The sequence below is a fragment of the Xyrauchen texanus genome, chromosome 20 (assembly GCF_025860055.1).
Source record: "Xyrauchen texanus isolate HMW12.3.18 chromosome 20, RBS_HiC_50CHRs, whole genome shotgun sequence".
NCBI classification, from domain to species: Eukaryota; Metazoa; Chordata; class Actinopteri; order Cypriniformes; family Catostomidae; genus Xyrauchen; species Xyrauchen texanus.
The window spans coordinates 29883793-29945239 of record NC_068295.1 but is presented as its reverse complement, the minus strand read 5'-3'; the positions used below and the strand labels follow the sequence as shown (position 1 = coordinate 29945239).

The 61447-nt window shown below is 38.4% G+C and overlaps 3 protein-coding genes across 4 annotated transcripts; 2 read left to right on the top strand and 1 right to left on the bottom strand.

Annotated features, from left to right (window-relative positions):
- Nucleotides 1-801: 801 nt before the first annotated feature.
- LOC127660574 (G-protein coupled receptor 151 protein-like) lies at nucleotides 802-2025 on the bottom strand. Its single transcript, XM_052150899.1, has one exon. The coding sequence runs from the start codon at nucleotides 1975-1977 to the stop codon at nucleotides 802-804; it is 1176 nt and encodes a 391-aa protein (XP_052006859.1). The 5' UTR covers nucleotides 1978-2025.
- A 15107-nt stretch (nucleotides 2026-17132) lies between these two features.
- On the top strand, nucleotides 17133-36553 carry LOC127660950 (uncharacterized). 2 transcript variants are annotated; one of them, XM_052151451.1, is made up of 6 exons: nucleotides 17133-17727; nucleotides 26174-26685; nucleotides 27596-28304; nucleotides 31342-33927; nucleotides 34715-34844; nucleotides 36281-36553. In XM_052151451.1, the coding sequence occupies exons 1-6, from the start codon at nucleotides 17351-17353 to the stop codon at nucleotides 36536-36538; spliced, it is 4572 nt and encodes a 1523-aa protein (XP_052007411.1). In that variant the 5' UTR covers nucleotides 17133-17350; the 3' UTR covers nucleotides 36539-36553. The 2 variants fall into 2 exon arrangements, with proteins under 2 accessions (XP_052007411.1, XP_052007410.1); XM_052151450.1 differs by having other exon boundaries at nucleotides 31117-33927.
- Nucleotides 36554-41189: 4636 nt separating this feature from the next.
- On the top strand, nucleotides 41190-61099 carry sfxn5a (sideroflexin 5a). Its single transcript, XM_052151452.1, has 14 exons — nucleotides 41190-41288; nucleotides 46700-46768; nucleotides 46851-46928; nucleotides 47182-47208; nucleotides 47436-47490; nucleotides 48054-48079; nucleotides 51114-51167; nucleotides 51288-51344; nucleotides 51558-51623; nucleotides 53143-53233; nucleotides 57257-57372; nucleotides 57470-57555; nucleotides 59708-59825; nucleotides 60641-61099. The coding sequence occupies exons 1-14, from the start codon at nucleotides 41232-41234 to the stop codon at nucleotides 60716-60718; spliced, it is 978 nt and encodes a 325-aa protein (XP_052007412.1). The 5' UTR covers nucleotides 41190-41231; the 3' UTR covers nucleotides 60719-61099.
- The last annotated feature ends 348 nt before the right edge of the window (nucleotides 61100-61447 follow it).

Genomic DNA, 61447 nt, shown 5'->3' with positions numbered 1-61447 from the left:
AATTCGCTTTTGGTGCCCCTCTGTGGATATATCACCTGGAAACTGAGCCTCAAACGTGCCTTTAATTTCAAAATCACTTACCACTTTAGCCACTGGGGGTAGTGGTTCGAATTTTAGCCTGATCAAAGAAAAATTACGTGACCGTGCTATATTTTTGCAAACTACACGTTTTGCTGCAGTTTCCCAGTGAAATGTCCAGCAAGAGGCACCAAAAGCGAGTGAAATGGTGTCGTAACTAGACAAAGTTTTTTAAGGTGAATGGTATCAGGGATAGAGCCAAAGGGTGGCCATGGCCACCATGGACCGAAGCCTGGCCACCCCACTCGCAATTGTCATTTTGGTAGTTTTTTGTCTTGGGCACAATCTAGTTAGTCTTTCTACACCAACAACCACAACCCCCGACTGACGATAAGAACCACCCTTTCGACCCACTGTCGCCGAATTCAAAAACGTTTACATTTTTAAACAAAACATGAAAATGTTTTATAGTGCCCGCATTCAAGGTTGCATTTGGACTCAACCAAGGGAATAAACAATACACATGATCATAATTCCTAAATCATCTTTTTATTGTTTACAGATACAGAGTTAAAAAGTTCTAAACTTGTATAAATTAACAATAGCTACAATAGAAAACACAGAAGGAAACGAGCAACTTAATGTACATAAATTTCACCTTTTTTTATTATTATTATTTTTTACATGCATTTAGGAAATACCAGGGTGTCCGATGCACAAACGGATACTATTGATTTATCTCACAATGAGGAAAGTGAATAATTAGATTTATATGATCAGAGTTTAGAGTTCAACATTGCTTTGTTTCAGTCGTTCCCATGGCAATGGGTCGCATTCCTCTGTGACCATAGTGTTTCGCCTTTCGCTCCAAAAATACTCGAGATCCGGGAGAGTTTGACAATCCGCGTCTGAATGCCTCTCTGTAATGGTCAGTGTGGGCACACAGCCCCTCTCATCCAACACCTTCATGACAATTGCGCGCATCTCATTTCCGTTCCCCTCAATCTTCTGTCTGTGTTTACCTCCTCGACAAGCTAACAGAGAACACAAATCGCTAAGACTCTCTCTGAGCGGCACGTGCATGGTGAGGAGGATGGCGGGAAAGAACGCGCTGCTCAGGTAAACGCACACCTGAGAGAAGATCAATAAACCAGCTGAAGGTTTGCAGCTCTCGTCAGAACTGTGACGTATCCACACCCAAGAGGCCCACTCCGGCAACATCATCAGCGCGTTCATTGCGATGACGCTTAAATACAGCAAATAACTCTTATAGAGATGCGGCAGACTAGTCTCCCCGTGCGTAGTCGGGTTGATGTGGAAGATGGTCCTGATGTGGCACATAACGGACAGGGTGATGGGAACAACATAGATGCCCAGTGGTAGAATCTTACTGAACACACGCATCACATCCTGGGAGGAAGAGGGCAATTCAGAGACACACAGGCTGATGTTGCCCTCATCCTTTAACCTGGAGAATACGATATCAGGAATTGGAAACACTAGCGCCACTGTCCATATTATCACTAAAGTTATCAGGACGCGCTTTTGGCGGAAATTCGAGTGGCCACCTGGATGAGATGAGAAGTTATGGCGTGCCTGGCTTGTTGCTAAAAGCACGAAAGCTTTGACCGCCAGACAACTATGTTGGATCCACTCTGTAGTTCTGCAAGCCATTATTCCGAGTGTCCAAGTGCGCCTGTAGTATGTGACTGCGCGCACGGGAGCGCACAGTGAGAGTATCAACAAATCAGATGCGCTTAAGTTGGCGAGCATGACATACGCTTCGGATGCTCTCCGATTGGCAAATACGTGGATAAGCACCACAAGCACCAAAACATTCCCTCCGATTCCAAGCCCACTGATCGTACTGAGAAGGGCTGGTACGATCACCGAAGTATCGTCACCTTTTAACTGTTGAATGCCACCATCGAAACTCACAAATGGGCTGTTCATTGCCATGCCCAATTTAACGAGTGCCACGGCGTAATCCAAGAGAGGCAACTTGTTAATGATGTGGATGAAAACAGAGTCGCCGACGCAGCGTGCAGTACAGAGCTCCCGCAGTTGCGTATACGCTTGGCTGCAGATGCGTTATTTTAAGAGATGCCATTTAGTGTCGTAGTAGGCCTACTCCAACGTCATCGTAGCTGAGGGGAAACGCAAACTCAGATTTGTCTATTGTGTTTAGAAACTAACTAATGGCGTTTTCCACTTTCTTTAAAATGCCGCTTGAAAGACGTCAACATAAACAACAGCAGTTTGAAAAAGCATAAATCTCATAACCTATTTTTGAACTTTATAGGACTGTGTTTGCACTATACATCCCAAAACTGTAATTTGCAAGTGATCCATATTGCAAAAATATATGCAACACTTAATTCAAGTGACCCACTGGGAGAATTATATCCATAGGAGACTGGTAATAGTGGTAGGTCTATCTAAGGAAAGAAAAAAATGACATCCAAGAAGAGTCTGCCTCTTTCTTCTGGTCTCTTCTTAAGGAATAGTTCACTAAAAAATTTAAATTGTAAAGTGTAACTTTCTTCCTTCTGCTAAACACAAATTAAGATTTTTAGAAGAATATCTCTGCTCTGTAGGTCCATACAATGCAAGTGAATGGTGACCACAACTTTGAAGCTCCCAAAAGGAGACAAAGGCATAAAATGTAATCCATACAACTCCAGTGGTTTAATTAATGTCTTCTGAAGCGATCCAGTTAATTTTGGGTGAGAACATACCAAAATATAACTCCTTTTACACTGTATATCTTGGCATTGCAGTCTCTAGGCACCATCATGAGATCATGGTCGATTACACTTCCTAGTGCTTGATGCATGTGAAGAACGCTAGATGGTGCTATAGGAAGCGTAACTGAGCTTGAAATCATGATCGCGGTGGAGACTGCTATTAAGATGTACAGTTAAAAAGGAGTAATAGTTTGGTCTGTTCTCACCCAAAACCAACTGGATCGCTTCTGAAGACATTAATTTAACCACTGGAGTCTGATGGATTATGTTTATGCTACGTTTTGGAGCTTCAAAGTTCTGGTCACCAATTTAGTTGCATTGTATGGATAGAGTTGAGATTTTCTTCTAAAAATCTTAATTTGTGGTCGACAAAAGAATGAAAGTCATACACATCTGGGATGGCATAATGAGAATTTTCATTTTTAGGTGCACTAACCCTTTTATTCAGATCTGTCTGTGTGTTTTAGGGACACATTGGGTTATAAAATGCCTAAAAAAATTATTTTATTCTAAAAATGCAGTTTTCTTTTAGAAGTATGTAAATATTTTAGCTAGTGCATAGACATTATAAGTAATTTTGTATAAAAACAATGACAGTCTGTGTCTGCATTTAGATTTTTCTTGTATATTCAGCCAGTAAAGCATCTTGTGGGTCAGACGCCCTGCAGTCAGTCTTTTCAGACCTACTTATACAGTTCTGCGTTGACGGAGATATGTGCTTTCTTCTAATGACATAGGGCCCTTGGGTTTGATTTTGTGATTTCTAACAACAAAGAGAGAGCAATATAACATGCTCACTTAATGTGCACAGGACAGTCAGGAAGGTTATTTTTATTCCTCTTGGAGAATCTCCTGGATGGTGAAAGTAATGTTTTTACTTCAGGGATCAGAGTAGATCTCTCTCTCGCTCTCTCTCTCTCTCTCTCTGTCTCTCTCTCTCGACTCACAGAGCATGTATTTAAATGCCTGTAGGGCATTACAAAGCCATAAATAAAAATCTTTCAAATAAACAATGAAAAAATCAGGTCAGCATTATTGATGGAGGTAAATTTCAGCTGGGGATCAGTGTAATTGGAAATTATAAGGCAGATTTGGAAAATGGCAAAATATACTTCTCTTTTTGAGACAAACACAAACAAACAAAATCCCCTATACCATGATTTTATGGTATTGCTATTGGTATCTCAACCAATAAAATAAAATAGCAACCCTTACTTACAGTACAATTGTATAAATTGTATACAAATAATAAAATAAAAAACATTTATATAACATATGGGTGTCAGTTAAAAAAAACTTACCTTTTCCTATGAGTAGACTTATGATTTCAAGATCTTTTTTCCCCTAAAGACTGATCTTAAAACATCATAAATGTTTTTTTGGAAAACACTTTTAACTCAGTTTCATTACTTTCTGAACACTTTTGAACCTTGTATAATAGCGTTTTTATTTGTATTTTTATTATCACAAACAAGCAAGAGGTATGTTGTTATCATACAAATAATTAGGCCTGGTCATGTTTTTCTTTTATAGATCAATAACGGCTATTTATCGAGTTGCACAAATAAATAATAATATATAGAGAAAATAAATATACGGTTAAAGAAACTTATATAATTGGCAAATGTTTAAAGTTTTCACACCTTTCGCATGGTATTGGTTTAAATTAAACATAAGATTAGACATACATGTAGCTATCCAGAAGAGGGCAGCAGAGTCCAGAAAGCCATACTTTTGTTTTTAAAGACAAATTTACTATAATTATTCACATAATAACTTCTCAAAGAGATTCGTTCTTTTTATATTAATGGATCTAAAACAAGTTGTTTCACACACAAGTGAATTTGAAGTTGTACAAAAAATATCTATATATTTTACACACACACACACACACACACACACACACACACACACACACACACACACACACACACACACACACACACAAAGCTTTTACACACACACACAAAGCTTTTACACACACACAAAGAACTTTTACACACACACACACACACACACACACAAAGCTTTTACACACACACAAAAAACATTTACACACACACACACACACACACACACACACACATACACGCACGCACACACACACACACACACACAAAACTTTTACACACACACACACACACGCGCGCGGCGCGCGCACACACACATTTTGCGCCATAAAATATGTGACGCCATACGCGCGGAAATGGCATATTTTTTATCTCAATCCATAAACATATTTTGCTTTTATGCATACAATTCCCGCGCTAATCTTATTAATCTTAAAATTATCTATGGTGGCGAATAATAAAAAGCGCTTATCCCGCGCGCTGGCCGCAGGGCGGGATTTCTCGCACGAATCAAGACCGGAATAAGCCACCTCAGCACATAACTGGTAACCTGGACGTTAGGTAGACCACTAAATAATCAAAAATGGATCGAAATTAAAAAAAGCAAAAAAAGTTAAATGAAATGAAGAGTTACATTGGGAAGAGATGGAGAATAAATAGAAGCCACTGTAGATAACGCGTGCACTATTTGCCCATCTATTTAACATTCATTGAATTGAATAATCCGACTTTATTATCGTAAATAGCCTGCATATTTACTATGAATATGCTAATTCATGTTTGCTGGAAGCGTTCCATAGCTAAATATGTTTTCATCAATATAGGCCTATGCATATCTCCTCAAGATTCACAGCATAAAGACTGCAGCTCGGAGAGAGCACTAGCAAAAATGTATAAGAAGGCGAGCATTCTTTGTCTTCAACCATCTTCTGATTGCCTCTGTTCTAGCCATTTCTAGCTACTCGCCCGAGGCCAGCCAAGTTACATTTCAATCAGTAGATTCATTGGAAAGTCATTACACAAAACCAGACGCTGAAAGGCATGACGTCATTAGCCTAACTCAGCGCTCATTAATTGGCTGTCACAACGGCGCAATCACCCGTGTTATCGTTTTCTTTTACGGAAAAATAATGGACAATTTATCATTAATCTAAAGCTAGAAATATTAACAAGTTAAATGTCATTTCCTGCGCTCCGCTGTGTTAATCCTCTCCTGTTGCTCTCTGCAAGCGTCTCCTGAAACTAAATATTCTTTGATTGCTGGTTTACACGTCCCCAGCCTATGTAAAAATTGAGCATTTATGTGGTAACTAAGCTGTACGATTTATGCTACTAATATATATCTTAGTTTTCTTTCTTTATTAGGCCTACACAGGCGTACACTAAAAAAAGTTATTTCTACATTGAATAAGTTACTTTAAGTGTGAACTTGAAAATATTAAGTAAATTCTACATTTGAACTCAATTCAAACATGTTAAAATTAAAGTAAATATTATTTATGATTGTTTTTTAGCTTTACAATGTGTAATCATGTACCAATCCTAAAGTAGAAAACCTTGTCATATGTATTTGCTAATTTTAGTAAATTTCACAGGTGAATGAAGTCAGTTGAATTCTCAAAGCTGCTGTTCATGCGCCGTGCTTGAATAATTATTGAGCTTGCATGGTTTCACTGTTTTATACCACTATTATTGTTGATTTTGTTGTACGTTTGGTAACTCCCTGTTTTGTGAAGACCAAAGTTAATTTTCTACTCAAAATGACCTGTTCATGTTCAAAAAATGTATCTGTTGATTTGTTATCATCATAGAGTTTTGTGCACAAAGTGTTCAGGTCTGCACACACAGCTCTGGATACTGTTTGAATCGCCATTAAAGCAATGTGATGTTGTCGACTATATAGCATGCATTAAGCTGAGGAAGGCTTCTGTGTGTCATGGGGTCCATGATTGAGTATGTAAAAAAAAAAATAACTTTGAAATGTTACCACACTTTTAAAAGCATGGTTTAACACAAATAAATCATAAAATAATAAATATTTAATGGCTGTGATCGTCCTATAAAAGCATAATTGTAACACTTTACAATAAGGTTGTCGACATGTATTGAGTAAAATGTACAAATAAAGGTTGAGTAAAATGTACTTATTTTGTACAGCCACCAATAATTGTATGTAGTATTTTCTTTCAAATATAATCTGTTAAATTTACTAGCAATTTATGCATATAAATTGTTTCCTAGGTTTTTTAAAGTAAACCCCACTCCAATTTCTTTTCAACAGAGGTTATTGTTTCTGAAAAAAATATATGCACTGATCAGCCACAACATTAAAACCACCTGCGTAATATTGTGTAGGTCCCCCTTGTGCCATCAAACCAGCACCAACCTGCATCTCAGAACAGCATTCTGACATGATATTCTTCTCACCACAATTGTACAGAGTGGTTATCTGAGTTACCATAGACCAGGGGTGACCAACCCTGCTCCTGGAGAGCTACCCTCCTGCAGAGTTTAGCTCCAACACACCTGCCTGTCATTTTCAAGTAATCCTAAAGACTTTGATAAGCTGGTTCAGGTGTGTTTGATTAGGGTTGGATCTAAACTCTGCAGGAAGGTAGCTCTCCAGGAGCAGGGTTGGTCACCCCTGCCGTAGACTTTGTCAGTTCGAATCAGTCTGGTCATTCTCCATTGACCTCTCTCATCAACAAGGTTTTTCCATCCACAGAACTGCAGCTCACTGAATGTTTTTTGTTTTTGGCACCATTCAGAGTAAATTCTAGAGACTGTTGTGTGTGAAAATCCCAGGAGATCAGCAGTTACAGAAATTCTTAAATACTTAAATGCGATTGATTATCTAATCAGCCAATTAAAATGGTGAGACTGGTTCGAACGAACAAAATCTACGTTAACTCAGATAACAACTCTGTACAATTGTGGTGTGGAATATCATGTCAGAATGCTGTTCTGAGATCCAGCTTGGCGCTGTTTTGGTGGCATGAGGGGGACCTACACAATATTAAGCAGGTGGTTTTAATGTTGTGGCTGATCGGTATATAAATATTTATATACTGTATAGATGAATTTGCCTTATACTGTATATATGATCTTTAATGTTGCAATTTGAGATGAAAGGTTAACCCTGTAAACTGTAGGTGTGCTTTATATTTTATCTTTTGATTATATCTTACTGAATTATTCATTAGCGTAAAAATGCCACCATCTTTGACATAAAGGTATAGGCATACATTATCTCAGTTCAGGTGAAAACACCAGTTAAAAGTTGATGTAACAAAACATGATGTCTCAATACCTGTTGAGCGTATCAAAATACCATCTGATGTCGAATACACATACAGTAACACCAAAAGCAGCAGCCAAACAAACAGCACACAGGCAGCCCATTATTGGTTAATGACTAGTAAATATAAGGGATGCTAGATTAATTTGAGATTATAATCATAAAAAGGCAACTTGATTACAATAACAGTCATTCTCTCTGTGGTCATCAGATTACGTGCAGTTACAATTGAAGGGCACCTCATTTGACTCAAAGAGCGAACAGATCTTTGCCATGACCTGTTTGAACACAAATCAATCAGCAGTCAAGGGCATAGACCAAAACAACGACACACGCACAGTTCACTCAGATTAAGACAGCAGGGATTAAGACAGTGGTCACGGCCAAGCATGTTCATAAATGAACTAAATCCGTTTGATAAATGCATAGAGATCTTTCTCCTTTGTATTTGACACAATGTGTGGGCTAGAGATGATGGCCTCAGACTAAACAAATAAACAAATTGCACACATAAACCTGCTGACACTGTTCGATTAGCTCTTGAGTATAGTGTACGCACGTTTCTAATCCAGGGTCACACCAAAGTGAAGCCTGTGTGCAGGACAAAATTAACATAAGACAAAGACTAAATGTGCCTATTGATGCTTGACAAAAATATGAAATTATAAGTGGACCGAGAGGAAGAGTGGGAATCGCTAATTTAGCACACTCCCACTCAAATGTCCTTTGTCCATTTATTTATTAATATATTTGTTTATTTTAGGGGTTCAGGTGTCTTCTTGTGTAATCAATATAATTATTAAGAACACATCATCACTCTTTGCCAATTTCAGGCCTGTGGCATGCACAGAATGCGGAGTAGGCCTCGTGATTTAAATGCACCAACACTTTTTTGTCCATGTGTACAATGTCCTGTGCTTACTTTGTGTAGGCCTACAGTGTCCCATTGTATTTGTACAACAATACTTTTGTGAAACAGGCCATAGCAGGTACTTTCAACGTTTTACTTAGTGCTTCAGGAAACCCTATCAATGCTCATTTTAGTTTGAACTGAATCTTTGGTGGTGACTTCAAGATAGTTCTCCTATATTCCTGAGTTAAATAATACAAAACAAATCGATATCTTGTTGCGGTCCATCACCCTTGACCTTGCAGTGACCATGGCAATAGACCGTGAAACAAAAGAGTAGAAAGGTTGGATCGTGTGTACTTTGTGTTTCCAATGATCTCCCGTTGAACACAGTTCACTCGCACATAAATTCACACAGATGGCCAGGAGGATCACAATTTATGTTTGAGGGGATATGCTGCTCATAATCATGACCACAGACCCTGTGATCTTTAACCTGTAACCTTTAACCTGCTCAATTATGTCTGCTCATTGTGGTATCCAATCACAATGGACTTCAAGATCAAACCCAAGTGTCTGTTTGCTTTATCTAAGCTGTTAGATAAACACTGGTGATCACTGACAGATTGGACCATTATGATTCAAACACAGGATACTCCTTCAAATTAGACCAAAAACCGAAAGCAAATTGAGTCTGTAATCTTTCATTCTCTGTCTTTCTAAAGATAATTTGTGATTGAAATGAATTGTGAAGTTCTAAAGAGACATCTGTCATAGAATGATGCACAGATACTTACGGAATCAGAAAAGTGTGCATCAGCACGTATTTGTTTGGATGTTTTTTAACCTCAATATTTAAGGCCAGTATTTGTATTGGTTTAGTTTCTTTTCATTGGTGTTGCTGCAGCAAAGAACATCTAAAATCTTGTGCACTCTCTTTCTTATTGCCACATACTTTAATCTATTATAGTCAACTCTTTTTCTCAATTGGACATCATGTTAAGAATGTCAGCACTAAAGTGCGTCACTGAGGGCCTTTTCTAGACTGGGTTCATTGTCAAATATGTAGTTTAAAGTTAGCACTTGTGCATGTATTGTAATGTTTTTTTTTTTTTTTTTTAAATGACTGCTAAGCTTTTTTTTCCTTAGTTTTATTGCTAAGACAGGGCTTTGAAAATTATATATTTTTTTAACTGCGATTAATCACAATAATATTTTTAGTTAATCGTGATTAATCGCAGATTTTGAAAATGCTGAAATTTGACACCATATATACTTCTTTTCCTCTCATGCATTTATTTCCATCTTTGGAAAGAAAACTATATGTAACAATAGTTCATTAACATTTTCCAAACAAAGATTTCCACAGTATATATATAGAAATGCATTCATACAGCACCAATTCAATTAATATGAAACGTTTTAATATCAATGCATAATGTTGTGTATTACTGGTACATGCAATAAATTCATTATCAGTATTTGTATCTGTATATGTTCAAATTACAAAATTATCTGTATCTGTCTTCGGATAGAACCAGATGTGGGCGGGGCTTACACCAGAAGTACGTCAAAACTAAATGAAACGCACATTTTTAAGTGTTACTCTTAATAATGATTCTATTAATAAAATATGAATTGTATATGCCTTTTCATAATAATAGCCTAATAATGATAATAATAAAATTATAATATACAATTATTATTTTAAAACATATACAGTATATATATATATATATATTCTTACTTAGCTATACATTGACTGTGGAATATGCTGTGGTTTCTCCTGGTATTTCAGATATTAATATCTGCATGAAACAGAATTTTCGTTTGTCTGTTCATGTATAACCCATAATCATAATCACACATTTTGCAGTGAATAATAAATAAGTCTATCATTAATTTTTACTATAGGAATTTACGACCATTACATAGTGAAATATTAATAATAATAAATTAATAGTTATATTGCGCCTTACCAGAGTTCAAGAACACTTAACATTTTCACATTTAAAGAAGAAGATGAAGAAAATTAAGTTTCAGTTTCTTCGTTTTACATATGGAGGAATACTCCGAATAGATGAATACTCTATGGAGCATTTAAACCTTTATGGAGCATTTTTACTTTTTTTTTTTTTTTAAATAAAGTCTTAACCAGTTAATAACTTTAATCACTGATGTGTTCAACTTTAAGAGACGGACAGACGACTTTAACATCGCGCTCATGTTCAGTCTATAAATAAATACATGAGAATCACATGTGAATCGTGTGATACATTAACATAGACATTTCAAGAAGTGGAAAGTGTATATGATGTCATCTCTTAGTTAATGTTACACTTGAAAAGCTCCAAACATGCACAATGTACAGATTCCACAAACTGAGTTGAGACTGCGGTCATCCGATCTGAAATCACAATGTGTGCATTTTCATTCATAAGGCTTACACTTTAGAAACATTGGCTGAACAGATTCATAAATTCGTTGTTATTTTGGATATGTTTATTTAAAATGTCGCTTTATCCTTGGGCTTTTTGGATAATCAGTCAAACTAATATTTTTTTATATTATTCGGATGAATCTGTTATTCGTTTTGTAGTCTTTATCCGTGCCTTTCCGAATAAGGTATTTGGCTTCGGGCACATCCCTGTAGTCTCCACATGGGCATTAAGTCTCTTAAACTCTCATCCACCACAATATTAATCAACCGGCAGACTTTGGCTATCTGCTTTCACTACAGCAATTGTGAAACTGCATTCATGATTTGTGTCAGAGTGGCAACACCAGCGTAAAAGGGCACTTTGAACTCCACATGAAAAGCGCTTGCAGACAAAATCGTCTCATTCTGCATTTTGGTGATAATTAAGACTTGGTGTGCTTCTGTGGTAATTAAAATGTGCCTTGCATAGGTCCCAGCTGGGCTTGTTTTGTACATAAAATAGCACTAAGATGTCTTTTCTTCATAATTCTATCACGCTGATGTGTGTCTGTGTGTTGTTGTGTGTGCGTCAGTGTAATGACTCCAGACAGACACATCACAAAGTTTCCACCCTTCCAACAAGTGTTTATGCTGGTTTAACGATAAATTTGTTACATGCAATTAGGAAAATTAACACACTAAACTTTTTTAATTTATTGCATGCGATTAACGCATTAATTCTGACACCTCTAGTTATAGAACATTAAAAACTAGCAAAAAGGATGTAAAAAAATGTGTGCGTATTTATTCATTTTAAGCCTCTTTGTTAATACAGTTTGGGTGATAGGAAGTCTGATGAAATTTGTATTGATAATTATATAATGATATAATATATATATATATGTTTCTTAAATGCCTATCTATAAATTATTTTTTGATTTGGGTAATGCCATGTTGCAATGTGATGTCTTATTGAGTTCAAATTGGGTTCCATCTTTATAGTATGATTGACACGAGAGGTTGTGAAGTGATGCTTGTTCCCACAAAATTCAGTTTAGCAGATAATTAAATTCTAAATCGAGTTAAACCACTCAAAGAAAAGCTTGATGCTTCTAGTTTGTAAGTCGACACCATGAGTAAGCCCTTGAACACAGAAAAGCACAGTGTGCGGCCAGCTGCGTCAAACAAGTGTGTGCTCATTGAGCCTCCGGACATTCACTTTACAGACCAAGACGCCAGTCTATTACAGGGCACAGTCGCGAGACGTGTCTGAAATCTCATGAGCTGTTTTGACAGGATAAGATCCGTCTGACTAAGCGGAAACACTGCACATGGTTAATCGTCTAGCTAGGGGTTTTCATTCAATTTGTTCCCATGAGACCACATCCAATGGCAATCAATGGCAAAACCAGCAAGACAATGGGACACATGGCCTCTTGACACTCCTAGGCTTTACTGCCTTAATCTTTACTTTAGCAATGTTAACAGAATGATTATTTACATACATACATACATACAACCTTAATTATTGGCAGTAATGTTGCAGATCTGAGTATCCTTATAAAAGGATTTTAAAGCCATATGCACTTCTGTTCTTATGGATCATTGAAAATACTGTACTATGATATTCCCAATGTGCATGTGTGTGTGTGTGTGTGTGAGAGAGAGAGAGAGAGAGAGAGAGTATGGGTGTTTATTTGGACATTTGAGTGACAGGAAGTGTGTCAGTCACAGCTGCTTAAGGCAGTGTGATTGAAAGTAGATTGGGTCAGGTTGTGCATGTATGAGTATGTTTAGACGCATGAGGAATTTCATTATGTAGTGCCACTTTGTGGTACTGATCCCTGATTAAGGATCTAATTACCCATTTTAAACTGTAAGTGGTCTATTTGCACTTTGGTGCTGGAACTGAACCATATCCAAATAGTGTGTGTGTGTGTGTGTGTGTGCGGTTTGTTTCTGGTTACCCTGTGATTCTCTTGGCCTAAATAGTGCACTCATGAATGTCAGCCGCACCTCTCTGTCTCCACTGATATTTCACAAGTGTTTAGTGTGTGTGTGGAAATGAGTACAATATGTATTGTGACTTGTGGAAAGAGACAATGCGATATACAGACAGTGTTGACTCCAGACCATGATTTGTAGTGCAGATATGAGAAGCTCATAAGACATGATTGCCATCTTACGTCTAAAAACAGCTTTAGTTAATTAGGTCTACAGTAAGACATAGTCATTAGGGAGGAAGCTTATTCTCTTTTTTTACTGTCACTGAATATCATCACTTATAAATGCAGAGGTTATGAGTTTTATGAGGTTACCCTGAAATAGGGAATGCAGTTTGACAGCTTTACTTTTTCTTTGGGAACTCTAAAACTCTCCTAATGTTTTTATTATTCAATTTAACTTGCCATCAAGACTGGAAAAACACGAGCTGAACCTAAGTGAAGGAACTGTGTTTTGTTTGTTTTTGCTTTCTTTTTTTTTGTCTCCACTGTCCTTCAGTGTTTGTAACACCTGTTCTGCACATTATTAAATGTTGTAGGGTGAATATGGGTAAAGTGGGACAGTTATGCTTGATACAGCAACAATTAACTTTTTGGGTTCCTAAGTTGATGATGCTACATTGGGATGTGTGCAGTGGCGGCTGCTGGTCTTTCAAAGAGGGGAAGCTCATTTTCGGCCTACATTATAAACTTATTTACCCTATTTTTTGCACTAAATCAATCTTAGGTGTTGATCTGCCCTGCTGTTTAATTCTAATTTTTTCCTCGTAAGGAAGACTTTCAAATGGCTTCGCCAAAATCAGGTCGACAATATTAGCACCGTCTGCCATCGTGCGCAGTTTCACCCGTACGACGCTAGCCTAGCCTACTGTATGAATGAATGAATGAACGAACGAACGAACGAACGCTCTAAAACAAAATATATTAAACTTGGTAAAACTGAAACAAGGAATGTGGTGTATAATTGTGTGAAATGTATTATGCAAATTGACAAGCAATTTCGCCAAACAAATATAAAGAAATAGGTTGCAGCAGTTTGTCTTTCGACTACACTTGAGAAATCCGCGATGGGACTGAGCGCGAAATAGCTTCAGTGACTTCTTATAGTACAGATTCGCTGTCAATCAAAAGGAGATGCAGTCTTTCGACAGATCCTCCAATCATCACGCGGAAGCCCGGAGTCCGGGCCAGCTCACTCCTCATTCACCCCCAGAGACGCTGAGCGTCCGTGGGCGGGACATAATCGCAGCATTTATCCAATGACCGTCTATTTTCGGAGCACTGAAAAAAACTGTTCAGAGCAGCCCCATTGAAGTCAATGGACGCTCGGCTTCAACAGGGAAATGCACTGACGCTACGGGAATGTATGAGAAGTAAATCGAGTCAGCCGACCTGCTATATGTAATGTAGCTGATTCTGAACGAACTCGTCTTCGAGATGAACGTGTTCTAATGCATTTTTTGTCAATAAATTGTTTACACAATAGTACATATTTGACCATTATTTTTTTGACATTATAGGGGAAGCTGAGCTTCCCTTGCAGTCTTAAAGAAATCCCCACTGGATGTGTGGTAGAGGTCTTTTCACAAAAACCAGTGCGGAAAGCAATGGTAAGGAAAATGACAGGTTATTAAAAAAGGAAAAGTTGACTTAAGGCTGAAACATACACTATGCAAGTATGTGAATGCAGATGCGATCTCTTGGCCACCGCATTGCCATGGGAGGTCTAGTTGAATGTGCTTAATGTGCATTCTTGCATTACCATGATGGGAACAAACCTCAGTACTCAATGAGGCTATAGAGTTACCTTCAAACACTTGTGCCATTAAACTGGATGTGTCATTATTCAGGTAAGTTGTTAAAATATTTTGACTGTAACTTACCTGCTCAGCAATGTTCTCTCCAAACTGTTGCTTCACCATGACAGTATAGCTGACTTGAACGAGAAAACTCACAATAGAAGAGGACAGTTCACACTAATTTCACTTTAACGCCTCTTGTGGCAACACTGAGAATGCAACGCGTACTTGTGAATTTCGCTCTGAGACATTGAGCTTTTGTTGCAAGATGTGTCTGCATTCACGGATTTGTGCCTTAATGTTCATAAAATGTTACATATAGTGTAAAAGTGTATCAGAAAATGTAGAAAGTAATTCGAAATAATTTGTAGATATTTTCATTAACCTTGTGTAACCCTGTATACTCATGCGTGGATATTGATTTTGGCTTGGTTATACACAATGTATAATTTAATTTAAACCGACTGATCTCAGTTCAGGAGACTCTGAGCTGTCAGTACAGGGGTAAACTTTCGACAGACGTGTTATGTGATAAAACAACATGGCGCCGATCACAGCAGAATTTGTCTTTTAGAGAAACGCCAACAAATCTACATCTGATAAGAAACCGAATTAAGTTTTTCCATTGAAACCTGTTTGAGTCAAAAAATTTAAGTTTCTACTTTCATCCGATGCCATTTTAAAAGTTTGAACGATCTATCGCGAATCCTATATTTACTGTGCATTTTCACATTGAGAAAATGGTTTTGATTTAAGAGGCTTTATATGGCGATGAACTGTTCTGAGATCAGTGCAGACAGACAGCACAGTGGAGGAATCATTCAGTCATAGCATCCTATAGCTTTCCTATGAAGCCAAGTACTTTCAATCCAAACTTTCTATCAAATGTTCAGTTTCAGACTGCAGATGATGTTTGGACCACTCAACATGTTTGGCAGACATGGGACAATGATAATCAGTACATAGTTTCAGAATTTATAATGTATTTTTCATATTTATAATATTTTTATTTTAACATGGTTGGCAGTGATTGGATGATGCTGGGCATTACTTTTATCAGAATTAATGATGCTAATTTTGTATCTGTAAAATATTCAGCGCTGTTTATCTTTTGTTTGTTTGCAAATATAATTTATTTTATTTATTTTAAGGTGCAATTTACAATCATGTATTTTATTAAACCACACTATTATGACTCGAAGACATTTTAATATATTACAGCTTTTTTTGTTAAAGTGTGGTACCGCTTCTTTAAAATTATGAGGGTTGTGAAAAGCACTATACAAATGAAAATTTCTTGACTTGTTGATCATAGTCTTTATGTAGAATAAGTATGAAATACAATGTTTTATTAGTTTTAATTAAGAAAGAAAGAAAGAAAGAAAGGAGAAGGACAAATTGTCAGAGAGTTGTGGTTGATTTGGCAGACCACTCCCCACACGAGGGAAATGCTATTTTAGTGCATTGCTTTAATCTCACTTTGCAGCCTGCAAGTGCCCAGGGGATTGAAATAACGCAAGAAATAAGATGATTTTGATGTCATTAGCTTATCCTCATCTGTCTGCCGCTGCTATACAATGTGGGCCTAGTTCAGTCTCTGTTAGTCGGCAAGGCTTTTTATTATTGACAGTTGACAGATTATTGGCAGGCAGATCCATATTGGTTTTTACACAAATCTTTTAAACAGCCACGCCCGAATGCTTCGCTTACACATTTAAATGCGCATTAAACGAAGTAATTTATACTGCACATGCAAAAGTTGCCTCTCTAAACTTTTTTGGACGGTGTAACACTAAATATGACAGTCCACTGCCCTGTCCCAACAGTCTTTCCGTTAGAGGTCCACACATCACCGTATCTGCAATATTATGTCATCATCCCCACGAAAGATACTGCCGGTAGCTCGCCTCTGTCGGTAGCCTATATTTGTAGCATTCTTATGAATTACGTCCTCTTTTATTTGAGGAAGTCGTTTTTATATTGTTAGTGAGAAGAAACAATGAGTGTTTTAGAACCATTCAAACGCTGTATGCTGTTGTCCGGGTACCGGGGGCTGCTTCTAGTCACTTCCTCGTCCTGCGGAGAGGATGAAGCAGTGACGTCGGTGGCTACAGCGCCGTAGAGAGAAACCTATCCGCCTGACCTGGACAAACGAAGGTAACGCACCGCGCGAGCACAAAACAGACACTTAATTGTGGGCGGCTCGATGTCGGCTTGAAACTCACGCGCGCTCTGTATCATAAAATGTCTCGCTGTGAACCACGAGGACAGGCTAGCGGTTACTAGCGGTGCTCTACCAGGAGAACACACGAATTTTTACCGGCTACACCACTGTCTATGTGTCCGAGTGCAGTGAACCCGTGGCCATGTCCTTGGTTAAATGTGACGAGGAGCAGCGATGGGTGCCAACGCACGTGCAGGTAACTGTGCTACGGGCGCGAGGGCTGCGCGCGAAGGGCAAACACGGTACCAGCGACGTTTACACCATCATCCAGCTGGGCAAAGAGAAATATTCAACGTGCGTGATGGAGAAGACCACGGAGCCGGAATGGGGCGAAGAATGCGCATTTGAGCTGCAGCCAGGGATACTGGAGGAGAGAGGGCGAGATGCGTACCCACCCGGTACTGGCGACCTGACCCTCACCGTTATGCACCGAGCTCTAATAGGACTAGATGTGTTCCTGGGAGAGGCTGTTATACCTCTGGATAAAGCATTCCAGTATCGCATAAGCATGAAAAACGAGTATGTTTGTCTTTTGTTCAGCTATTGCTTATGTATTATCATTCAGGTTCAGCATCATTCTTACTCTTGAGGGGGTAGATTTGTTTCCTGTGGCAGCTCAGAGGCATGCTGCAGAAGACAGTCAGTGAATTATGTTTATAACGAATTAAAACGAATGATGTGCCATTAGCAATGTCGGATATGTCTGGCTCAGAGTGGTGCAATATGTTCCTCTGCAGACACGCCCTCCTAATGGGGGCCTAGATGCTGTTCGAGGCAAGGAATTTTCGTTGGGCTCCGTGTAGACAGTCTCTGTCTGATTCAGGGTGACGTTGGCAGAAATGTAGCCTAAGCACCTGTGACCATTCACTTTAATTGTATGGAAACAATGCAATGAGAGTGAATGGTGATTTAAGGCTTAACATATTTCATGTTTCAAAGAAGAAAGTCATACAGGGTTGAAATAACATTACATTTTTTATCTTAACTATCCATTTAAAACAAGAAGAGATGTTGTTATTTGTCGTTCACTGTAGCATTAGAAACGAATGACAAATGGCACAAGTTAAAGGAGTAGTTCACCCAAAATGGAAAATTCTCTCATCATTTACTCACCCTCATGCCATCCCAGATATGTATGACTTACTTTCTGCTGCAGAATACAAAGTTTTTAGAAGAATATTTAAGCTTTGTTGGTACATACAATGCAAGTGAATGGTGTCCAATATTTTAAATCTCCAAAAAGCCCATAAAGACAGCATAACAGTAATCCTTAAGACTCCAATGCTTTAATATTTATCTTGAAAAGAGATGTGAATATTGATCTGTTTTTCATCCACACCTATCATACCGTTTAAGGGGACATGGATTTAAACACTGGAGTCTTATGGATTACTTTTATACTCACTTTATGTGATTTTTGGAGCTTCAAATTTCTGGTCACCATTCACTTGTATTGTATGGACCTACAGAGCTGAAATATTCTTCTAAAAATCTTAATTTGTGTTCAGCTGAAGAAAGGAAGTCATACACATCTGGGATGGCATGAGGGTGAGTAAATGATGAGAGAATGTTCATGTTTCCTCCTTTTCTTTAAAAAAAAAAGCTAACATTGAAATTACAGTGAGGTACTCGGAAAGGAAATGAATGGGTCCAATTTTTGGAGGGTTTAATTGCAGAAATGTACAATTCGGTGGACTGGTTGGTGGCTACAGAACCGTAGAAGGAAACTTGTCCGCTTGACCTGGACAAACGAAGGTAACGCCCCGCGCAAGCACAAAACAGACACTTAATTTTGGGCGGCTCGATGTCGGCTTGAAACTTACTTGCAATTTTAAAAATGTGTATATTATTTGAGCTGTAAAGTTGTTTAAATGGTTATTTTAGGGTTTGTGGCATTAGGTCAACATGGCAACGAAGTTGTAAAATTGGATATAACACAGAAAAGTTTAGTACGTGATTTGATCACACTAAAATAATGTTAACATGCATATTGTGTACGTCTTGTGAAACAGTAAGCGTTTTAACGTTTATGGATTGGCCCCAATCCCTTCTATTGTAAGTGCTTCACTTTAACCCAGAAGTTTGCATTTTATTTTTATTTTTTTAAGAAAAGGGACGAGTCGAAATTCATCTGTGTGGTAATCAATATTATGCCACATATGCTGACAATTGAGCTTAACTTGAATTGAACCTTGAATATTCCTTTTAATGCATCTGAGCAGGTGAATATGCATGAGCGGTCACGGGTAAGTCTATCTATCTTTGCAACATCTGTGAGAAGTGAGAAGTTTATTCTCAGAATACACCCCACTTCCTGTGAATTTGCCTGTAAATATGACCACTTATTAATTGTGTGTGTTATAGAGGCTCTTCAAACCTTTTCAATGAGTCAATAAAATGTAAAGTGACAGTGCTATGTCAGTGTATCAGACACACTGACACAATTTCTAATATTTTGTAGGTCCTCAGTTTGTTGCTTGTAATCAAGACCCTGTGACTCAATTTTAAGACTGAACCTGACTTGAAAGTCCAGTTATACATTGAAAAGCTGACCCAGCCCAGAACCTGGCAGTTTGGCAAGTCCTTGGGTTGGGCAGCAAACTTCTACTACCAATTTACTAATTGAAGTTGTTGGTGCTCTAAGGGTTTCATATTTTGCTGAATATGTTGCTCTGTTCCTGCTTCTTAGTACCAGGTGATTTTCAGATTGCGTGTTGATGTATCCCCTGGTTTGTGTAGGTGGGATGAGTAGGTTAGGTGATGGATGATTCATCTAATACTGAGAGTTGGTGTGTAGGATGGTAAATTACCAAAGTATGACATATAAGCGGTGTTACCCTCCATTTATTTTTTGCAGTTGCAAAGGTTCAGACTGTGAAAGTGCCAGTTCCACTGGATGCTGAGTAATATGGCTCCAGCAAAAAAGGTCTACATCTAACCACACTGGGCAAAATGTTGCAGCTTATTTCAGCTACAGAGGTGAATTGAATGTAGGACAGGCTCTGTGCAGTGGGTGTTATTAGCATACAAGTTGCTACAAGGAAAACCAAGACACAGAAAAAAGGACTGTGGTTGAAGATTTGCTGGGTAATTGCAATTTGAAGCACAAGTTCTTAAAAGACACATACTGTTGATTTTGTGATTTTCCACCACCTATTGTTTGCAATAGCGTATCATTTTATTTAGGGATGGGAATTGTATGGAGTTTAACGATTCCAATTCCTCTTAAAGATTCCATGTACGATACTTACTCATGAGAAATAAATACTTGGAATTTAGAAATGCTATTTTTTTTTTTTTTTTTTTGCATTTACTGCCCTTGATAGTCTGTTGCCAACGATGAGATAATTTCAGATTTCATCAGAGCAGATGTATCAAATCAGAGATCAATTTAATACATTTCTTGCAAAAAAGACTTTTCAAATACAAATGAACTATATATTAAAATGAAAATGCTAAACAAACAAAAAAGTGCTAAAATATTTCATTGATTTTTAACAAAAAGAATTCCACTGGTTACAACAAAACTACACATAGTCATTTGAACAAACAGTCAGTTACTGCACTGATTTAAGTCTCAGGAGTCTTAAGTACAACATTACATAACACAGAAACACTTATTGGTTTAATTTGAGCTGGACATGACATAAGTCAGATTCACTAGAAAGAGCTGGATCATAAGAGTCATTCTTTAAGAATTGAACTACACTGACTGTGCTGTGGTTTTAGTACTGTAGATTCAATCGAGAGGCAGTGCTGTACCTGAATAGCACAACAGAAAACACTGTCAGATTAATTTGGAACAGTCCATCCGTATTAGCAAAAATATGCACGTTCAAAAACCATTAACAGAATGGAAAGTCATACGGTTAGCTATTTAAAAAAAAAAAATGGATCCGGTTCCCAGCAAGAACCGGTTCTCAAACCTATTTGAATGTAATACAGTCTGCTACAAACACATTGGTTCCCTGGGCCGGTTCAAATTCTTGAACCATTACGCACGTTTCCACCACAGAAAAGGCAGTTCCGGGTGCAAAAACTGGTACCGTACCAACACCAACCCAATACGTCAGGGTGCGGGGGGTAAAATGTTTTCCAAACAACAACAGTTTTGCTAGCTACCATCTGCAGCAAGGAGTACTTCTTCACTCTAACAACAACAAAAACCACTTACACGTCAGACATCAAAAGCGTTCTACGGAGGAAACCTGCACTATACTTGCGAAAGGGTCTTCTATGGAGATCCAAGATAAATTATAGAGCTTGCAAAGGGAAAAAAAAGAGTGTATGAGGAGATACAGCAAGAAACGATGAACTCAAGATTCAATCGGACAATTGACCAAACCATAAACAAATTTACCAGACTAGAAGAAGGAACTAAGCAAAAGCAGTAGTGGACAAGACACAGACCAGCCAACTAACTAACCGAGGCATTAAATTTAGCGACAGTCATGGTCAAGACAAACTCCGAATCGTTGGTGTCCTCTGCAGCTGATTTCGGTAAGTTATTATATTTGCCAACTTTGCTTTCTTTTCTAATACTCTTCTTTTATTTTGTGCACTGTTTTTGTGAATTAAGAGGATTTTTTGGCCAGAGACTCACTGGCAATCTATTAAGTAAACTTAATTAAGACAAAAACTTAAATACCATGTATGGGAAAAATCCAAAAAGAAAAAGTGTGGAATTACCTTTTATACATAAATGTAAAATGTTTCTTAAAATCTGAGATCCTTATCTAAGTTACAATAATGAACAAACACAATCTGTTTTAACTAATAACTTATTTAAATTATTGTATTGTTCTTGTACATAATGCATCTTTCAAACATTCACAGTGTAGGTATGTGAACTGCTAGGCTAATGACACCAACAAAAGCTAATTAGAGTCAGGATTTCGCAAACCTGGCATCCATGTAGTGAAATGTGATTGGAGGTGTGGGTCAGAGCTACTTTGACTTATGAAAAAGCTCTCAAACATTTTGAGTTTGCTATTGAAAAGGAAGCATCTGCTGATGTGGACCATGCCTCACAAAAAAGAGATCTCAGAAGACCTACAATCAAGAATTGTTGCTTTGCGTAAAGCTAGAAAGTGTTAAAAGTTATCTTGAAGAGCTTAGATATTCATCTGTCCACAATTATACAATTAGTCTATAAATGAAGACGATTTTGTACTGTGGCTACTCTCCCAAGAAGTGGAGCCATCCAGCCAAGATGATTCACAGAGCACACCGCAGAATGCTCAATGAGGTAAAAAAGAAACCTAATGTGACGGTTAAAGACTTGAAGGAATCATTGGAACTGGTTAACACGTGTTAATGAGTCTACTAAATAGGAAAACATTAAACAGGCATGGTGTCCTTGGCAGGACACCACGAAGGAAGCCACTGCTTTTCAACAAAAACATTGCTGCACCTGAAGTTTGCCAAAGACCACCTTCACACTCTGCATCGCTAAATGTTTTGTAGACAGATTAAACTAAGGTTGAATTGTTTGAGAAGAACACACAGCACTACATATGGCCTAAAAAGGGAACCACATACCAACATGAAAACATCACCTCAACGGTGAAGTCGGTGGAGGGAATATCATGATTTGGGTCTGCTTTGCTGGTTCAGGGGCTGGACCACTTGACATTGTTGAGGGAAAAATTAATTCCCAATTTTATCAAAATATCATACGGATAATGTCCGGGTTGATGTGTGTCAGCTGAAGCTCAGTAGGCCCAGTCAGAGCCTGCACCTTAACCCAATAGAAATGGTGTGGAATGACCTTGAGAGTCGTTCACATAAGACATCCTAAGAATATGGCTGAGCTGAAGCAGTTCTGTAAGGAAGAACGATCCAGCATTCCTTCTGAGCATTGTGCAGGTTAAATACACAGCTACCAGATTCAGATTCAGGTTACTGCTGCCAAAGAAGGATCAACCAGTTATTAAATCCAAGGGTTCTCTTACTTTTTCCACAGCACTGTGAATGTTTAATGGGATGTGTTCAATAAAGACATGAAAGATTATAATTGTTAGCTTTTTATGACCAATTAATGTAGAAAACCATCTGATTCCAAAAGGTTCTCATACTTTTTCTTGCCACTGTATAACCATCTGCTACACCATTGCCAATAATGATTTCACTGTTACCGTGTATACAGTGTTTGTGGCTAGTTAAGCCACTTTAAAAAGTTCATACAAAATAATGCAGTTGCGTTACCTGTCGTCTTGAGCATACATGTCTGGCAATCTTGTTGAGCAATGTAATAAGGTTGGATTTTATTGTTTAAATATGTCCTCGAAAACAGAAGTTAAAGCTGTACACAAACACTGTGCTTTTTTTATGGGCTGGTGAGAAAGTCATGTAAAACTACTGCATAACTTGTTACATCATAGATCGGTTCTGAAATCAGTGGAAAAGCGAGATGGATTGCAATAAGCTCCAGATTCCTGTGGCTGAGAACCATCCAAGCACAGGCTCCGGCATGAGAACAGCGCTATTTAGGTGGAAAAGGCTGTTGGCTCAGGTCCCTTTTTCATTGTAAGCCATTGGGATTTATTTAAACTAGTCAGCTGGTTTAACTAGTCTGATCACTTTGCCTACCCTCTTCATCAAGTCACTATTGGAGTTATCATTCATGTCTGCTGCTCAAATACTATAAAATTATTCATACACTAAAGTTTAATAATTTAGGGTTAGGGTTGCCACTAGTAAAGTATGTTTGTCATGAGATTCTTACACTTGGAAAATATTCTGTTGGCACATTTTTATTGTGGATATCATAATGTACATCCGTTGCTGATGAATTAGTGTTTGATTAAATTCCTCAGGAACTGTTGTAAGAGGTAGATGGATTTTAAAGACTTTCAATGGTGAGACAACAAATTGGACTCTCTAAATGCGTGAAGCATAAGGTAATTTATTACACAAATACTTGATTACAAATATACAGTATGACATAATTGAAAAGGGCATTCATTTTTGGATGAAGTGAAGTGCTAAATTAGGTCTGTGTTTGAAGGGAGAGGACCTGAGGGATGGGAATATGTGAACTGGAAGGAAACCATTTGATTTCCTGCTAGAGATGATGATGATGATGATGATGATGATGATGATGGTGCAGTGTCCATTCATAATTTGCCTTTACGATAACAATGCTGATATATTTTTCTGTTTGTGTTAATATTTCTGTTTCCTGGGGGCCTGGGTAGCTCAGCAAGTAAAGATGCTGACTACCACACCTGGACTTGCAAGTTCGAATCAAGGGTGTGCTGAGCGAATCCAGTCAGGCTTCCAAAGCAACCAATTGGCCCAGTTCCTAGGGTGGGTAGAGTCATGTTGGGTTAACCTCCTTGTGGTCGCTATAATGTGGTTCTCGATCTCAGTGGTGCACGTGGTGAGTTGTGTGTGGATGCGTGAAGCCCGCATATGCGCTAGGTCTCCGCATCTTATCACGCTCAACAAACCACGTGATAAGATGCGTGGATTGACATTCTCAGACGCGGAGGCAATTAGTCTCAGATCCGTCCTCCCCCACCCGGATTGAGGTGAGTCACTATGCCACCACAAGGACTTGGGCATTCCAAATTGGGGAGAAAAGGGGAAAAAAAAACCCTGTTCTCTTGGTTTCAACATATCACTCCGTTTCCTCCCATTTGTCCTTGGGATTTTGTGCATGTGTTAACCTGTTGTTTGAATATAATGTAAATAATAAAGTAATGTGCCCAATGTATGCAGACTGTTTGCAGGTAAATTGTGCAATATAAAATTTTACCTGGATGGAACTAAAGTTAACTAACTGCAATATAAAACTACATCTCAGTGTTATTTCAAATTGTTGCAATAGCAACATGACAGTACATAGGGATTATGCTAAATGCTGTGTTTATTTATTTATTTATTATTTATGTGCTTTACTAATGGGAATTGGTTCAATGTGTGGATGCATGAGTTATCTTGCCTGTCCATCTGTTAATTGTTTTATTTTTTAATGTGCTATCATAGGGTTGTTTAAACAGCCAAGTTTCTAACAATCTGAAATTTCATTATAAGTGTGTGTGTCTCTCATGTGGCGTGTCTAGCAAAGCAATAATCCTGATGGAAGAAAGCTGACCGTCTTGTTCTAGCTCTGCCTTTGTCAGCATTGTGTGTGTGTGTGTGTGTGTCTGTGTATTTTATATGGAAAAAAAGAGTATCTGGAAACCCTCCATTTAATTAAACAGGGAGACAATTTGCAACATAGTCAAAGTACGAATATACCGAGTGTATGTATTTGTGTTTGTTAGAGAAAGAAAATGACAGTCATGTATGTGTGAAAGTGGATGTGAAGGAGAGGACGCTTGAACTTAGAACCAAAGCAGCATCAGATCAATAAATCTATGATTTGGCCTTCAGGAGACAGTGAAAAATATAGAGATGCACCCACAATTCAAAAGATAGATTGATAGATATTACGTAGTGAGGGTCTTAACAAAATAGAGTTAATGTTTTATTTTGGTTTAGATATCGTGTTATTCTGAGGCTTTCCTTATTTTGATTATTTTCAAGCTCAGACATGTGTCGGGATGTTTTCTGTGGGTAAACTCTTTGAGTCTCATGTTCCTTTTGCTCAACTGGTGGAGCATGACGCTTGCAACACCAAGGTCATGGGTTTGATTGCCAGGGAACAGTACACACATACTCGTAAAAGTTCACCTTGAATGTGAGTTACTTTGGATAAAAGCAAATGCCAGTTGAATTTAAATGTTGTTAAACATTGGTGTAAGGGTTGAATTAACACTATTTTAACACTAAGCATTAGAAATGGTTTAGCTATTTGTACCTAAAAGGTTTCACAATACTGAGGGGTTACTGTATTTCTGAATACAAGAAAATATCAGTGATGTATTGATCATACTATCCATCATACCTGCCACGACTCATTTGTGCATCCTTACAGACATTAATCCTGTTGTTCTTTGCTCATTACTGTGCATAGGTGGCACCGGCTGCATTCTAAAACTGGCAAAAAGGAGAAGGAACGAGGGGAGCTCCAGGTGACCGTGCAGTTCACTCGACACAACCTGACGGCCAGCATGTATGACCTTTCCACAAAGGATAGACCTCGCTCAGCTTTTGACAAGCTCAGACAACGCATGCGTGCTAAGAAGCGGTCTGCCGAAGAAGATTCCTCTTCCGCCATCGTTGCTGGGGGATACGAATCAGTAGTCCGAGCACGGGGTCGCTTGCCGAGTGATGGGGGTGGCGAGGAAGACTATGAGGATGATGAAGGTGGGGAGGTCCGGAGGAGTAAAATGAGAAGTTTTTTCCTGCGTGGGAAGTTACGAAAGTCTTCAGACTCTCGCTCTAGCACGTCGCTGTGCTCCGAGAGCAGCGAGTCGTCATCACGGGGTGGCAGCCTCAGCCCAACAGCAGGCATCAGCGTTGTTGTCTCAGATCTATCCAACTCTCCAAGCAACAGCAGCAACCTGACAGCAGACAACAGTCCAGGTATATATATGCTCTTGCACCAGTGTTAGAAATTATCTTTTTCATTAAGGGGCAATATTTGGCCCCCTGGAATCCATTTTCAGGGGCATGTTCTTAATTTTACGAGGCATTTTTTTTATAATCATATAATAGCATGAGGTGTGCCATCCATTTATGTAAAATACTTTTAAATCAGTACCCTAAATCTTAAAAGGCTTAGTATAGTATATTATGCAATAGGGGAGACCGGGGCTTGTTGTCACATGGGCTATGTCAGTAACGATAAGATTTGGAGTCCAATCCAGCATAAGTGACAAGTTCCACTTTGACAACTTGCACCACATGGTGTGACAATATGCCCTGCTATTGGGGCGTGTTGTCACAAAAGGTCAATGTGTGTTCAATGAGCTGCAAGTTCAGTAAAAATGTTCAATAATTCTTTTTTAGCCAAGAATTCAATGTTTGTGGCTATGCAGAAACTGACTTTCAAAATAAACATACAATAGAAATCATTACTGGATTAAAAAGTGTGAGAGCTAGCCCGATATAGTGTGTGTGTGTTTATATATATATATATATATATATATTAATACATATTGCTGCACTCTGTATCATATGCTGTTAAAAAAATAGCATGCAGTTTAACCTTGTGGTAGGCAGTTTGAAGTACAATAGAATTTTGAACACAGCATGACTACAGAGGCTATACAGTGAGGGAAACACATAGAACTCTGAGCTTGAAAAGGCCATAACTTAGGTGGCAGTTTTTGCCCTCACATTTTAAATACTGTATCTGGGGCATTTTTTCCCCAAGCCCTGATTATTTTCTGACCCTGTCTTGAGCACAAACATTTAATTAAAATAGTGATTTTGTCTTATTTCATTTCATCACGGTTAAAAAAAAAAAAGAATAAAACACTTTCCTTTTCAGAACACACAGTAGCTCCCTCACCACAGGTTTCTCCGGTCAGACATGAGATGTGTGACTTCAGCCTACCAGTGCCTCATTCGTCAGAGAACGACACCCTTATTTTGCTTCCGTCAGTGTGTATCAATGGCAATCCAGTGGAAACATCCCCTCTTACTCACCACCCACCATCACTCATACTACAGCAACCACAACCAGAGTCAACCAAACCAGTAGCCCAGTCAGGTCAATCATGTACCCAATCAACAGATCCGAAATCCCAAACCAGTGCAGAGACCCGGCTATCCAAATCAGATTCCAAACCAAAGCCTGAGCCACTGCTTCCAGCTCTTGGAGTGCTCCAAAAGGGTTCATCTATCTCCCTTTCCCTGCAGAACCTTAATCCCGGTAGGGAGGAAAAGCAGAGAGGTGGCCCTGTGGACGGGCGCCGCTGGTCTTTCGATAAACCAGGAGAGGAGGAGAAAGCTGCCATTGTAGCAGCATTAGAGTATGCTGGGAGAGTTATGGATGAGTCAGTGATGGAAACAGTGATACCTGTTGGAGAGACAGAGATTCAGAGTAAAAAGAGGCGGGGCTTGTTCTCTCATAGGAGAGGCGAGTCATCTGAGAAAGGACCAATCACAAGCAAAGAGGAAATAGAACACGCTCAACCACTTGTTGAAGTAAAACACAAAGGATGGTTCAGCTCCAAGGACTCACACAGTAAACCCAGGTAAATAAAAACGTAGTTTGACTATTTATGTCACAAAATACTACATTGATGCAGATGTGTTGTTAGTTTTTGTTTGGCATTCCAAAGTGAAAGCAGTGTGTGATTCCACCATAGATCTAATTTCAGCACCTGCATTGGAGAGGGAGGTGTTACATGGAAACCTGAACTTATCATGAGATGTTTCTTCTCCTCTTTACTCATTTCTCTCTCTCTCTCACACATTTTGTCCCTCAAAAACAAGCTTTGATTTCTCCATTTTGATCAGCAAATGCTATTTTTGTGTATGGCAGACAGATTTAAATGTATGTGGGAGTGTTTAATTCAATGTGTGGGGAGTCATTCAATGTGATTCTGACAGTGACCTAAACCAGTATCACTACATTCTTGTTTTTGTTGTAGGTGTGTATGCTGTTCATTGTTGGGTAAACATTTTCCTTTTTTAATGGTGCTGGGCAATCGCACTCCATTATAATTGTTTCAGAGCCTTGGTTAGGGTTTTGTAAAGCAGAAAAATGCCCATTGTGCTGCATCAACAAAAATGTGCACCCACATGCTTAGAGAAAGACAAACAGATGTACACACGTTTACACACACATAGACCTCAAAGTGCATATAATCTGTGCTGATCAATGGGGCTGTGCCAAAACCATCCTACAGGTATATTGATATATCTCGTCACTTTTTGCTCATGATACTGTATTGATATTTTTATTCATCTGTTGGTGTATTTATATCATCTCCAACATTTAAAAAATGAAAAGCAGACATTCCTTTGTTCAGTCAGAGCTGCTTCCAATTGGAATGGAACCCGCATGATTCACTTTTTTTCTCGTGGAGTCACGCACATGCTGGTTCTCTCACATTTGCCAGGGTTTTGATCACGAACCAATTATGATATTGTGATATACCTTGATATATTGTAGCATGACCAGTGGCGATTGTTTAAAAGACCAAAGGATACTTCAGTTTTCCATGTGCTGGTATATTTCATGCAATGTGCGCGTGATGCAAATTTCGTCATCAATAAAGTATTGGGGGGCTGTTCACGTGCAGCCTAGTTTTTCTAGACACACAGACCGTTTGCATCTTTGCACAAGGTTGGTGTAGATGCCTGGTGTAAACTATGATAAAAGAGTATCACAAAGCAGTCGTAGTGTGCATGCGGTGAACGCATCTATATGGGCTCACGGTCAGAAGAGTGTACATTGAAAGGCTGAGCGCTTGACCGTGTGCAAGATGGAATGGCATGCAGGCTCAAGACTACATGGGATGCATGGCTTCCCCTTAAATTTGTCAATGACATGTTTAATATACTGTATGTACAAATTAAACCATATTATTTTAGTGAATAATAGTGTCATCAATGTGTTCTCACACATCGCTATCATAGTGTTCTTTTAGGTAATGTAATCTGTATTTTTAAAAAGAAACATTCATATAAGTCAGTGGACACACAACCCATAGAGCACTACTGAAGCCATACTTCAATGGCAGTCAATGGCATATACCTGTACATAAAATCAATTTATGTTTCTGTTTTAAATATTCTGATGGCAGTGTTGTAAGAAACAACCTGCTTAATCACAAATGCTCTATTATTGATCCATGAGAAAGTGAAGTTTAATTAGGCCCTATAATGATAATTATAGCAAAATGAAGTGATATTTACACCAAATACAAGCCCTTCTTTTGCACTAAGACTCGATCAGCAATGAAGAGAAGACACCATGAGCCAGAGAAAGACAACAAAGAGGGCAGTTTTTCACCATTTAGTGAAGAAAAGTTAGTTTAGGAGTAGTTGAGAAATTGCAAGATATTCCAGGCATTATATCTATGGAAGAATTTTATGATTGCTGTTTATTCAATGTTTCGGTAACCCTTTGCAACACTGTTGTGTATACAGTACATTAACATTATACTATAGTCAACATGAACTAACAATGAACAAAAGTATATTTAGAAATCAACATTAATCAAGATGAGCAAACAATGCATGTTAAATTTACAGTACATATGTTCCATTTAACAAAATCCTAATTTTCCATTCAACAACCCTAACCCCGATGGATATTGTGTAATTCGCACCCGGCTGACAGCACTTGAAATCTAAAAGTTCCAGGCTGCCGGAACTATTACTTTCCTTTTCTGCATATCGCAGCCCCCTTCGGCATATCGCTGTGCCATTTTGCAGCCCTCTTCAAGCAGTCGCAGCCCATTTGGCATAATGCAGCGCCCTGTTTCAGCTTATCGCTGCCCGTTTTGTCCCGTTTCGTGGCCGGCCCCCCATAAGTATCCAACATAGGGCACAACACAGCCTTTTTAAGTTTGTGTGTAGCCCCAGTTTAATGTGGAATGAAACATGTTCTGTCTGCAATACCTGGCCAAGCACTACACAGTCCATACCATAGAAACTGCTGCACTAACCAGCAAGGTACAAGCACAAGAGATTTGATCATTTAGGCTTACACAAAAAACCTTTTATATAATATTTTTTTTACATGTAAGTAAAAAAATTCAAACATAAATTCTTAATTCTTAAGATTAAATTAACCGTGACATTTTTAATCATGGTTAATATAGTGAAATCGTTTAATCACAAAATCCCTAAAGAGAACTTTACTAGAAAGGTACACAATTTCTGCTTATATAACTGTGTATACAGTGTGACATTAGACACTCCTGTCTGAAGGATTTTAAATGGTGAAGGTCACTGGTCATTGCTCTCTGCCATTGATGTTTCTTGCAGTTATTAAGGGTTAAATGGTGGCTACTGTCACTAATGGTGTGCACTGTATATACCTTCCTTTCACAGCCCACTGTTATCCAGTGGCTCCAGTGCCAGAACAATCTTCCCCATTGTACCCTTGACCTTCAATATCCCTTCACAGAGCATGGCTGACAAACACAATAATCCCTTAAATTCACCCCCACCCCTTTCTGATGACAATCCCTTTCTCTCACACATACAGCAGAATCCTTTTTTCCAGGAGCCTCATACTGTTGCTCCATTAACTCCTGATATTACTTTTCTCTTTAGCTCAGACCATTCACAATCATCTTCATCCTGGGCTGGTGGTAGTACCACTCCAGATTTGCTAAGGATTGGAAACTTTAAAGTAACTTCAAGGATACACCAAATGGATGGCTCAATTGATTCTTCCATTTCTCACTTCGAGGGACAGACGGACAAGGATGACTTTGAACATTTTGCTAAGGACAGACTGAAGTCTTCAAAGGAAACTAAGAATTCAGTTACACCTCCTCCTCTCCTGATGAAACCAAATAAGCAAGAGCCCTTAGGTGATTTGGATGGCTTAATGGTGTCAATAGTCCATAATACACCTCACGTTTCAGGAAGTGAACTTAATCATATTTGCTCTAATTCTAACAAGCCTGACCAAACCAATCCTGGGGCAAATGTCTTCTCAGAATTTGGTCTGAACTTATCTGAAATTTCTTTGCATGATAATTCCAGTTTAGAGTTTTCGGAGCTGAATGCATTTGCATGCCCTTATCCTGCACTGTCAAACAACTCCCACTATGAAGTCAATGCTGATGCCAGTCACCCCAAAGAGTGTCCTACAATGAACATAAGCACACAAATTCCCAAATCATCTGCCATGCTACCAGAATCAGAAGCTCCTCTTACTGTCTCTAGTGAATTGTCAGAGGAGGTGAGTCTTGAAACTTCAGAAAGGCCTGAAGCAATAGAGTTTGCAGAACATATAGAATCTGTGAAAATCCATAAAGATCATATGTCATGCTGTAAAGACTCAGAAGACACCCTGGAACCATCCACCTTGATATCTGATTCCCAAAGCAAAGAGCTAGACCTCATAGAGCCCTGCAATTTTCCAGAGCGTGATGTTATCCCAAGTAATATGATAGAATCCATTGAAGGATTATTGGAATCAAATACCTCACTCATTGAAGGTGTTGGAATGAGAGAAACAACTCTAGTTGTTACCTCTGAGCCTTCAGAATCCCACTTTCTGTCAGAACAGAGTTCCCCAGTGTCAACAGCTTTGGTTATGCCAATGAAGAATGGAGACGATCCAAATGAAACAATGGACACAGTTTATCAGAATGAAGCAGGAGGTGGTCTCTTAGATAGTGTGAATACTAGAGATATCTGTTCTGAAATGGAAGGCTCAGTGCCTGAGAACCTAACTGAACTGCCACTCAGTCCATCCAAGAATGACTTAACGGGCAATCTACTCTGTAGCAACAGTGGAGGGCAAGAAATTCTACATTCTGATGGACGGGCACTCTCTCTAGGACATTTTCATCCCACTGTTGGATTTAGGGCAGGTACAGCTGAGGATGAATCAATTGGAAACTCGGTACTCTCACCTGGAAGTGTGCTTGTCCAAAGCCTTTACAGAAGTGCAGATTCCAACCAGTACCTTACTTGCGTATCTCAGCAGGATTCAATATCCCCCTTCTTAGAGCCCGTTCAGGAAGTGAAACCTAATCATGATCAGTCTGAGGAAGACACTTCAATATTTGGGCCCATGCCAAAACATGTCTCGGAACATATTGCCATGCAAAAATATGACACATCTACAGAGGCCGTATTAGAAATGGATTGTAAACCAAATGAGGTCATAGAAAAAAATATGAATCCTTCTCAAGAAGTTTTATCAAAAAATGAATCCCCTCAGGTGGATGTTCAACCGAACAATTGCTTGATTGACTTCTTGCCAGAAACGCATACCTTTACACCAAAATCAGATCCCTTATACGATAATTTATCAAAATCTGAATTAATCATGCCAGGCCTTATGTTATCAAATGAAGAAATGCTAAAATACAACCCTTCTGAGGACACCCCTGAGAAGTATGACTTACCAAGAGAAATTATCTCAAAAGTTGATACCTCAGAGGATATAATAGCACAACTTGAGGCTCAGCTTGCACCGTTGAAAACTGAAACATCTCTGATTGATAACTACAATCGAAATAATTCCCTTTTTGTTGAATCTGTCTGGTCTGTATCAGAAGTCAACTTAAATTTACCCCAGTTAACTGAACCTAGTGTGTGCTTATCAGATTTTACATTAGAACAAACCTCTAGCATCACTCAAGACTTGGTCATAACTGATTTTCAGCTTGAGAGCATCTTTGTTCCCCAGCCTACTGAAACACGCCTTCTTCAAAGTCCTGTCTCATACCCAGAGTCTGCAGAGACTCACAAGGTCACAGAGCATCATCCTAAACCAGCAAATCTAAATGGAAATACTGAAATCCATATAACCCCAACTGTTCCATATTCTGTGGGACCTGACTTATTCTCCGTTAACTGGCCCCCTTTATTCCAACCATCTCCATCAGTCCCTTCAACCTTTGACCAGCCAACAATGGATTCAAGGCATGATCTTAGCCTTAACTTCCACTCTTCTTTGATTGACCTTTCACCTGTAGCCTCCTCAACACCGCATGTAGCAGTAGAAACTAATGCGCTGCCCCAGCTATTCCATTTACCCTTAATTCCCCCTACATCAGTGGAGTCATCACCATGCCCAGCACTTGCTGGTCCTCTACTTCCTGAGCAGCCTCTGAATGCTACATTGCATAATTCTTTTCTCCAAGACGAATTACAGACCACCAATTATCAGAGCAGGTGAGGCCTCAAATGGTTTGGTTGTGGGAGGCAGAGGTTGAAATCCTCAAGACCCTTGTCTTGATTCTGTTGGGCATTGGCACTCTATGCACTGACACTTTCTAAAGATCTAAAAATTGGTCTCAACAGTCACTATTATTCTGTAATTCTCTTGCAACATTTTCTTAATATAAAGAAAATGCAACATTTCAACATTTTCTTAACATGTGGTAGCCCCTTTATGGGGTTGGGCAAGGTGTCTTTTGGGATGTCTTATTATATGCTGCTATCAATGTGATTTACTTTCTCAGGTTGCATGGTGCTTCTTTCCTTTTATCCACATCTTCTCTCTTGTGTTAATTTGTGTGTGGTAGCAGCATGTCTTCTGATTTCTCTATGGACAGTCACACACAGCCTCACACTCTCTTGCGGATCCTAGAGTAGGGATGGAAGAGCCTCATTTCAATTTGCAGGTTTTATCCAAGTGAGCTGGGAGTGTGCGTGGTTCTGTCCACAGAAAGCTTGCCTAAGTAAATTTTGTGATTTTTGACTAGTGATTTGGGGGGCATGGATGTTTTCTGCATATTTGTTGGTTCTATTGCCATTTTCCACAACTGATCTAAGGGGGTTGTTGACTTACTGTACTGCTGAAGTTAACTTAATTGTCTCCTTGTGGAGATCTCCTTGTCTAGATCAAAGGGCTTTTTTCATAACATCATAAATGGTGTGCTGTTGTGAATAAATTGATTGAGTCTCTCCCCTTGCTAATCTCGCCTCTCTAATCTCAGTGTTTTAACATGTCTTTTAGTCCACATCCAGTGAAGCCATTGACACCCCCTGATGAGAAAAGGTCAGAGGGTCGCTCTGTACTGGAGAAGATTAAATCCACCATCCACTCAGGACGAAGCCACCATTCAGAACAGGAGGCTGACAAAAAGGTAATGCATGACTATACAGTAGTCCATTTTGAAGACAGCGATTTTTCTATTTGATTAAATGTAATATTTATGATATAATATCTACCTTCAAAACTAGGGGCATATGAATGACCTGAAAAGTGGACAGACACATTATAAACCATTTGTGCTTGGCTCATGAGTATTAATTATTTGACGTTATATATATGTTATGTAAATACATTGTCTTAAGTGTGTATTTCTGCACTACTAGCGGCACCAAAAGGAATTACAAAAATAAAGTATGTTTTCAAAGAACCTTAGCCAACACCCCTCAGACTCATCATGCATTCTGAATCCCTATGAAAAAAAATGCCATACTAAATATAAGGTGATAAAAGCTTAATGTCTGAATGAACAAGACCACCATAACATATACACTCTGCACAGAAAGTGTGGCAGAGGGATTAGGCCATTTTATAACATTGCTTATTGAATGGCAGCTGGGTGTAAAGTGCAGGCAATCCAGCACATGAGGTAGGATGGTTTTTATTTTTTATAGTAAGCGTAACATAATGTTTTGGACATTTTGGCACCCAAGGCGAGATGGCTGTTAATGATGGGGGGAGGTGGCAGTGTATTAACAACTTGTGCGACGATCACATTATTGCCACTCCAATTTGCCAGAGTGATCTCATCATTGGTGGTGTGTGTCCTCCACCTTGTTAATGTGATGCCAATGTTCACTCTGGATTTACTCTTTTCTCTGTAAGTGATGGAAACTTTCTTTTCCTTTGTACACATCCTCCATGATTTTTCATATTCCCCCAGCTGAACAAGTAGCCATGCCCCAAACACATGTTATAGGTTGATCTAGAAAGTGATGGGTGGAGCCGAGCGGCCTGCTCAAAAACATCAGTGTTTTGTGCCTGGGGGGCTCAGTGTTTATACTTTTGGGAAAGGTAAACCCACTAAAGGCTTACTTATAGTTGTCAATGAAGAATAAACTGGGATACTAGGATGTAGTTTGACATCAAAAAGTTACATACAGTACTTCACCTTTAAGCTCAATTAATTGTAAAATACTGTTGTAATTTACTGCCTATTGTAATTTACCTTCATGCTGATATATATAGGTTTCCTGAAGGAACTCACTTGTTCACTGAGATGTGTAAAAATTACAACAACAAAAAAAAATCTTACTTTGACTTTGTTAACCTAGCAGTGCAGTATGAAAGCAGGGGCGATGGCCTTGGTAGATTTCAGTTTACTGTTAGGGTGTACATTCAAGTTCACTGACGAAGTGAAGGATTTCATTTCTAGAAGTGAGGAGGACATGTTTGCCTAGTTATAATGGTTGCTACACCACTGTTTAAAATAAATGATTTACTGTGACAATGTTGCAGGGTTTTTTTCAGAGCTTTTTTTAGTTGCAAAGCAGTTTTTCACACTTGTTGTTTTCTCTTCCTCTGTGTTAGGCTCTAGTAGAAGGAGGAGGCTCATACTACCACCTGAACCACAGTGAACTGGTTAATTTGCTGATCCAGAGAGATACTGAGCTCAAACAGGAGCGGGAGGAGTTTGAGAAGAGAGGGGCGATGCTTGAGAAGGGTGAGACAGAGCTAAAGAAAATGAAGGTTCTAATCCGAGATTTGGAGGATTATATCGACACACTGCTCGTGCGCATCATCGAACAGACACCCACGCTTCTCCAGGTCCGCCCCAAGATGAAATGATAAATCCTGATGATGAAATGCTCAGCAAAGCCTCCGCTACCCCTCCACTACCCCACACAAGTTCTCTGCAGATGTCACAACCCTGCACTGCTACAGCAACCATATAAATGTAGAGAGTTACAAGTGTTGTTAGCTGATGGGCATTGTGGAGTTGGTGAAGATTTCACATGCGTAACTGTGTCCAACTATACCTGTGCCTCTATGGGGTCTCCTGCTGTTATGCATTGATAGTTGAAGGTGACTTTGCTGCTAAATTTGAAAGTTGGTAGGATACATTTTGATGTGTGTCAGTTTATATTCACTTTCTCCTGACAGATCACTATGACAGATGACTGTCCAACTACCTACCAAAATCGTATGTCGATCAAACAGAAGGCATAACTTTGACATGCCGGTCTTCAATAGCTAAAGTAAAATGTTTTAATGCACGATAAACAAAAATTTAATTTGTCATATTTTGGCATAATAATTAGTTGTTTGTATGGAGAGAGAAAGTGGCAAATTTAGAGAGTTTTAAGGTATCTTAAATGTGAGAGAGAGGGAGTGTAAGACATTTAAGGGATAGTTCACCCCAAAATTTAAATTGTTGATAGCTTAATAATTTTCAGTGAACTAGAACCTTTAATATAGAAAGCAAGGAAAGAGAGCAGAATCTGCTTGTGCCTCCTTACACGTCTTCCGCACTTTCCTTGAGAATTTAAGAACAGAGGCTCAAACTATGTATGTCAGTTTCCTTCCTGTACCTTCCCTTGCTTGTGCCAATGCACGCACTTCGCTGCCAGTGCTTTCAGGAGTAATGAATGGGATATATACTGTATTCATTGCATATATGCCACTGACAAAATGCCAAATGCTGCCTTATCAAACAGTATTGTCATCACTTTTAATTAGATTGCACATCATATAACAACATAAACAATTGCGATGGAGCATTTAGAGCATAACTTTCCCAAGACTGTTAAGTTAGTATAGAAATAAACAAATTGATCTAAAGTCTTTAAAATTTTAGCAGAGAGAATAAACATGAAATAGAAAATGCCAGAAAATCTGCTCTAACGTTACAGTATTCTCAATACAGCAACGGCTCTGGCATGTCAATGTTCCTGTAATGTTATTCTGGTGTTCTTCTGATGTTGCCACTATCAGTGTTGCCACTGTCCGTGAACAATGTAGCACTCTATATAGATATGTGATAGAGACATATGTTACAGTACTTTTAAACCTCAAACAGAGGCATTTACAATGTTTTTTCTCAACATCTTAGGAAGTGCACATAGTCAGATGCGCACATTAACTGCACAGACTAATAGACACGGGATAACTTCTGATAGTCCCTGCTAGGAAGCTCAACATTTATCAAAAATATATTTCTATGATTAGAAGCACTTAAGGACTTGTGTGCTCTGCCTGCCATTAGAAATTCTGCTTGTCTATTGAGTGATGGGTGGTTTAATGAATGTTCATTTATTAAGGCTTAACTTAAAAGTTTACAATTCTTCAAGAGTATGTTACATTTTACTCATGATAATACCTATTTATTGTTTTTCTTAAATGTTATTTTATTTTTATTTGTGGTCAGGTCTTTTTTGGTCACTGTTTCTTTTTTTGGTCTAACGTTCTGAACAATTTATTATTTTACATTTTTCTTTTGTGGGAATTTCCTTTAAATGCAACCGTTTGGTATGCTGTTTGTGTACATCACGATTATATGTGTTATTAAGCCTAGGTTTCCCTTCCTAAAGGTCAGTACCAACACAGAAAGCAATAGATGTGAAGGCCAGGCTTTTGCAGAATTTAAGAGATTCATACTTTTCTAGGTCTAATCAGATTGAATATGATATTAAATGTATGCTTGGGTTGCTAATGTGTTTAACACCAGTTCATGTAAATATTCACACAAAGCCTGTAGCCTAGTAAGGAGGTATGATCAAGTGCCCTTGGCTAAATGTTATCATGGAATGTGTCGATGAGAATGATTGTAGAAGATGATTTGTATGCTTTTAATGGTGAAGTTGATAATCAAAACTACATTTAATGTAGTACAAACTCTGGAATTTGCAAATAAAAACATGTTTACTATTTACATTTGATTTGATTTTTAGAGGAAAAGGTCATTTAAGTTATTATTTTAAAATATTTAAAAGGATTTACTTGAAAATTGTAAGATGATGCATTAGCATTCAGTTGAATGTCAGAATTGTTATTCTTGCAGAGTGGGCTCAATTCTTCCTTCTTGGTTGAAGATTTCACTGGATTCCTGTCACAATGAAAATAACAAGAGCTTAAGTTAACCTTGCATATCCGGTAGCATACAAGCACTGAACACAAACATATTCAGTGGAACCATTTGTTTTACTGCAAAATATTTAAAGTGCTTCCCTGTGATGCTGTTGTTCAGGGTGTAGATACATGAGTGTCCACTGGAGGTTGTGATGTATTCTTTTTATCTAATGCGTCTTCTGAGAGATGTTCAATTGACTTTTGGTGTGCTCTTAAGAATATCTGAAAAGAAAAGGTCTCTGTTGATGAAATAAACTTTTCACTTAGGGATGCATCTCGGAATGTCTTTATTTGACATTGTGAGGATGGATAACTACTGAGTTATTGAGTGTTTAAAGGAAATTGAGTCAAAATAAACCAAAATAAAAAATGTTTTTGGAATGTTAAGTAATGTTTTGCTGTCTGTATATAACATGGATCATAGTCTGGATTCAGTTGCAGGTCTTATATATACGGATGAGCCAAAACATCATGACCACCTGTGGTCGTCCTCGTGATGCCAAAACTGCGCCGACCCGCCAAGGCATGGACTCTACAAGACCCCTGAAGGTGTCCTGTGGTAATTGGCACAGGGAGGCCAGGGCAACACCTTGAACTCATGTTCCTCAAACCATTCCAGAACAACGTGTGTAGTGTGGCAGGGCACACTATCCTGCTGAAAGAGACCACTGCCATCAGGAAATACCATCACCATGAAGGGGTGTACCTGGTCTGCAATGATGTTTAGGTAGTTGTCACATGTCAATTGACGTCCAAGTGAATTTCCGGACCCGGGGTTTCCCAGCTGAACATTGCCCAGAGTATCACATTCCCTCCACTGGCTTGACGTCTTCCCAGAGTGCATCCTGGTGCCATCACTTCCCCAGGTAAACAACGCAGACTTACGTGACCGCCCATGTGATGTAAAAGAAAATGGGACTCATGGCATCAGGCAACCTTCTTCCACTGCTCCAAGATCCATTTCCAACGCTCACATGCCGTGCCCATTAGAGGTGCTTTCGGTGGTGGGCAGGGGTCATCATGGGCACTCTGACCTGCCTGCGGCTACTCAGCCCCATATGCAGCAGGGTGCGATGCACTGTGTGTTGTGACACATTCCTCCCGTAACCACCATTAACATTTTCTGTGACTTGTGCCACAGTAGACCTTCTGTAGGTTCGGACCAGATGGAATAACCTTCATTGCCCTCGCACATAGATGTGCCTTGGGTGTCCAACACCCTGTCACTGGTTTGTGGTTTGTCCCTCCTCAGACTGCTGTCAGTAGGTACTCACCACTGTTGACCGGGAGCACCCCACAAGCCTTGCTGTTTCAGAGATGATCTGACCCAGTCATCTGACCATAACAATTTGGCCCTTGTCAAAGTCTCTCGGGTCTTTATCCCTGCCCATTTCTCCTGCATTCAACACATTGACTACGAGAACTGATTGTTTGCTTACCATCTAATCTACCCAGACCTTGACATGTGGCCTTATTAGATGATCAACTTTATTCAATTGACCTGGGTGGTAATAATGTTTTGGCTCATCTGTGTATATACAATATGATAGCAACAAAATAAGATATATATGAAATTTAATTATTTTACACCGTATTTACCATTAGTGGTTGACCTCAAAATGTGATTCACACAAATTGATGAATGCTGAAATGAACTTAACTAAATAAATCACAAACTGTTGTGAGTTATCATCTAATGCAGTGTAAAAAATGGCCAAATATTAATATATTGCTCTATGAATGGTGAAAATGCATGCTCACCTGTCTAATGACAGATAATATTGTTTTGTTAAAACTTAATTTCACAGTACCATTTTCAAAAACTGTAATAATGTTTTGAGCTTCTTTTTGACAAATATAAACTACTGTGCCTCGCCTTTTAGACAGAATGACATTTGCTTGTAAATCAATCATTAAATTTAGCTCTCAGACAAGAACACTTGTGACGAAAAAAATGCAAAGTCATTGTGTTATTTTAAAGAGAGTATATGGGAGAATTGAAATGATAACTTTATATATTAAAGCTTGTGGAAGATACATTTGAAGTATGACCCTCTTTGATTAGTGACTATGTGTATGAGGCAAATAAAAATAATCACATTACACTGCAGTAACAAGATCATATTAAAGCCTGAATCACACAAGGTGAGTGTATTCAACAAATTTGTTAATTTAAGAAAAGCAACGTTTTCACCAATGACAAATAGCCAGCATATATGTAAGACATAGACTAGATTCTTTCAAAAAATTCATAAAAGTGAGTCATACTTTTATAGACCCTGGAGAAAAACGCCATTACCCAAAATGCATCGACACGGATGACTCAACCAATCTGAGGTAGCCTACGGTAGCTTCTTTGCAGTGCTCCGAAAACAACTGTGTTGAATGCACTCTGTTTGTGGCTAAATCTGCTATGCCTGACTCGACATTGTACCCCCAATTTAGACTCGGCGAGTCTCGTTTTGATCAGGTAAATAACAATATGACCCAGTGCGTACGAAAATAAGACTTTTAAAAGAGTTAAAAAAGTGCTTCGTTACATCTAGCTGAAGTATTCAGGCTTTCCGGAGACGTTTAACTATAGGAGACTGTCTATTTCGATAGTATTGTTTTAGCGGTATCACCCTCTGCGGTTAAAAAGAGCTTCCGTTTACTGTGAATTCAAAGTAAAACCGTCACTCACTCTCTGGTGAAGTCGCATTAACAGAGACCTCTGTCGGTGTGATGACGCCACTAAGCTTTATATGTGAACTGAATTATTGCTACAATTCGGTGTCTTTTGGGCTTTGACATTTTTGAAAAGTAAAATACTTATTAAGGATCTCAATGTTTCATCATTATATGGAAAGATGTTATAAGCCATTAAGGTCAAGCTAAATATCTTTAAAAATTCAGCTGTATGTTAGGTGGGCACAGTCAGAGCAAACATTCAGTGAGTAAAATTAGCCACCACATAGTCAGTGATAGGATATATACCGTAGCTATCATATTTGTAAACTTATAGTGATGGTTTTCATTCTGTTAACAGAATTATATTGACATTTTAAATGAAAAATGTCCATCAAATTGAATTAAGTAAATGTTTTTAATAATTTAATTTAGTTAAACATATTACAGAATTCAATTTGATTGAATTTTGTTTTAAAATTGAAATGTGTAAATCTTAAAAATAGGCTAAAATATAAAGCTCTGGAAAAAATTAAAGAGACCACTGCATAATTATCATTTTCTTACTATTTATAGGTATTTGTTTGAGTAAAATGAACATTTTTGTTTTATTCAATAAAGTACTGACAAGATTTCTCTCAAACTCCAAATAAACATTTTGTCATTTAGAGCATTTATTTGCAGAGAATGAAAACTGGTCAAAATAACAAAAAATATGCTGTTTTCAGACCTCGAATAATGCAAAGAAAACAAGTTCATATTCATTTTTAAACATCACAATATTAATGTTTTAACTTAAGAAGAGTTCAGAAATCAATATTTGGTGGAATAACACTGATTTTCAATCACAGCTTTCATGTGTCTTGGCATGCTCTTTACCAGTGTTTCACATTGCTGTTGGGTGACTTTATGCCACTCCTGGTGCACAAATTCAAGCAGCTCGGCGTTGTTTAATGGCTTGTGGCCATCCATCTTCCTCTTGATCACATTCCAGAGGTTTTCATTGGGGTTCAGGTCTGGAGATTGGGGTGGCAAGGACAGGGTCTTGATCCGGTGGTCCTCCATCCACACCTTGATTGATCTAACTGTGTGGCATGGAGCATTGCACTGCTGGAAAAAACAATCCTCAGAGTTGGGGAACATTGTCAGAGCAGAGTTAGGCAAGTTTTCTTCCAGATAAACCTTTTACGTGGCAAAAACTTGATTCATGCATCCTTCACAGAGACAAATCTGCCCGATTCCAGCCTTGCTGAAGCACCCCCAGATCAATATGAAAGACTGGTAGAGAGCATGCCAAGACGCATGAAAGCTGTGATTGAAAATCAGGGTTATTCCACAAATATTGATTTCTGAACTCTTCTTAAGTTAAAACATTAATATTGTGATGTTTAAAAATAAATATGAACTTGTTTTCTTTGCATTATTCAAGGTCTGAAAGCGCTGCATCTTTTTTGTTATTTTGACCAGTTTTCATTCTCTGCAAATAAATGCTCTAAATGACAAAATGTTTATTTGGAATTTGAGAGAAATGTTGTCAGTACTTTATTGAATAAAACAAAAAGTTCATTTTACTCAAACACATACCTATAAATAATAAATCCAGAGAAACTGATAATTTTGCAGTGGTCTCTTTGTTTTTTCCAGAGCTGGATATGTTTTTGAATGTAGCCTAATTTTCCCTCTTCCTATAACAGCGTTAGCATGTTAAGCTTGACCACACAGACTAATATTACAAATTAAATGAAAACACAGAAAAAACTGAAGAGTTACACAATTTAAATAACACTGATATTATTTTGCTGAATTGCTGATTTGACCCTTTAGTGTGTGATGCAATTTCACAAATCTTCAATTAAAGGTCATAATATCATGAAATGGACAATAAGTCAAGGGCCACAAAAAACAAACACAAAAATTCTATTTCAGTTTAAATTGCACATTTACAACAAAATAATGTTAGTGAGAGAATATAACACTGAACATTTAAATGTTTGGGGGAAAAACAACAACATTTTTGGGACATGAGGTTTTTTAAAGCTCTTGGGACATGAGAAAATGGGGTTTTAGTGATATCGTGTAAGGGACAATAGTAATAGGGCAAAAATAAAAAATACTTCAGAAAAAGGTGACTGATTTCCTGTTCATTTCAGTCACATTTGGCATTTTATAACATCTCATAATTAAAATAATCAAATATTCTATAAACAAATGAATCTCCATTGTGATTAGATCAGTCAACATGAGCCCACTTTAAAAAAAATCTACTGGCCCCACTTAATAAAAACAAACAAAGAAATAGTTTTGTTGGGGCCGTTTGCCCCTGCAACAGGGGGGCTTTTTACCCCAATAACTATCCTTTCACTAATTGGACCGTTATTAAAAACACTTTGGTTCAGTCACCTTAAACATTAACTGAAACTAAAAAATAAGAATTTTGTCTAAAAATAGACAAAGGTATAATACCAAGGATTTAAAATAAATGTGCAACATTTTTAAAATTGATAAAATATTCAATCAAATTACCTCAAAATCAAACTTAAGACATTGCACACAATGGTCCCATGGATCAGGAATATTTTGCAGTGTATAGTGACAAACAGGTGTTAAGGAAAGTTAAGTGGTAGTTTTTGTTGCTGTTTAGTGTTTTGGGAGAAAATTAAATTAAAAGTGGCCCCCAGGGGGCTTTTAGCCCTGTTATAGCATACTTTTTTGTACCAATTTTGTACCTAAGCGAGTTCATAATACTCTGTTAAAACATGTGAAACTGGAACATTCAGTATGACAAAAACACATTTAAAGCATTTATAAGTATAGGTGACTCAATAACTTTAACCTCAGAGGAAGAGAAATGGAGAGGTAATTTATTTATTCATTCATTTATTTATTTAATACAGATGATTAACATCTGCTGTTATTGCTGTAGCGGTATGCCGTACGTCACATGTGGCCGTCTGTTAGACGTGATAAACTGAGAATATGTTGTGTGCTGCTTTAAAATCTTGCTTTAAACCTTTCACAGACGCACATCTGAACATTTTAATTGCACTGGAAGAAGTTTCTTTAGGGCTACAGATCAGCCAGCAGACAGTTAGTAATGAGGCGGGCACACCTGGCACACGAAAACAACTGACTCGGCCCTGGTGTCAGAGCGCGCATCAGCAGACTTCTGCATCTGGAGAAAGTTTCTGGGGCCTCAGAAATAATATTTCGAGCAATTTAATAAAATTGTGAACATATCATTAATAATCATGGTTATTAATCACAGAAGAGCTTTTCTTGTTCCACACAAACCTGCCCTTAACTGTAAATAACCCTTAACTTATTGCTTTAAGTAAGAAAAAGACTTATTGAAACATTAAAGGGATAGTTCACCAAAAAATTTAAATTCATCATTTACTCACCCTCATGCCATCTCAGATGTGTATGACTTTCTTCTGCTGAACACAAATGATGATTTTAGAAGACTATCTCAGCTCTGTAGGTCCTCAATGCAAGTTTTCGCATGAACTATCCCTTTAATGTTGTAATCGTGTGTACATTTTTTATTAAAAAACAGAAAACACCAAGTGTTACAGGTTAGTTTGAAAATTTGTTCCACAGAGCAGTATATACTGTATATGAAATATTAGATTTGTAAACAAAAAACGTACCCCCTCTATACATACTGTATGTAAATTAACTATACTATATGTCTAACAGCACCACATGTTTCTTAAAACTTACATTATATATGAGATTGATATAATAAATAATTAAGGTAATCCAGTCCAGACAATACTCACTCAATTTCTTGCAATTCCTTTGTTTACTCTGCTCCTTTTTATGACATACACTGGTGGCCAAAAGTTTGGAATAATGTACAGATTTTGCTCTTAAGGAAAGAAATTGGTACTTTAATTCACCAAAGTGGCATTTGACTGATCACAGTCAGGACATTAATAAAGTGAAAAATTACTAACTACAATTACTTGACTTAAACTATTTCAAAGAGTTCTCATCAAAAAGTCCTCCACGTTCATCAATGACAGTTTTGCAGATCTTTGGCATTCTAGTTGTCAGTTTGTCCAGATTCTCAGGTGACATTTCAAGCCACGCTTCCTGTAGCACTTGCTATAGATGTGGCTGTCTTGTCGGGCACTTTTCCAATTATCTGTTGTCCAATGTCTGTGTTTCTTTGCACTCTAACCTTTTTGTTTTTCTGTTTCAAAAGTGGCTTTTCCTTTGCAATTCTTCCCATAATGCCTGCACTCCTGATTCTTCTCTTTACTGTTGTAAATGAAACTGGTGTTTAGCGGGTAGAATTCAATGAAGCTGTCAGCTGAGGACATGTGAGGCATCTATTTCTTAAATTAGAGACTCTGATGTACTTATCCTTTGTTTAGTTGTACATCTGGCCTTCCACATCTCTTTCTGTCCTTGTTAGAGCCAGTTGTCTTTTGTCTTTGTAATTACAGTTTTTTTGGCAATTTCAAGCATTGTATAATGCTTATAACAAACCAAATAGCTTTCAGCAGTTTTTGATAAAATGGCAAGTGATATTTTTAGTACCAGATTAGCAATTTAGCATGATTATTCAAGGATAAGGTGTTAGGCCACATTTCCAGCGGCCATCACTCTATCTAGATTTGATCAAAAATGACTTTATTCAAATTGTGATGATGCTGTTTTTTACATCAGTAATGTCCTGACCATAGGCGGAAATCGCGGGGGGGTCGGGGGGTCAGGACCCCCCTATCTGTGGGTTGTCCCCCCCTAAAATATCATTAAAATATGTGTATTGTAAATAATATAATGATATATTCTTTAAATAATTGTTTAAGAAATAAAATAATACAAATGCAAATGGGGCAACAACAACAAAAAAAACCTTGGTGTCCCCTTCAAAAATTGCACTTGAGAATTGTTATGTTTATTGTCCCCCCCAACATTTTGATGAAATTTTCGCCCCTGGTCCTGACTATACATTGTGATCACTTGAATGCCACTTTGGTGAATTAAAATCCAATTTCCTTCCGAAACAGCAAATATCTGGACATTATTCCAAACATATTGTGTATAATGTGTAAAAGCTATAAACAATCTTTAAACATTTAATTCCTAACATGTGTGTATATATATATATATATATATATATATATATATATATATATATATATATATATATATAGTTCATAATATTGTTTAATTTTTTTACTTTTTCACTATTACCTTCAGGGCTTTTTTTATGGCAGATTAAGACACTTCTTGGATGTGATCGACCCTCGCACGCTCCTTGTGTCAGAGGTAGGCGAGAGTCTCCTGAAATGTTTCAGCCTCAAATCACTGGATAGTATCTGTGGAAAAAAATGTCTTCTTTCTATTTCAGTATCGTTTGCGTGAATGTATGAATCTCTTGGATCAGTTCAAATATGGAACACTGCCTGCAGGCGTGACTAATGCACAGGTAAGTAATAGGGCTCCTTAAAAGCTGAAATTTAATTTTGAAACACCATTGTATTTTGTTTGTGGAATAGCTGTTGGAAATGTGGTGAGGAAGCAAACTTCAGCCAATTAAAATGTCAGAATTTGCTACAAGGTGACAATTCAGTCAGTGTTGTGTGAAAGAGTTTGGTTGCATTTGGTGACATTAAAGCAAGGTGAGGATGAAATAATTGTAAACATTTGCCTCTTTTGCATGTTTCTCTCTGTTTCACAAGCTTTGGGAGGCTCAGAAGGTTAAACAGGTGAGTGTGAAAAGCTATGAAAGCCTCATATCACTCAATATCATTGTACAGTCCTTTATGTGACACTGACACACACTCACAAGCTGTAGTTCTGATTAGTGGTGTAATAAAAGAAGAATACGGATAACAGGATGGTAATTCTTCCATCAGTCTTCTCTCACCTCTTATTCTGTCTCGTTTTCTCTCCTTCAACCTGTCTGCTGTCTGTGGATTCATTATGTCCTCAGGCCATCATCCATCCAGACACAGGAGAGAAGATCCCCATGCCCTTTCGCATGTCAGGTAAGGGTGTGAGTGTGTTTTCAGTGTGTATCAGTGTCATGGGTGGTAGGCAGTTTGCTGCTTGTTACCAGCTCTGGAGACTGGAGTTAGGTGGTAGGGGGTCTCTCTAGACCGATCTGTTGGAAAAGGTCACACTCAGCTGGGCTCTGATTAAAGCCTCTCCCCCCTGCTGACTGGAAGTGTTGTTGGGCCACTCAGAAATAGGAGTATTTTAGTCTTCTGTTAACACTACTATTTAAAGACAGAACAGATAGTGAGGGAGACCGGCCTGACAATTATGATGGCTACCTCTGAACCATGCTGTCTCTTATGAGTAATGAGGATTTTATTAATGTGTTAAAGGTCAGTAATAAAGCCATAATGTCATATGAGAGTCTGTAATCCTGATCATTAAACCATACATGAATTTAAGTGTAATTCTGTGGTCTAATCCACACTATTCAAATGTCAAAATTACATTGTTTGTATTTTTCTGTCATTAGGTCAAGAGATTCATTTTCTCCTGAACTCCTTCTTTTACCCCTGCATAGTCTTTCTGTTACTATGTTTTTCTTTTCTTTCAGGTTTTGTGCCCTTTGGTACACCAGTGGTAAGTCACTGTTTTAAAAGGAAATTGTTTCTTGTTTGTCTAAGTCCAGGGGATTTTAACCAAGTGGAAATGAGATTACGGCATTTGGTGGGGATTTTGATATATCCCAATGACTCAAGTCTTTTGAATATGTTCACTAAAAAGATTAGTTCATCACCATTTCTGTACATTACATTTTTTATGAGAATGATTCGTTTACTTAAAAGATTCGTTCAGAAACACTGATTCGTTCACCAATGAAACACTAGTGTTTTAGGCAACCAAAAAGATTGGACAAATGACGGAAGTATGACAAACAGTAAATAAAATTCAGATTTACATGCATCATGATAAATGACGAACCACATCCACAGTGTTTTTTTGTTCTGAGGTGCTTGCAAATGAAAGTTTAAAACCTGTGAAACTAACATAAGACATTTGCAAACCAAACACTCAATGTTCAAAGATAAGCCGGCTGTTTTTCAGGATTGAAAACCAAAACTAATAATGACCAGCCAAATCACATTGTGAAGCCATGTTATTCAGCAGCATTGGGTAAATTAATCCAAAAAGTAATCCACTACAAATTATTATTTTTTTAATTGTAATCAGATCACTTGACTGATTACTTCATGGAAAAAGTAATCACATCAGTGGTGTCTCAGGCTCATTAAATTTGGTGGGGCACAAACAATCACCTAACTAAACATTGGTTTTGTTAATTGAACATTCTCCATCATTTACAGATTATTTAAAACATTGATAGATAATTCTGAAGCTTTCCATCATTTTAAAGGATAAAGAAGAAACAAGAAAATAATTGTAACCTACAATTGATGCATCAGTTTGGACTTCACTCCCTCAAACACACACACACACACACACACACACACACTCCCACTGCATGTGTGTGCCCTGTTTATCGCCTGGTATTAAGATGTGTATTAACAGGCGCCTTCGCCATTTACACCTGGTCATATGCATCTCTTTTGGCCAATTGTGTTTGGATTTCAAGGACTAATTTCATGACTGCATACACCAATCATTACAGTGTGTTCAGGGATGCAAACTACTCGACTTTCAGCTAAAGTCACTATTACTGAAGCTTTTACTTTGGCCAAATTGTTTGATAAAATGTTCTAAATTTTCCTTATTAAAATTACTGAAAGTGTTACTTTAAGCATAAACACTTAAAATAAAATCTTTGAATACAACAAAAAGCTTTAAAGGGTTAGTTCACCAAAAAATGAAAATCCTCTAATGATTTAGTTTCCTTTAAGTCATCCCAGATGTGTATGACTTTTCTTCTTCAGCAGAACTGAATTTTATTTAGATTTTACACATTTCAGCTTAGTTTGTCCATACAATGCAAGTGTTTGACGGTCCAAAAGGCATATTTAGGCAGCATAAAAGTAATCCACACAATTCCAGACGATCAATTAATGTCTTCAGAAGTAAACCAATCGGCTGGTGTAAAAAATAAATTGACAATTAAAACTGAATTAACACAAAAGTTGCTTTCATGCCAACAGTCGACGCATCGATGCTGTTGCATGATGTTAGCGCAATGGCGCGAGAAGTTGGAAACATGCACTTTGTATTCAACAGAGGAACGAACATCATGCGAATGTTAGGTCATTTCAAACAGCAATAAAGCGCTGGCCGGAAGCAACGTTTTAAATTTAAAAACATTTTAATTATCAATTGGTTTCTTACAACAACCTATCGTTTTGCTTCATGTGGATTACTTTTATGCTGCCTAAATATGACTTTTGGATGGTCAGATAGCCAGCAGATTGATGACACCCATTTACTTGCATTGTGTGGACAAAAACAGCTGATTTGTGCTTATAAAAACCTTCACATTGGTTCTGCTACACATCGGGGATGGCTTAAAGATAACTAAATCATGAGAGAATTTTCAGTTCATAACAAAAAATACAAAAAAGCGGTGCACTGTTTTTGCCAATTATACTTCTGTTTAATCAAAAGTTCTAAACATTAATTTTTTTAGCAGAATTGTCATTTATTTTGGAGTACCTGTATTAACTGAGCTTCAGAGATGTGTGTGCTTCTCATCTGTGACACTTTATGTTGATATCAGGCACACACACATTTTCTGAATGGATGGTTATTTCCTTTTAAAACAGCACGAATCTAACAAAGTTTTAAAAAATATTTTAGCGCAGTGGTTGATCGACAGGTAGAACTTTCACCCTAGAACTCCTTGGTTTAACCAGACTCGTACTTGTGGAGTGAAAAAAAACATATAGGCCTATCCAATGTTACAGTGAAAGCAATTCAGATATAAGTGAATCATCAAAGGCTGTGCATATTATCTCATTAACTTGTATGAACAGCATAACAAAACCAATCAAAACAATAGACTGTTTTTTTTGCAGTTATTGTTATCAAATACAAACCAATGCATCAACAACACCCCAAATCAATGGCATACAATTCATTGAAATGATGAGCAGTGCACTTTAACTAAGTTAACCAGCAACACATTAAGGCAAATGTACCCCTCAGGCTATCATTGAACGTTCGTTACACACGCGCATGACATTCTTCAAATCTCCCTCGAGCTCCCACTGAGGACGACGGAATAGCTTGCACATAGCTAATTAAATGGCTTTAACGCAACAGACATTATTAATTATAGAATTTCTCTAAAGAAAATCTACTTCTGTCTTGTATAATGGATATAAAACAAGTTTAGTTTGCGTAAATATATTATATCTTAAAATAAAGTTATGATTATGCCACGCATTTTGCACAACATGTAGAGATGCCACTGAATCACATTAGTAATTATTGTACTTTTAGTTCACTGAAAAGTTTTTCCCCTCAACCAATTAAAAACAATTCTATATTTCCTCCTTGTTCATTGTTGCAAGCAAGTCAAACATTCAGCACAACATGTTTCTCCCTTACAATGTCTCGTTAGACGCTGCAAGCCCTTCAGCTGTCACAGACACACAAACAGGTGTAAATATTAACATAATCTATGTTTTACTCTTTAACTTGCTGTAAATGACTCCTCCATTTATAGGTAGTGGGCCTCCTCCTACCCAATCAAACTCTTGCTTCCACCATCTTCTGGCAGGTACATTGTTAGTCTCAAACCTGCAAACAGTACATCTAGTTTTCTAGTAGTCTTTTTTGCATGACATATCATGTCCTTACAAGCTTAGTTTATGGCTAAATTTCACTCCCTTTCTTACAGTGGCTGAACCAGAGCCACAACGCTTGTGTCAACTATTGCAACCGAAATGCAACTAAGGTGCATATAAATAATATAAGTTTGAGCAGTACATATTGTTTTGACAGCCCAAATAGAATTGTATCTTTCATGTAATTTATATTTTAGATAACAAAGTGATAAGTAAATAAAAGTGGTAAATGATAACGTTGTATTTATGTCTGCCTTCGTTGTTGTAACAATTTCGATTTTTTTGTTGTATTTTCTCATTTTCATTTAATTTTATGTTTTCAGCCTGCACCAATGTCAACGTTTTTCCAGGGATACCTTGGTGCAGTCAGCAGTGCAGTTACTATAGTGGTGAGTTTACACACATATACAAAACTGTATTAAGTATATCATTTGATTGGTAGAGAGAACCTTTCTTATATCCCTCAGGTGCACACACACACACACACACACACACACACAGTCCTACCCTATGGTGTATTTCAGTTTGCTGAATTGCATATCCTTCTAGTCACGCCTCCTGTGTCCTCTAGAGCCAATTAGCTGCCCTACTGGGCAGCAGTTTGATGCCCAGGGGCATGACAAGCAGAACCATGGTGACGACAACTACAAATGGCCCCATGCCTGTGAGAAATGTAGGAGGGGGCCACTAATTAAAACTACAGTGCATTTGAAGACCCCTGCTGTGAAGGGAAGGGATGTGAATGGGTTTGGTTCTCAGATGTTTGTTAGACAGTCCTTTAAATGGAGTTGAGAGAAATTACCAGAGACTCCCAAGGCAAGATGGGAAACAACTTAGCATAGCCTGTCATGAAACCGACAGAGAATTACATGATGTTAAGGTCACTATGAAAACAAATGTTTTTTCACTTAATGTGTTATATTTGTCATATCAGGTTAATGTATGTTAAGATATCATTGTTATATTGGACATGAAGCAAGTTTTTCATTTGTAGTCAAATAAGGATTTTTTCAACATCATAACTGGATAAATGGAATATACATTGATAGGCTCACGTTTGACGGTACGCAGAAGCTCAGCATTCGCGTCAGAATGGAAGTATTGGGTTATTTATTTTGTGGTTTAACAGCTTATGAATCCCATTCAATGCTACAGATAGATAAATTGCATAATTAATGTAGCCATTTCTAATCGACAAGTTTGCGCAGTTACACTAGTTTCATATACTAACCTGCAAACTCATCAGTGTCACTTTGTTCATTTATTTTTTTTTTTTATCCCCTTTTCTCCCAATTTGGAAAACCCAATTTCCACTACTTAGGAGGTCCTTGTGGTGGCGCTGTTACTCACCTCAATCCGGTTGGTGGAGGACAAGTCTCAGTTGCCTCTGCTTCTGAGACAGTCAATCTTATCTCTTTGTGCTCCACACTGCGGAGACTCGCAGCATGTGGAGGCTCATGCTACTCTCCGCAATCCACGCACAACTTACCATGTGCCCCATTGTGAGCGAGAACCCCTAATCATGACCACGAGGAAGATTATACATATTTCTACAATAACATTATTTATATAGAATACATTTGCAACATGAATTATGTTCATGTGAATGTCTGTGTTTCTTTGACAGCTGAAGTGACAATGAACAAGGAGGAAATAAAGACAACATTTTGAATGTGTTAAGCTAAAAAACAAAAACTTACGTGAAAATTGTTAACTTAAATTAAATTAATTAGTAATGTAATTGCTTTTTCCATGAAGTAATCAGTAAAGTAATTCCCCCTCTCTCACTTTCCTGTTTGGTCTACATTGGCCTTTAAATTAAAGTCAAAAAAGGCTATGAAAAAAGAAATGTTAATTATTAGAAATGAGTCAATTAAATTAAATATAATTGTGTGTATATGCACTCAGGTGGGGCTGAATATTCTTATAAAGAGAGCTGAAAAGTTCAGTCCAGCTACAAGAATCCTGGTCCAGAGGTTCATCCCCTTCCCTGCCGTTGGTATGTGCATGTTTGTGTTGATTTCCTTGCATGCATCACTTTAATCTGCCCCATTGTCTTTATAAAAGAAATCAAGCTAGTACTTCCTGTCATAATAGTAAATTCCTGATTATTAAAGCACAAAATAATTGAGTCGTTAATGCATGGTATTAATGCATACAGATCATTGCAGTATTGCCAGCTATTTTGCTGTCTAAAAGCCCACATCTTTGTATTTGTAATGACACTTAATTTCTAAATTAGGTCGATCCATTAAACCTCAACCGCATTATAAGCATTTGTTGCTTGTTGTTTATTCATGTGTTGTGTTTTGACTGATCCTGTTGTCGAGGGGGATGCTGCTGAAATGTTATCTCAGTGTTCCATTAGCGTTGTGAGGCTCAAACAGGTCCAGAGGGGCTCAGGAAGTCTGCCCCACAATGCCTTGGGGATACTTGGCTGTAATTAAATTGTTTTCGTACCCCACCTCGCCCCTTTAATTAAATCAGCAGGTTCCCCCTCACCTCTCTGGGCTCGGGTAACAGGACCTTGTTAGCTCTCGGCTGCCGTTCTTTAATTGGTTAATTAGGCCTAAAGTGCTCTCCGTCTTAGCACTAGCTTCTCTGTCTCCAGGCCGCCATGTTGTTGTTGTTTTTCATAGTTTAGTTATAAAAGGGAAAAAAGTCAGCTAATTAAAGACAGTGGAGACATATTGTTTGAAATTTGGCTTTGGTTAAAAAAATGTTCTTGTGTTTTTTTTCAATGTCTCTAAATATCCTCGCAGTGTGCATTGTGAGTAAATTGCTAGAATTATTTCAAACTTTTAATTCATGTCCAAAAGACAGCATCTAGCCTTCAGTACCTTTATAAACACACATGTTGTATTTTAATTGAACTTTAAAGCTTAATTTGCCTCAGTTGATGAACTAAACCAAGACCCTTTGCTATGTCAGATAAAATGTAGTATGTGTGCATTTCTATTTCTTTGTTCTCCATTTCTATTTGTGTGTGTGTGTGTGTGTGTGTGTGTGTGTGTGTGTGTGTGTGTGGTAATTGGCCTGGGTCTGAACCCCTCAGAGGAGAATAGCTATTTACTCAGCCAATTAACTCAGCCCCACAACACTGCCGCAATGAACACTGATAACTCACAACACAAGGCCTGTAAATTAAAAATGCTTCAGGCTCTCTCTCTGTTTCTTTTTCTCACTCTCTATTTCTCTCTCTCACACACCCTCACATCAATCTCACCACATGCCAAAGATGATAATGCCAGGAAGTAAATCATTATTCTAATCATTTTTCCTCTTGTAATTCATGTGCACACTTTGACATATTAAGCTATTTGTTTTGTTTAGTGTTATATCCAGCTAACCCCTCTTTAATGGTAGACATCCAAGATCAAAATGTTTTCCGATTTCAATTGCTGTTATTTCAGCATTCACTGACTGTCTTAATAGATTATTAATACACTGTTTGGTTTTATTAGAATATATGTCCATATACTGTATCTATCTATCTATCTATCTATCTATCTATCTATCTATCTATCTATCTATCTATCTATCTATCTATCTATCTATCTATCTATCTATCTATCTATCTATATATTCACACACACACACCAATCAGCCACAACATTAAAACCACCTGCCTAATATTGTGTAGGCCACCAAAACCGTGGCAACCCGCATCGCAAAACAGCATTCTGAGATGATAATCTTCTCACCACATTTACATTTACATTTATGCATTTGGCAGACGCTTTTATCCAAAGCGACTTACAGTGCACTTTATTACAGGGACAATCCCCCCGGAGCAACTTGGAGTTAAGTGCCTTGCTCAAGGGCACAACAGTGGCATCTGTGCTGGGGCTTGAACCCCCGACCTTCTGGTCAGTAACCCTGAGCCTCAACCACTGAGCCACCACTGCCCAAGTACAAATGTACAGCGTGGTTATATGAGTTACTTATCTGTTCAAATCAGTCTGGTCATTCTCTGTTGACCTCTCTCATCAACAAGGCGTCTCTGTCCACAGAACTGCCGCTCATTGGATGTTTTTTGTTTTTGGCACCATTCTGAGTAAATTCTAGAGACTTGTATGTGAAAATCCCAGGAGATCAGCAGTTACAGAAATACTCAGACCAGCCCGTCTGGCACCAACAATAGTCCATGCGATTATCTAGTTAGCCAATTGTGTTGCAGCAGTGCATAAAATCATGCAGATACAGGAGCTTCAGGTAATGTTCACATCAACCATCAGAATGGGGAAAAAGGTGATCTCACTGATTTGGACCATGACAAGATTGTTGGGGCCAGCGGCCACGTGTGTCTCTCTCTAACTGGCGCCCCCGACTCATCTTTATCCCCTTCCCAGCTGATTAGGTGACTCAGTGCCGGCGATGCACCCTCACGGTCTGGCCACGCCCTCCTCCTCTTCACACTCCTCCACTGCCCTATTCAGGCTGGGGAAACCTCTGGCATGACATACTCCCCTCCCATCTATTCCTGGAGGGTAGGTGTTGCCCTTCCGGCCATCCTTCTGCCGGCAGATCTTCCCCGCCTCTCTGGAGCCCTGGAAGAGACAAGGGGGTGGAGAGGGAAGAGCGAAAGTGCGAGAGCGGGAGAGAGAGAGAGAGAGAGAGAGAAAAAACTTGCTCACCGGTCCCCGGACAAGCCATCGTCCTCCGACTCCTGCCAGACAGAACGGCTCCTCTACTTCGTGGCAGATGGCAGCGGTTCCTCCAAATCCTGGCGGCCGGTCGTGACTCATCTGTCCCTTGGCATATGACCGCGGCTCCTCCCCTGGCTGACGGTAGTGGCGAGGACTCAATGACAGGGCATCCCTCGTTTTTCGGCACCAATGTAACGGGTTCAGGATGGGCAAGGAGGAGGCGGGAACCGGCAGAACAGTCAACATAACTTTAATAATGTAAAAGAACTGAAACGTAACATAAAACACATAGATGCACACACACATAGCGGCCGCATGTGTCTCTCTCTCTGAACTGGCGCCCCAGGCTCATCTTAGGTGACTCGGCACCTGCCATGCAGCCTTAGAGCCTGGCCACGCCTCTCTCCTCATCACAGCCTTGTTGATGAGGTCAAAAGAGAAAGACCAGACAGGTTTGAACGGATAAAGTTTACAGTAACTCAGGTAACTGCTCTGTACATTTGTGGTGAGAAGAATACTGGTTGGCGCTGTTTTGGTGGCATAAGGGGGACCTACACAATATTAGGCAGGTGTTTTTAATGTTGTGGCTGATCGGTGTGTGTGTGTGTGTGTGTGTGTGTGTGTGTGTGTGTGTGTGTGTGTGTGTGTGTGTGTGTGTGTGTGTGTGTGTGTGTGTGTGTATATATATATATATATATAATTATTGTACTTTCTTTAAATTACGTGTTCCACCTAAACGGAAAATTCTGTCACCATTTAGGCTACTCATTTCATGTTGTTCCAATATAATTATATTTCAGGTGGGTTTTTTTTTTTTGTTTATATTTAGTATACATTTTTGTTCAACTGTGTATTGTAACCCTAATTGTGTAGTGTCACCCAATATAAATATATGACTATCAGGTGATATTTTGATAATATTTACATTTTGTATGTTCTTCTTTAAATAGCTTCAATGTAGTTGTTAGTGATTTGTAGTGTAGCTAACTACTTTTTCAAAAGAGTAGGTTACTGTAGTTTAATAACGTAGCTTATGAAGCTATAGTTTTAAAGTTACTTCTCCAACACTGGTATTTATATACAAATATGTCGGGTAAATCAATAAGCCATGAAGCAGTAAGACTTATCATAAATAATAATCAGAATAAACAATTCTTCATCACATAATATAGAGTTCATTAGTCTAACTGTATGAGTTTGCGGTTGCTGAGCAATGTAGCAACTTGTCAAATTAATAAAGAATGTGCGCTAAAAGGTGTGGGATTATTGTCATATTCAGCAGATACGAATGCAGCTCGTAAAATCAGAAATTAGAGTCTGTACTATCCATTTATAATTCCAGTTTTCTAACTGCAGTTCTCCACCCCATTTAGCAAGTGCCAACGTGTGCAATGTTTTGCTGATGCGCCACACTGAACTGTCAGAGGGCATCAGTGTACTGGATGACAGAGGTAATGTGGTGGGCACCTCGAAGCTGGCTGCCAGACATGTGAGTAGGTTCTGGGATCCTTTGCATGTTGAAAGTGAAAGGTTGTTATTGTGAGGTCCTTTCTGATTTATTGTATGATAAATCTCTTTTTGTTAAGGCTTTGACAGAGACAGCCCTGACGCGTGTCGTGCTGCCCATGCCTATCCTCCTGTTACCGCCTATAGTAATGGCCATGCTGGAGAGGTCAGAGGAATTCTTGCGAATTTCACATTTCAGACTTCAGAGTTATTTTTATTGGGCCATCATACAATTTGCCCCACAAATCACACACCCTATGTGTAGCTCCAAGTGTTAAAGGGACAGTTCACCCAAAAATTTAAATTCTGTCATCATTCACTCAACCTCATGCCATCCCAGATGTGTATGACTTTCTTCTGCTGAACACAAAGATTTTTAGGAGAATATTTCAGCTCTGTAGGTCCATACAGTGCAAGTGAATGGTGACCAAAACGTTGAAGCTTCAAAAAGCACATAAAGGCAGCATAAAAGTAATCCATAAAGCTCTAGTGATTAAATCTATGTCTTCAGAAGCGATATAAGTGTGGGTGACAAAATGATCAATATTTTCAGGGAAATTCTCCTCCCTGTCTTGTTTGTGTACCATGGGAGAAAAAAAACATTAGAATTGTATTTAAATTGCATAAATACATACAGAATTAGTAACTACATTTGTTCACTGATGTTTACTTCAAATATAGTGTTGAATAAGAGGCTAGCTAAACTTTGATGCCTTTATTGTATAGATTTTAAATTCTGTTTGTTGATAAGTTAGTCTCTATAGAAGCTTTACGTATGAGTCATATGCCAAGTTATATGATATCTCTCGAAATATGGCTCGCACAAATTATTATTGAAGTTGAACATTCTTAAATCATGCAGGAATGGGGGGCCTGGGTAGCTCAGCAAGTAAAGACACTGACTGCCGCACCTGGAGTCATAAGTTCGAATCCAGGGTGTGCTGAGGGACTCCAGTAAGGCTTCCTAAGCAACCAATTGGCCCGGTTGCTAGGGTGGGTAGAGTCACGTTGGGGTGCGTGGTGAGTTGTGCGTGGATGCCGCAGAGAATAGCGTGCGTCTCCACATGTGCTAGGTCTCTGCGGTAATGCACTCAACAAGCCATTTGATAAGATGCACGGATTGGCGGTTTCAGATGCAGAGGCAACTGAGATTCGCCCTCCGCCACCCAGATTGAGGCGAGTCACTACACCACCATGAAGACGTAGAGCGTATTGGAAATTGGGCATTCCAAATTGGGGAGAAAATCAACAACAACAAAAAACATGCAGGAATAACATGGTTCATCAGGTTTTGCACTTACTTATGGAAGTGCGTGTTGTCATTAAAGCAAGGGGGACATTCCAAATACTAAGATATTCAGATTTTTTTTCCCACTGAAATTGATATGCTGACATTATAAATTATAATGCCTCTTTAAATGATTACATTGAATAAAATAAATTAAAGCATTTTTACTGTGGTCTCAGGTTTTTGGCCCATACTGTATGTATGGAATCAACTCCTCAACAGAATTTGATTATGATGAATAGACTCAATATCCTCAAATACTTCCTGCTCTGATTCGCAGTTGCGTGCGCGTGTGTGCTTGCGTGTATGTGTGTGTGTTTGTGTGTCTGTGTGTTAGCTGCAATAAATGGGAGAGTTGTCCTCTGCTATGCCTCCTGTCAGCTCACCTTCACTGGCTCTCAATGGAGCAGGAACAGAGGTGCAGGAGGGTCACTGCTTTGAGGGCGGGGCACAGGATCAGGGCTATCCTTGATTAATTAGAGTGCTGAGAGGTGTATGTGTGATATATGTGTGCTGTTTGAACCTTTCACCTATCTCTTCACCTACTACTGTACATCTCTTCAGTTCAGCTTTGACCTTCCCTTTTCTCTCATGCTTTACTCAAGAGTGACAGATGAATGTGATGATTTACTTAGAGCAGTTGATGGACATGCTAAAAGGTCTTTAGCATACTTCTTTCTTTCTTTTTCTTTTTCTTGCAAACATAAAAGCATGCACGCAGAGAGAGAGAGAGTTACTGGTAGCCAATTAAAGCTCATCATGCGTATGTGTTGATGAAGTCATCATTAAGCAGCCGCTGCCTTCATTAAAGCAGGACTACTCTGGAGGACTCCTGCAGAGCATGCTATCCCACAACCCCCTCATGTACTGCGGCCAGGGAGAGAGTGAGGGAGGGGGAGGTGTCAGAGTAAAGCAGATAAAAAGTGTCAGCGAGTACTTTTAATAATAATCACAGGAATGCTTATGATTTTAGGAGTTTCTTGTTATTTTCAGGGTGTGTTCTGCCAATAACATATTCATTTCTTGTTAGACTCCCTCTGCTGCAGAAGCACCCCCGTCTTGTGCTGCCTGTTCACAGTATGGTGTGTCTCTGCGCGTTCGGCCTGGCTCTGCCTGTTGCCATCAGCTTATTCCCCCAAAACAGTCAGGTGAGCTCAAGCACTCACACGGCAGCACTCTCTCTGATTCACTTTCCCCCTCTCACCATCTTCCTGTCCCTCTCTTTGTCTGTCATGAGGACGGTTATGGTTTAAAATGGTGTTTATTAAGCTGTTCATCCATATGGTTACTGAACTGCAGACATATGTGCTGCCAACTACTTCTATTCCTCTCCCAGCCCTCCCATCCTCCCCTCCTCTCACTCCCTCGCTCCCTCTTTACACTTTTTCGAGGGTTCCAGACGAACGCTCCCAAAAAACGCCACTCCTGTCCCCCCCACCTTTTCACACCCCACAGGATGTCTGTTTCAGATTCTGCCTCACACAATCACACACTCATTGCCATCTGTTTCTGAGCAAAATATTGCAAGTTTTGGCCCTGTTTTGGATATTTACCAGTGCTCGCTGCTTCATTTTAGCTTTTTATGATGGTTGAAGTGTCAGTTTTGACTGTGAAAAATGCTCCAGGCAGGGAAGACATGGCACACTTTTAATTCTCATTTGATTAAACTTTTTATCTCAATGACTTAATGATTGCTGTAAATGGTTATCTCACTGTAGCCAAATGATCTGAATCTTAATGTCAGTGCAAAAGAAGCACAATGCTATTTAATGCTATGTTTAATTGCACAACATATCATGATCCTTGCTATTTGTTTTCTTATGTCTTGTTTTTCTGTTGTTGCTCAGTGATTTTGATATAGGCAAATTACATTTTTGTAATAATAAGCTATAAATGAACAAAAATTCATAAAAAGTGTTTTTGTGCCTCTTTGTGTTCACTGCACTTGCCTTCTGTTTCCCAGATCCATGTGTCAGAGCTAGAGCCAGAGATCTCTGCTGCAACAGAGTGCAAGATCCTAACCTACAACAAGGGTCTTTAACCCTTGTAAATACTTGACACCAATCAACTAATGCCTTCATCTCTTACGGTAAAATTCCACATATGTGAACAGAAAAAGCAGCGCTTTTACTCATTTATATGAATACACGCTAAACCTAGTCTTTGTAAAAGTAATGTTAGAAGCTTGCTTCTCACTGGATTGTTCCTGCTGTGTATGAATCCTCTCCCAGCCACATACAGAGACAGACTCTCACTATTGCTAATCATCCCCTTTGCATGCAGTTGAACATGACATTGGTAAATCAGACTAGAGGATTGCAGGATATTTACAGAAATGAACATTGTTCCCATTGAAACAATACTGTAATAATTACCTGAAAAATTATTGTTTACAAATAAATGTTAATGCAATAAATTATCAACCATATATTCAACATGTACATTTTCTAAATGTAGTGTCTTATTCGGTTTTGAGATTTAAGACCATTTTAACAAGAAAAGAAATGCATTTAATATAATTACACTGCCTTCCTCATTATATGCAAATAATATGCTCTATCTGCTTAACGGAATAGTTCACCCAAAAATGAAAATTCTCTCATCATTACCCACCTCAGATGTGTATGATATTTCAGCTCTGTAGGTCCATACAATGCAAGTGAATGGTTGCCAGAACTTTGAAGGTCTAAAAAGCACATAAAGGCAGCATTGAAGTAATCCATAAGACTCCAGTGGTTAAATCCATGTCTTTTGAAGCAATATGATAAGT

What these genes read in the sequence shown, in the direction of transcription:
- LOC127660574 (XM_052150899.1), bottom strand. Translation starts at nt 1,977, where the DNA reads ATGGCAATGAACAGCCCATTTGTGAGTTTCGATGGTGGCATTCAACAG.
- LOC127660950 (XM_052151450.1), top strand. Translation starts at nt 17,351, where the DNA reads ATGTCCTTGGTTAAATGTGACGAGGAGCAGCGATGGGTGCCAACGCAC. An exon ending in ACCACCAATTATCAGAGCAG is followed by an intron (nt 33,928 to 34,714) that starts GTGAGGCCTCAA and finishes CATGTCTTTTAG; the next exon opens with TCCACATCCAGTGAAGCCAT. An exon ending in AACAGGAGGCTGACAAAAAG is followed by an intron (nt 34,845 to 36,280) that starts GTAATGCATGAC and finishes CCTCTGTGTTAG; the next exon opens with GCTCTAGTAGAAGGAGGAGG.
- sfxn5a (XM_052151452.1), top strand. Translation starts at nt 41,232, where the DNA reads ATGCCTGACTCGACATTGTACCCCCAATTTAGACTCGGCGAGTCTCGT. An exon ending in GCACGCTCCTTGTGTCAGAG is followed by an intron (nt 46,769 to 46,850) that starts GTAGGCGAGAGT and finishes TTTCTATTTCAG; the next exon opens with TATCGTTTGCGTGAATGTAT. An exon ending in AGGCTCAGAAGGTTAAACAG is followed by an intron (nt 47,209 to 47,435) that starts GTGAGTGTGAAA and finishes TTATGTCCTCAG; the next exon opens with GCCATCATCCATCCAGACAC.